The 72,089-nt window shown below is 38.9% G+C and overlaps 3 protein-coding genes across 3 annotated transcripts in view; 2 read left to right on the forward strand and 1 right to left on the reverse strand.

The window, feature by feature from the left end:
* Window positions 1-16,524: 16,524 nt before the first annotated feature.
* Window positions 16,525-42,163, forward strand: CCDC80 (coiled-coil domain containing 80). Its single transcript, XM_004675217.2, has 8 exons — window positions 16,525-17,317; window positions 17,690-19,593; window positions 27,446-27,602; window positions 32,059-32,195; window positions 33,701-33,849; window positions 38,149-38,252; window positions 40,577-40,657; window positions 41,664-42,163. The coding sequence occupies exons 2-8, from the start codon at window positions 17,701-17,703 to the stop codon at window positions 42,008-42,010; spliced, it is 2,868 nt and encodes a 955-aa protein (XP_004675274.1). The 5' UTR covers window positions 16,525-17,317; window positions 17,690-17,700; the 3' UTR covers window positions 42,011-42,163.
* A 5,880-nt stretch (window positions 42,164-48,043) lies between these two features.
* Window positions 48,044-66,158, reverse strand: SLC35A5 (solute carrier family 35, member A5). The gene is made up of 7 exons (XM_004675458.2): window positions 65,926-66,158; window positions 64,965-65,113; window positions 61,063-61,161; window positions 59,957-60,087; window positions 57,403-57,470; window positions 50,873-51,653; window positions 48,044-49,528 (listed from the first exon to the last, which is right to left on the reverse strand). The coding sequence occupies exons 2-7, from the start codon at window positions 65,092-65,094 to the stop codon at window positions 49,460-49,462; spliced, it is 1,278 nt and encodes a 425-aa protein (XP_004675515.1). The 5' UTR covers window positions 65,095-65,113; window positions 65,926-66,158; the 3' UTR covers window positions 48,044-49,459.
* A 109-nt stretch (window positions 66,159-66,267) lies between these two features.
* ATG3 (autophagy related 3) overlaps window positions 66,268-72,089 on the forward strand; it is a 22,375-nt gene continuing 16,553 nt past the window's right edge. Inside the window, exons 1-2 of the mRNA XM_004675218.2 lie at window positions 66,268-66,728; window positions 69,350-69,391. Of these exons, the coding sequence (XP_004675275.1) occupies window positions 66,657-66,728; window positions 69,350-69,391 (114 nt within the window). The 5' untranslated portion in view covers window positions 66,268-66,656. The remainder of the gene's footprint in view (window positions 66,729-69,349; window positions 69,392-72,089) is intronic.

Here is a 72,089-nt window from a genome sequence, read left to right on the forward strand (position 1 = left end):
ATTTGTGGCAAATATCCCAGGAAGCTCTGAAGTTGGGTTTAACTTTCCTGCTTCCAAACAGAGTGAAGCAGAGCCTCTAGGAGTTCCCTGGACCTGATCACAGTTGTGTGCCAGGCCAAAGAGGAACCTGCAAACTGTTCTAGAAAACAGTATTGCATTTACTTTGTCTACTTCCCCTTTCTTCGCAGCACTCACTTGGGATATCAACTACACTGGCTCCATATTTCCTCTCACAGTTAAACTGCAGAATAGACCCTGAATCGTCCTTGCCCAGAATTCCTGACTACACCTCTTTCATGAACTGCTGATTCTAAAATCCTCAGAGAAATCGGAAAACATCTGAACCATCCTAGTAAATTGGCTAAGGTCACATTATAAGGGAGAATCCCACTGAAACTTCTGAAGGAGGAAATACTTCTTTTCAATTTCAAACAGTAGCAGTGAGGGGCTGTTGACTGGATGGCAGATAAGAAAATGAAACCTGGAAAGGCAAAAATCCCACCAACAGAAATCTAACCACATCTGTCCTAACACACATTTGACTTTGTAATCTGATAAGCTTAAACATTACGTTCATACCCACCTAGTGCACTAAGCCTGGGATGAGAATGCCCTCTGCTCCACCAAGCAGATAGATAAAGGCATCCTGACAACCCCAGCCAGGTGACCTGGGGTCTAAGCCAGGAAGAGGCGAAAAGAGGAAAGCTAAGCCCTGCCCTTCCTGGCTACAGGCTGCCTGCAGAAGCCAAGTTTGCTTCCAAAAAATTCCAAAAAGTGAAGAGTAAAATGTGAGAAAGGACATAGGGTTTATCTCAACCATGAAAGACCTGACTTAGAAAATATGTGTAGGTCAATAAATGTAAAATGATTAAAAACATACAAAATGTGCTGACTGGAATAAAATTAAAAATCAAATATGAATTTTGGAAGTTTAGAAGTATATGGAAATTAAGCAACATACTTCTAAATAACCAGTGAGTCAAAAACTAGCAAAAATGACTTCTAAAGAAAGAGAAAATCTGAATAAAGCTACAATTGAAGAGATTCAACCGATAATTAAGCAGCTTCAACAAAGAAAAAAACAGGGAAGGGTGGAATTCTACTAAATATATTTTCACAAATTCAAACCAACTCTTCTCAGCTTAAAAATAAAAGTAGAAGGAATACTTTTAAACTCATTCTATGAAGCAACATTATCTTGATATCAAAACCAGACAAAGAGCTCATAAAAAGAGGAAACGACAGAGGAACACGCCTCATGAATAAAAATGTAAAATCGTGAAACAAAATTCATATTATGAATAAATTTCCTTATTTCCTACCAGTGTTAAGTAGTAATAAACAAGTGTACTTACTGCAAGTTTACCATGAACTCAGTGTAAGTATTTCACTGGTAAACGTGCATTTAATATTCACAACATGCCTGTGAGGTAGACGACTCCATTGTAGTATTTTGTAATTGGGGAGTTACAAAATTCCATGATAATATTATGTAATTACGTCTACTGAGGCACAGCAGACATAACTAAGAACTCACTACTACAACTAGATGAGACAGGATTTAAATCCAGGCTATCTGGCACTCATGCTCACTACTGATCACTGCACTACACTGCTTCACAGGCAAAGCGCTCAGATGGTTGCTAATGTGCTGGCTTCAAGTAGCACCAATAGGACTAGGAGGGAGATCTCCAGCAAGCTAGGGAGAAAGGTTACGTGATGTCCAGTAAGAGACACCCCCCTGCCCCCAGGTCTGAACACTCAGTGTCAGGTAGCCCAGATCTGCTGTACATTTGACCTGCATGCGCACCTGGTTCTGTGCGTGAGACCGCAGTGAGGTAGCCTAGACCTTGTCTCTGCCCCTGTGTGCAGATGGGCTGTTCCTGCCCTAGGTCAACCTCAGCACTCACCAACTTGCACAATACATTCAACAGTTAGCGTGTCCTGAATCTTGTTTGTAGTTTTCTCAAAGATATGGGGATTTATGGGAGAGGAATCATGTTCCATGCACAGCGTTTACTGAATTCCTCCTCTTGCTTCAGTAAGTGTCACTACCTTCGGTAAGCGTCACTACCTCTCCCCCAGCCAGTCTTCCATTACGCCTCATATTTGCCCTGCAGCACTTGGTTGTGGTATTTCCTGTATTTTCTTTCTCCACTTACACTGTAGACTATGGCTTTTACCCTCCTCATGAGCCCTTCAGGGCCTTTTCTCCCCTAGGAAATTCTCCTGTCAGCTGCTACGAAAATAAAGTTGCCTCCAACCTCTGTAGACTTTCCAAGGTTGATCTAACTGAATATTGCTGTTGTGAAAACAGACAAAGAGAATTCCCAGAGACTCTCAGTCCTTGGGAGGTCAAAGCTAATGCCACCCTCATGCACCTCTAGTGCTGACTCAACCAGCTTATTCCTTCCAGCTTAGGGGGTGCACCTATCAATTTGTCTGGTTCTGTTAGGAAGGGGGTAAAAATGATCACACACTTCCCTCCTCCCTATAAACCTTGTACAGCTGACTCATGTGGGATTGCAAAGGATAGATTCTACTGTGAAGGTTGCATTGACAGAAGGTTGTTTATAACTCAGGATCTTAGGACTCTGGGGGGGGGGCAGGGAATACATACCTAGGGTGCTCTCTGCTTCCCATCTGGATAGCCTCTTCTCTTTCCTCTCTCTGATGACATTTGGGAGACTAGAGTTTGGAGACAGAGTCAGAAAAAGTGGCAGAGCCTTTCTGCAACAGTTTCTGCAGTGTGTAATGACACCACTTCAGAGTAAACACTGCTGAAGGAAGTGAAATCCCTGATGGGACTGTCTTTGCTGTGCCTATTCTTTGCTGTCTTGCTCCCTCACCAGAGCCATGACTAAGCAGATTCATTTGTGCATATCCATTTCAGATGGAGGGGAATACCTGGGACTTGAGAGGGGTAAGTTGTACCCATACGGCTCTCTAATGGGAGCAGAGGTGTGTAGGCTGGCAGAGCGCTCTCTAGATGTGTCTTCTGATCGGCAATTGTCGCATTTTCTTTTACATAAAATGGACTTTTTCTTTTACATAAAAATATCAGCATTTTTGAATATCAGTTAATCTGGAAACTTCATCTATATTAACAGCTTCCTGTCTGCTCTTCCTGCCTAAACTCTGTTTTAAACATATTACCCAGAGGGAACGTACAATTGCAATCAAAACATGTCACTCCACTCATCAAAATCTTCTCATGATGTCCCATCTCACTCAAAGTAAAAATTAAAAGTCCTAGAAATGTTCTTCGTGCACTCACTTGGGGGGACACTGCCACCTTTGCTCTTCTCCTCCCCCTCCCACTTCCTCCTCCAGATTACCAACATTCAACTTTGGCCTTACTTTCTGTGTGTCTGGGTAAATGTCACTGTGTGTGTCACTGGCCATCTGTAAAGTGAAGCAAAAAAAAAAAAAAAGTATGTGACTCATAGGGTTGTTATGAAGACAAAGGAAGTTAATATTTTAAAAACCTTTAAGAGAGTGGTTTACGTAGAGCTCTCCTGCTCCAGCCATCTGGCTTGCTTGACTGTACTCAAATTAGCCAGGTGTGCACCTGCACGAAAGCTTTTGCAAAGGCCCCTCTCTCCTCCCAGCCTTGACTTCCACAAACACGCAGGAAATGTGTTCCCTCACCCCCTTCAAGCCTTGGAGTGATTCAAAAATCAAAGCAAATCCAGTCAAGAAGACATAAAATAAGTATTGATTGAATTCAGAAAGACATGTGAGAAAAAACAAAATTATATCAAAATGAAGACTCAAATACAAGATGACTAAAGGGAAAGAGATGGAAATAAAAATTTTAACGAGGAGCTAAATGAAATGAGACTTGAAACTGGAAAATGACTAAGAGAATGAAAATGTGTGAAATTTTTTTCTAGAAAAATGGGACACCTAATATTATAAACTAGATATGAAACTGTGGTTTAGTTTAAGGTTTACCAAGTTACTGGTCTACTTATTTCTGTCTCAGTATCTAAGACCAGATGGTCACCAATCCTCGCTATTGGAAAATCGCTCCAAGATTTTCAAGACTACCATTGTGTTTTTTCCCTGAGTCCAGTCTGAAATGTCTTGACTGGCCCTGGGGCCACCAGAGAGCGGAGCCCCCTCATCTTCCAGGCTGTGAAGGGAGGTCCTCACCAGACTCTAAGAGAAAGACATTTTCTCTTTTGGCATATGGGGTCAAGTCTGGGAGACCAAGATCATGGAAGTAGGCTCAGAAATATATATGCTGTCAAAGTTTGAAGATGGGGGTCATATAATTGAAAGATTTTCAAAATATTAAGAACCTCAGACTGGGGAAAGAAACCAAAATCTCAAAACATATGTGGGGGTGTTGTTAGGCATTTGAAGTAGAGTAGGAGGAAGAGTGGAAAGGATGAAGTTCTCTGCTTTTCCACCAGCAGAATTTTTAGGGTAGGGAGGTGTTATGGACCTCAGATGTGAACTATCAGTAACTCTTTTTTCTCTTCAAGAAACTTGTCATCTACCCATTCTCTGTCTACACAGATGAGGTCAGTTTTGCTAACAAGACTTGGGGTACAAAGAGTTCTATAAATTTATTGCAGAATAGGTGTGTTAATGTGATGAAGGCTCACTTTTCGATCATTTTTCTTCAATTGAAACAAAACCTGAGATTCCCGTTCTGCCACATCCACCTTCTCGCAACTTTAACTTCAACAAGGTTCTGTCATTGGAGTGGGAGAGGGGAGCCGATGATGTCCCCACCCAAAAGGATCCCTAGTGAGATGAGTGACCAGTTCAGGATGGTCATTGGCATTGCCTGCTGTCCCTGGCTGTGGCAGAAGAAGACAGAACACCAAGGAGGGGGTTAAATAAAGAGGCTGTACAAAAAGACGGTTGTTAGCAGTATTGAAATTAAAGGTCACATACTTGTCAATTCTATAAACCCAAAGTCTAGAGAAATTCTGAACCTATATATTTCAGACTGGCAGCCCATATTAGTATCATTTCTATAGTTATGACTTCCCTAGTTTCCCTTTGAAACCCAGTATTACTGTAGTCCATGATTGTTTAAAATTTGCCTCTTGAGTTTTGACTTTAAAGTGACATGTTTGTAAGTATTAAAGAAAGCCCATTTAAAAGCTGGACATGAACAGCTTCAGTCTGTCACTGCATTGGGAGTGGACAGCTTTTGGGTCATTTCTGCTCATGTTCCCATTCCCTTCACATTCCTCACCTCTGCCCCATGCACGCACTTGTCATTTCTTTTTGCTTTCACAGCCCCAAATGACGCTTGACTGCTGTTCACACACATTCTGATAAGTAGTGGAATAGTGGTTAAGACCACACTGCTTATCTCATAGTATTCACTTATTTATTCATCTGGCATTGTTGAATGAGTTTTTATACTGTGCCTGGCAATGTTCTAGGCACAGAAAATACAAGAAATAGGTGTGGTTTCCCCACTCGTGGAGCTTAACAGAAAAGGCAGACACTAAGAATGTAAAAAGCAAAAGTCAATTCTAACCAAAAATTAGTTCTTCTTCCCTTCCCATTTGTAATTAGAAACATCTGTGCTTTCTATTTTATGAGATTTATGTTAATGAGTATCAACCACTTTGGAAATTCTAAAATTCATGGCAAATTTTTATTGCTGTGGTTGTAACAGGAATGTATCCACGCAAGGTCCTAGGTAGAGTGCAAAGACAAAGTAGACACAGGTTTTACCTCATGCTCTTGAGGGATGGAGGGTAACTGGGTATGGTTTGCTGTGATCCCAGGCAAAATGCACTAAGAGGCATGTAGAGAGAGCCAGAGGAAAGCACTGGACTATTTGAAGGTGGCAGAGAGAGGCTCCTTTGGGAGGAATCAAGGCAGACATTACAGAACAGGTTGCTTGAATTTGCTTTGAGAATTGGGGGCATTTGGGCTCCAGGAGATCAGGACACATGACAAGTGAAAGCAGAGAAATGAGAAGACAAAAAAAAGTCTGAGGTTCATTTTGGCTTGATTGAAGGAGCCAATATTTGGCCATAAAAATTTAGATAAGTAGTTTAAGATCAGATCATAGAGCACCTTGAGTGCCAAGCTAAAGAATGTGACCTATGTTTTTGACAGCTTGCATTGAAATTTGACAAATTCCATTGAAGGAATTTGAGCAAGACATGACAGGAACTTAAGTAGTAATCACACTATAGCAGCATGTTGGATGGGTCATTAGCACTACTGACATAGTTGTGGTGAAGAGTTAGGAAAAGAGCTGTTGAAAACCTGTTATTTTAGTCCTTTTGAAATCTATAATCCTGAAGCCATCAGAATTCAGGTTGTCTAGAGAACTTGAAGTATATTTTTATTTTCTTATAACAAGACATGTAGAAAATACACTTTACTCCCTAAATAAGATGCAGTTCGTAAATATACGGCCAAAGAGCATATTTCTTTGGTGAAATTAAAACATTCTTTGTAACTTCTTTCATTTGTCAGCATGGGTCACTGGATCTATAATTTTAGATCATAGCAATAGGAAAAAGATAAAAACAACTTCTCCAAAACCAAAGCTATTATGACTTTCCATTCTAATAGTTACAGACAGACCCTTGGCCTGATTCACACCCACTCAGGGCTCTGACTATAACTTAGTAATTGTTTATCAGAGCAAATTAATGAACTATCCCTGCTTCTGGAACTCCCATGGGCTATATCCACAGAACAAGCTGATCCCAGCCCATTTTTACCCCTGAATTTCTCAGAGCCAAACAGCTGTGCGAGGTGAGTGGTGGCTGGTCAGCCAGTCAACAGGCAGCTAACAGATGACAGGCTTCATTTGTGACTCTATAGAGAAGACAGAGGAAGCCAAATTGCCCTGCCCAGCTGGGTTCAGAGCTTTCAAACGAAAGAGAAGAACAGATGTTCATTTAAAAAAAAAAAAACAAAAACAAAAAAAAAACTACAAACCCAAAACATGATTTTACTACGCAAATCTGTGCCAGAACATATTTGGAGAGTAAGAACATTTTTGCCAGCCCTCACAGGGTGTCTGGAAGACACACACAGAGAAGGATCCACATATTTCTAACCTCTGTCACTTTTCCATGATGAACTCCAGAGAGTGTGAGACATTGTCTTGGTATGTCCCACAGAGGAAAGCTTAGGGTTTGTGCTGAGTTTGTTTGGAGTCAAGGATAGAGACGGGCTTCCTATTTCTGAGGCAAGAACTCATGTAGTAGGATCAAGATAGTTATCTGAGGACTCCATCTAAAACCATCACATTAAATGAACACCTTTGGCATGAGGAAAATGACACTGTTACCCAGATAAGAGTTTAAAGAATTCAAATTCCATAATTAAAGCTCTCTTCATCCAAATAAGCAACCAGCAACTAGGTGTGGGTTGTGTTGAACAGATTGTGTATTAAAGGGAGGCAGCCAGAAGTTAATCCCTCTCTCCCAATGATGAGCAAGTGAAAAGTTCCTGAGAGGAAGGTGTCACCTTAGGGACTGTTCTTTTCAAGCTTCACCTTGTTGCCTTGGCCCAATGCCAGTGTGTTCATGGCTGATGTGTGAGGTCATGAGTTCCCTAAGGGACAAGGAAGATACCAGAAAGGTCTTAAAAGAGTGGGCTGATCTTTGAGCTCTAGTCTACAGTTGTGCCTCTTTCTTGCCTAAAACTGCCTCCAAAGTCTCCCTAAATCATTTGTGAGTAGACCTAAGCCTTCACCTAAGTACCAGGAATTCCTGCTCACCCAACTCTCTCCTGTGCATTACATTATAGTGTCTGACTAGGAAAAAACCAAACTGACTTTCAGTCAACTAGAAGTTGTACCTACCTTTTTTGTGATATACTGCTGAGATAGAGCCTTATGGTAGAGTTCAGTTCACTTGAGAAAAGCTAGGTGACACCTGTGAGAACTGGGGGAGCAGGAATTAACTCCAGCAGGGAGCTTGGATCACCCCAGGCAGGTCTCTTCACCTTTGAACAGTTCTGACACTTACGTCACTTCTCTTGTGGGAAGCTGAAGTGTTCTGTAGTAACTGGGCATATGAAAGCACAGTTCTCAGAATGCTGGAAAAATAGTGGGGAATAGAGAAGGAAATAGTCAACAGGATTAGCTTTTCCATCAAGGGAAACTAAGTTTGAGTTGTTGGGTGGACAATGAGCTGTCTCTGTTGAAGTAGAAAATACAGGAAAGAGATTGGCTCATGCAAACTTCTCTCAGATTGTTGTGCTTTGAATATTTATGGAACAGTTCCAAATCTCTAATTGCTTGTGTTGTTTCATTAAATTAGGTGAATAATATTCATTTACACAAAATAAAATATTCATTTTTAAAAATAACTTTTTTTTTGAAGTTTTTTTTTTTTAAAGATTTATTTATTTTTGCATACAGAACTGGGGTACAGGCCAGAGGCTCAGGGGCGGTGAGAGGCTTCACCAGAGACAGAGTGGGGAGCAGAACAGGCAGATCAAGGAAGTACACTGCTGAGGGGAGCAGCGGGCGGGTCAGGAGAGGTCTGCCACGCCATGTGGTCACCTCCGGGGCAGGCGGGAATCGAACTCATGCGGAAGCGGCCTTAGATTCTCAGTGCTGTGCTTTAACCCGCTGCGCCACCAGGGAGGGCCTAAAAAGAACTTTTAAAGTTACATCTGGATTTAAAGTATTGTTTTATGCAATATTTACATCTTAATCTGTCCTATATAAATCTTGATCATTTAGACATACCATTTGCCATGAATAGCTACATATATCATCTTTCAATATCCATCTATTTTGAGGCAACTTTAAATTTGAAATAAAAGTAGAGTTACAATCTTTTATAAATAACTATTTAGCGTTAAAACCACAACCTGATTTTGCCTATCGTCTTTTTAAAAAGTTTTAAGTATAGTCAAGTTAATCTGAGTCTAACATGTCAAAACAAATTCTTTTCCTCTTATTCCTAGTTTGCACTCAGGCAACCTGAGTGCAAACTGTTAAAACCCTTATTGAATGGCATCTTATACTCCAATTTCCAAATCACGCAGTTGCTCTACTCTTTAATTGGAAGCAAAGGTCTGGGGGCTCTACTTTCCCGCAGAAATAGAATGATGCATGTGACCTATGACATGTGTCTAGGGTGTGTCATAGTTCCGGTGCATTTTGTGCAGCTCATGTTCCAACCATTAAGTGCTTGTCTCCTGAAGACAATGGTCCTGCCTGAGGCCAAGCATTGCCCTTGCTCTCTAGGGCACCTTCGATAGCACACCCCACACAAGGATTTCCCGGGAGCCAAGCTCTACTCCCAACCAGCTTATGGGCACACAGCCTCACTACTCCTTTCACCCCGATCCAACGCATGCTGCCACCAGGTTGCCATCGGTGTCATCGGTGTCAGTTCCTATTTCCCATCTCACTCCTAGGCCAGGCACTCTAGTTTTCTCTCAGAAGTTCACTACTCAGAGTTGAGGAATTTGCAACAAACATGAGACACTAATGTTTGAAGAAAACTGTACCAATGGTCACTTGGAGGGTAGATTGGAGAGGATGAGTCTGGTGGCCAGGAGACAACTGCAGAAGAGCTAAGAACCACAAGATTCAGGAAGTTCTGGCTTTAGACTTCATGACAGACTGGGCCCAGATAGCTAATAGGTGACAATATTTGTGTTTTGTGCTTAGCCCCTCAGTCTGATCCTTGAGCCCCTCATGTGCTTTTACCAGTATCCTGCCTCAGGCTGAACATCTGAGTTGATGGCTGATCTGGTGCTGGCACCGTCAGCTACGGATTAGCATTGTGGTGGCACATTTTATACATTCAACACGGCCTTGCTTGGTCCCAGTCATCGAGGCAGAAAATAGAATGGTGATTAGCAGGTGCCAAGGAACGAGAGGAACAAGGAGTTATTGTTTAATTCCAGAATTTCAAAATTGGGGACAAACAAAAAGGTGTGGAGCTGGGGCCATGAGGAGGGTTGCACAGCAATATGAATGTACTAGTGTTTCTGAACTCTATGCTTCACAATCATTAGAATCATAAATAATCATAAATGTTATAGAATGCATATTTAAATGTGATACACTAAAAAAAAAAGAAAACAAACAAAAATCCTAAAAAATTTGGAAAGCAAATCAAACAAGGAGTTTGACCTACTTTGGGCCATTTTATTTGTATGAACTGACAAAAATTTCTTCTTGTTTATAACAGTTTATAGCAGTTGGCTGTGGGATCTCTGTTATCTGAACCATGAAGCACTCCCATAAAATCATAATTTTAAGAAATTTGCCTAGGTATATAAAAGTATATATAGGTATGTAAAAGTAACCATTTACATTTTCTTAAATGAAAAAGAGGTTCATGAGTTTGACACATGCCCGAGTCACACATCTAGTGAATGAAGAGCCTGGGAGTCTAATGAGTTGTTCTGTTTTGTTTTGTTTTTCCTACAAATTTTGTGCTGCCTTCTCATAGGCAAAATAAATCTTACCCTATGAATGAATGAAATCTCCAAACCTGGGAACTTTTCTCTAATCAGGATATATTTTTTTCATGCTAAATTGTCTCTTATTTTTCATGTAGTTCCTTATTTATTTGTATTGACACTAGTGGTTAATGTGAAGGTTTCAGCTAAAATTCACCATCACAAATTATTTGCAAAAGAACCACATGCTTTTATGTTCCACACTCAGTTTTTACATAAAAATATTATTTAAAACTTTGGGGCTCTCCCTGGTGGTGCAGCGGGTTAAAGCACTGCACTAAGAAGCTAAAGCCACTTCCACATGAGTTCGATTCCCGCCTGCCCCGGAGGTGACCACATGGCGCGGCAGACCTCTCCTGATCCGCCCGCTGCTCCCCTCAGCAGTGTACTTCATCGATCTGCCTGTTTTGCTTCCCACTCTGTCTCTGGTGAAGCCTCTCACCGCCCCTGAGCTTCTGGCCTGTGCCCCATTTCTGTATGCACAAATAAATAAATCTTTAAAAAAAAAAAAACTTTTGGAATTTTACCTGTTAATTTATTCAGAATGAATTCTATTATGAACTTCTTTACTCACTTTGAAGACCACATTGTATTTGATCCTTACTTTAAATAGTTTTAAAGCGTAAGTTAGAATAATATAGGTTTTAACCACTTTTTTGAGATGTGATTACAAACTAATGTAACTGGTTTTTTTTTAATACAACATATTTCAAATTAATGTAACTTCAAAGTAGTCATCAGAGAAGACTGCAGGAAATGCTGTTCTGATTATTCCTTCATTGGAACTCATAATAAGCACTTATTCTATTCCAGACACTCAGATTTTTGAAATTCCTTTTTTATATTTCTTCCATTCTTCCAAATACAGTTAGTGAACCATGAAGAAAATGTAACTTTATAACCATCCATTATTATGACTCCATCAGAATTATATAATTTGATCTTTACCTCCTTCAAACCCCCAGAGACATCAGTCACCAATTTCAAAGGTTGAAGAATTGACAATTCAAAAAAGAATTTCAAAGGTTGAAGAATTGAAAATATGCCAAAGATTCCTTTACATATATCATGTAACTTTGATGAGGTTACCCTTTGATAATGTCTGATGATTATATCTTCACCAGTAATTTTTTTCTTCATTTGCTATTGCCTTTTTTTTCTTCAGAGAGTTTATGTCTCACTAACAGAATGTGAATTCCATGAGAATAGAGATTCTTACCTATGCAATATTCTCAACAATGGGGTAACATCCAACATATAAAACATGCAATGTAAATAGTTTGACTAAATGAGTCAATAAAATGATGCTTTATTATTATTTTACATAAAACTCATTTGCTGGATTTCACAGTTCCATAATTCAGTATAGATATAAAGTTAAATTTTAATGATTTATAGCACGTCTTATATGCTTATTATTATTACCTAATAAATAAAGATCATGAAAATTTTTTATTCACCAGCATAGATTTTTTTCTCTTGTTAGAGTGATGTGTCATAGTTGGTTTGCCTTCTGGAGTTTTGCCATTTATTCTTCTATTTGGTTGATACAGTCAATTTTGTACAAATTTTATACCTTCATGATATGCATTATGCTGAGCAGAATGGAGAATAAATGTGGGGCTACTCCGTGTTCTCAGAAGCTTAAAGATCTGCTTGGAAAAACAAGAACCATGTTATGAAATTCAAAGTGATTAAAAGAGTGAAGCTCTATAGAAAACCTGCTGAGTGGTTTGGGATGGAGCTTCTGAGAAAACCCATGGAAGAGAGTGGACACTGAATGAACTGTGTGTGGTAAGAACCCATGGACACGGGGTCTGAGGTCACATAGTTCAAGCTGGAGGTTAGTGAAAACCACACACTGCTCCAGCTATAGACACATGTCTGAATACAGGCTTATAAACATTTGTTTATGTAGTCGTATTGCCTGATTTCTACAACTGGAATGGAAGCACCAAGAAGTCAGCATATTCATTGTTATATCCCTACTGACTAGAAAAATGTTTAGCATTCCATAAATATTTGTTGAATAAGTAATTGTTCTGAATGATGTGATCAAAACCTATAGTACTAGATCAGAACAGCGAAACAAGTGAAACACAGGACAGTTTTGGCTGGGCGGGGGCAGAAGATCATCAAGATGAGAACTGATAAAACTGGATGAAAGGACTGCCAGGCAGACTATCTGGAACTCCACAGATTTTAGTGGACTCTTGAGTTAATGGGACATACCAGGCAATATTTTCCAGAGATCATGCAGTGAATCCAGCTTGTTCCATGAATCAAACAAAGTCTTTGATAGGAACAGACTGTATATATTGGCTACAATCACAGTCAGCATTAAATTTTACATGAAGAGAAAGTTAGCAGTCCTGCTATGAAGAGTATACTTGATTAATACTTGTTTATCTTTTTAAATGGGCTGTGAATTTCTAAGAGGAAGAGATTGCTTCTTTCTCTCTCCTGGTACAAAGTCTTGTCTCTTGTCAAATATTTGAGAGAAGGACGGAAATACAGAAAGAAATTGGACCTTGCTCTCCTCTTAGTTATACTTGAGCACATGGAGAACTGCATAATAGGAATTTCCCCTTCTGAATCTGATGTATAGAGATCTTTTGTATGCATTAAATGGTCAATAATTAAGACTTTAAACCTAGTTACTATCCATTCCTCTCCAGCCCAGAACTGATCACCCAAGCAGCAAACTGATAGGCATATAAGTTTATACCTCTCACAGAATACCACCATTAGAGATTTGAACTTCAAATCATTGACACTTATGACTTAAAAATGAATCATCAAATTGTTTACACAGGTCTTACCTAGCTCTCTGTAGGGCAAAACCCTCCTACAGTTTTTTCGAAATAGGAATTCAACATTTTCTTAATGAAACAAATTTCTACCTGGGAAAAGGTACCTTCATGTGCCCCCTTGCCTGCAGAACACTGCACAGTAATTTAATGTAAATCCATAAAAATAGAATATTGAAAACCATTCTTCCCAATAGCTTGTCCACTATTCTATCAGATAAGTCATCATTATTTATTTATTTAAAAAGTATACTTGTCCTTCAACCTGGGGTTAAACATGGATCTTGCTAGCATTTAAGAAATAATTTCAGTCTCTCTCTCTGGGGATTACCTTCCTCAGCAGTCCTTGGGGTTACCACAGTACCCTGAGTAAATAGCCAGTGCTTTTCCCTTTACCTTGTTGGATATTTCCTTAGTTTGCAGTACATTGTGATTACTGAAGAAGAAAGTCCCTTTTCAATTCGAAGCACGTGAAATGTGATCAATACTCTTAAGACTGAGCGTTTGACTAAGGTCTACAAAAGAAAAGGAAAATCACATAGCACTAGCCTGGGTGGGCAATCTTATTTGTCTCTGCCACAAACGTGTGAAAAAAAGGACAGCTATTTTTTTCTTTGGGGGTTGGGGGTGGGTAGAAACTGGTTTTACAGATCAGGAGATGTGGTTTCCCTCTGAGACCACACGGAAAAGTATGTATTTTCCATTTTTTTTTATTTCCTCTTAAGCCAATTATTTTTATTTAATAATACAATGACTTGAGTCTACCTGATGTGACTGCACAAAAGAACCAGCTACAAGAGACAGCAGCATGGTCTCCATTGGGTGCCCGAAACCTGTATCTTGGTCCCAGATTGCTGAAGCCTTAGGTCCTTGTGGGTCTGACACCCCTTTTTTGATACCCCCTTACCTTTACTCCAGTTTTCAGCAAACAATTACCCTCATCCTAGGTTTGCTCTCCCAGAATCTCTTTGGGGCTGGTATAAATAAGGGCATTTTCTTGTGAGTGAATTCTTAAATTAGCATTTCTAAAATTCACTTTTACATCTTATTCTCTCTCACTAACTGCTTAATGTTTCTAAGCTTGCAGGAAATAAAAAAGAAATATCATAGTGGGGGACTTTTTAATACAGAACACTTAAATCATGGATTTCAAGTTGAGAACCATCACAGCCTATAAATCATTCCCCACTTCGTCAGAAAGGAGTGGATGTTTACTGGCTTTCTAATTGCTCTTTTTAGACATGTGTTTCCTTGGGGGATTTTTCTGAGGTCCCAGGCTTTGGGACTGGGAAATCTTGAATAGGAAGGAGAAATCCCACTCTACCAGCTTGTCTGGTGAGGCACAGCATTTTGGGGAGACTTAAGAGGGAGCCAAGGATTAGCTACTTTCCCGCGTGTGTGTTCGGCGCGCCATCTAGTGGCTGAAGATCACTGAAGGGACAAAAACCTGACCTCCACATACCCCAGGAACTTTAGAGGGGTACTCTGGCTTCTCCCCTGGGTCAACTCTCCCAAGTGGCTGTATTTCAGTTTCATCAGAGCACGGGTGATGAATATCGTTCATATCATTGGGGGGCTTGTGGAAGTCATGGAGTATTCAGAAACAAAGGATAAAAACTTTAAGGATCTATTAAGAAAGGCAAAAATTACTGTTCATAATTACTCCAGAAAGGAGGACTTTAGGTTGAACAAACAAATGAAACTGTTAATATGGAAAACACAAAAAAGGAATTGAAGGAAGAGAAAAAAAGAGTTGTAGGAAGAAATGAAGGGGGAAGATGGGATCACAGTTCTAAACCAGAGCTCTTATTTTCAGAAGAATATTTACCATTATGTGACAGCAGGTGACTTAGTTATACTCACTAAGCATCAATTTGTTCATCTGTTAAATTGAGATTATCTCACCTATTTCCTAGGGAAGCTTGTGAGGATTAGGTGAAAAGAAATATGAAAATGCCAATCCTGGAATCTCAAATGAAAATGATCAATAAATGGTAGTTGTTATTATTGTTACTAGAGAGAAAACAAAAGGAAACAAAAAGAAGGGAGAAGAGCTTGTGTGGAAGGTATTATACTATAGAAAGAAAATAAATCTAGACCTTGACTTGGCACAAGACATTTGATTGGCTTAATCAGTAAATCCCATGAAATGAGACATTTCTGACTGGTGGATAGAGGGTGTCTGTCTGAAGCTCATTTTTGTTACTGTATTCACAAATGTGTGAGAAGGTCTTTCTCCTTGGCACACCCTTGGGCTTCCAGCCACAGGCTGAGAGCCCTACACTCAACATCCTAAGGTTTTCAACCCAGTGCTCAGAGCTTATGTGAAGGAAGGGCAAATGACTAGTCACTGACATGGCTGCTTAAGGGATAGTACCAGGCACCAGGTTGTAGTCAATGAGAGTAGCCATTAGTTTGCAAGAAACTCCTGAGTTCCTGGTTCATGCTGCTAGGATCAGCTTGTGATACTTAATACCAACTGAATGCTTGTGGAGAGGATGGAAGAAACATCATGTCACCTGGAGAGAGTGGAAGAATATCTGTATCCCCTGATGCATCTCCCCTCAAAGCTGAAAATGCCAGTCCTGGTTAATCCAGGAGTAGACACACGGAACTGGTATACCTGTATGCCTATTTCTAAAGATTGCCTGAAACTCTCCAGACACCTGAAACCTCTAGAGAAAAAAAAATATATATATTATAACACTGTCTCTCTTACATATGCACACACTCATGAAAAGTTTCAGTTGCCATCTCTAGTCTGGTTATCAGAATGCCCTTTCCCCCATGTAATGACGGATCATACTCTCCAAAGAACAGCAGCCATTGCCTGCATTTCTAACCTTTTACCAGCTTCCTTCCATGCCAAGGAGAAACTAGGAACAAGAGCACAGTAATATGATCCCCAATTAGCATAAAATAAAAACAACCAGTCATGTTTTCCATGGACTTTTCCAACCTCAAATGAAATATGAAATAGGGAGAAAGAGATAAAAACACACACATAGAACCATACTTATTTACTGTCAGTGTATCTGAGGCACCCTGAACCAAATGAGTCCATCTCTAGGAAAACCAAGCAGCCAGAGGCAGAAATCTGAAAGTTTTCCCTTTCCAAAAGGCAGCATGAGTACAGCCAGGAAGGGAGAGTGTCCTGGTGGCTTGGTATGGAAGGGGTTAAGTCCTCAGCCATCACATTCTGAAGTGATTTATGATAATGTGTAGTGTTTCCAAACTCTCCCTCACCCCAGGGAACAGTCCTCTCCCTCCCCAACTGAGTCCTCTCTCAACGTGCTGCAATGGGAAGGAGGCGGTGTTTTGCTGATCTGTTAAATTCTTAGTCAAGTTTCCTTGATTTCCAGTGGCTGCTGTCGTTTGAGTTTGGTTTGGATCAAATCTGAGATTATCCTGGCATTTCTGGGACAGAATCCAGGCGAGAGGAAGAAGAAAAAGAAGGAGAAGGAGAAGAGAAAAAATGGTGGGGAGAAATAAAGGGAGGAGAGAAACTTAGGAAAAGAAAAAAAAAAAAAAAACCCTTTCAGCATCACATTCCTGTGTTTTCCTCCAGCCTGGAAAACATATTAATCCCAGCGCTTCTACACTTCGAGACAAAGGGACTGAGTCAGACTGTGGGGGAAAGGGTGATAAGAAAGATCCTGGAACTCTAAAGAGAGAAAGCAAAGCGTGAGATTCAGAAGAAGCTGGGACTCCACAGAAAGGGACATCCCCAGTCGGCACAGGGAACTGACACTCAGACACCCAGGATCGAGCAGACAGCAGACAAATGGAGTTTCGAAGACTTAAAAGGACAGCACTTTTCACCTCATTCAACTTGTCAAGAAGGTAAAGAGACATCCGCAGAGGGAAAGAAGAAAGCAGCTGAGCCCTCCGGTCAGAACAGGGTGTGGGTCTGGGGTGCTCTAGGAGCAGGAGCTGCAGTACAGCCCCCCTGTTTCACTCAACCTCCAGGAGAGAGAAGTTTGGAAGAAAAGCATTGCATCGAGGAAACTGTCCCCGGACCTCACTCCAGATTGCTGTTTAAACCTCTGCATTCCATCTCCATGAGCCACAATGTAAGTGTGTGATCCTTTCTGTCTTTGCTGGCTTTGTCTGTTTCTTTGTTGCTGGTTTGAAGAAATGAAACGTGCATGTTGTCATAATTAATATGCTCAGTGTGCATTTGTTCTGGGGCATCAGGGAGCCTGTTGAAAGAGTGAAAGCATGCTTACTGTAACTGCCTCTGCTAAGCACAGGCAAATTACAGGGGCTTAAAAGCAACAGGACCTCATCCTATTTTCCATTCCCTGATCTCTCTCCTTTAACCACCTCCTCCCCCCTCCCCTTAGCCAAGATAGAGGAAGAGAAAATGCCCAGGTCTGTTTGCAATTAAAAGATTTTCTTTCTCCCCACCCCCTTCTGTCTTTTGGTCCTGATGTTTCTCAAAGTGGATTGCACAATGACATGGAGAATGGGACCTAGTTTTATCATGCTGCTGGCAATGTGGCTGGTGTGTGGATCGGAACCCCACCCCCAGGCCACGAATCGAGAGAGCCACCAAGGGGGGAAAGCACCTCTCTTATCCCCAGTCAACAGTAGGCCAGCTCGGTTTCTGAGGCACGCGGGGACTTCTCAGGGAATGGAGAGAACCACTCTGGAAGAACCACATCTTCAGCCTCTCAGAAGGAGCGTGCCTGTGCTGAAAGTAGCTCGGGCAGCAGCTCTGCTGTCCTCGCGGGGCAACCACAGGGCCCTGCTGAGACCTGAGCAGAGACCGGTGACAGCCCGGAGTCCACCCCGTGAGATGGTGCGAGACGAGGGCGTCTCAGTTAGGTCAAGAATGTTGCGCTTCCCCTCTGGGTCCAGCTCTCCCAACATCCTCGCCAGCTTTGCAGGGAAGAACCGAGTGTGGGTCATCTCCGCCCCGCATCCCTCAGAAGGCTACTACCGCCTCATGATGAGCCTCCTGAAGGACGACGTGTACTGCGAGCTGGCAGAGAGGCACATCCAGCAGATCGTGCTCTTCCACCAGGCGGGCGAGGAAGGAGGCAAGGTGCGGAGGATCACCAGTGAGGGCCAGGTCCTGGAGCAGCCCCTCGACCCCAGCCTCATCCCTAAGCTGATGAGCTTCTTGAAGCTGGAGAAGGGGAAGTTTGGCATGGTGCTGCTGAAGAAGACGCTGCAGGTAGAGGAGCGCTATCCTTACCCAGTCAGGCTGGAGGCCATGTACGAGGTCATCGACCAGGGCCCCATCCGCAAAATAGAGAAGATCCGGCAGAAGGGTTTTGTCCAAAAATGTAAGTCCTCTGGGTTAGAGGGCCAGGTGGTAGAGGAGTTGGACAACGGTGGAGGGACAGGAAGACCAGGCTTGAGCAGTGACAAGAGGAAAGAGGACCCGAGGAAAGCACAAGTCCCACCAACCAGAGACAGTCGGGTGAAGGTGATTAGAAAACCTGCCACCACTACGGAGGCCCCTTCCCCACCTCCTCCAACCCCAAGGGCCACGACCCTGCCTCCTGCGCCGGTCACTGCAGCGACTCGGGCCACCTCTCGAGTGGTAACTGTGGCTTCGAGACCTGCAACCACCACGGCCTTTCCGACCACCCAGCGCCTCTGGACGCCCCGGGTGAGCCCTTTCTTAGACACCCACAAGCTTCCAGCAACGGCCGAGGTGACCACTGTCAGGACACCCGTGGCCTTAGAGAATCTCTATCCTCCCCGAAAGGAGCAACACAGGGAGAGGCCGCAGGCCACCAGGAGGCCCAGCAAGGCCACTAGCTTCGAAAGCTTCACGGCTGCCCCGCCCACCACCATCTCAGAGCACGGAGGCAGGACTGGCACTGGCCGATTCCGGGACAGGGACAACCGCACAGACCGGCGGGAGCATGGCACCGGGGACCCAAATGTGGTGCCAGGGCCTCACAAATCAGCCAAGGGGAAGCCTCCCAAAAAGAAGGCACAAGACAAAATTCTTAGCAATGAGTACGAGGACAAGTATGAGCTCAGCCAGCCCACGGCCTCTCAGGGGGAGGACGAGCTGCAGGTGGGGCACATTCCCTCCCAAAAGGCAAAGGAGTCTAAAAAGCATGAAAGGCTTGAGAAACCTGAGAAGGAGAAGAAAAAAAAGGTAAAGAATGAGAAGGCAGAGAAGTTACTCAAGAGTGAAAAGCCAGTGAAGAAGGACAAGGCTGAGAAAAAGAGCAAGCAGGAGAAAGAGAAGAGCAAGAAGAAAAAGGCAGGTAAAGCAGACCAGGATGGCTACCTGAAACCCACCACAAAACACTTCAACCAGAGTCCCAAGAAGTCAGTGACTGACCTGCTGGGGTCCTTTGAAGGCAAACGAAGGCTCCTTGTAAGTATCTCCTTGACATTGTTCTGTGGCAGGAGGGCAGTGTGGGTTAAGGTGGGCTTGTTGTTTTTCTGAGATAACATTGCTAAGTGGCAGGCCATGGCTGCACCTGTACCCTCTCAGGAAGGCCAGGAGGTTTGTCAAGAAAGCTTAGCCAGACCAGCAGCTCCTTTGGGCATAGATAAGTTCTGACTCTCTATCCACAAAAACTGAGGTCCCTTAGGGAGAAAGTCAGTATTTGGCAAACCTCTTGGAGACATCAGCTGGAGAGAGCTCCTGTGGTCAGTTTCTTTCAAACCCACCAGCACATCCTCCATCTTTACTGCTCTCTGCCTAGTGATAGTTCTGGATATGGTTTCCTTTGATCAAGGGCAAAGGTTAAAAGAATGAAGGAGTTCCTAAATGGGTGTGCATCAACTCTAATCATAACACAGGAAAAGGGATTCTCTCTCTGCATGAGCTTATGAACTAAAAGCATGTGTCTGGGGAAATGGCAAGTTACTCCTTTCCTCCCTAATTAGTTTGATATCAACAATTGGAAGACTCTGAGGGTGAAAAGTAAGACAACTTGTGTGAGTAGGGAAGGGAGTTTGTCTGTGTGATGCTCACAAATAACTTGAAAAATACCGGCTGAAATTTTCTCCCCTAAAAGGCAGTCCCCTCTATCACTACCCAAAGGCAAGTAAAAGTCTTTCAAAAGGATGGAGTGTGGGGACCTGGTTTAATTATTGTGATTTCTAATACCCTGGGACTTATCTGAATGTGGAGTCAAGACTTCCATGTCTCCTGAATCTTTACATAATGCACACGTGTATGGTATATGTGGTATGTATGTGTGGGTGTGGTATATGTGGGTGTGTGTGGTGTGTGGGTGTGATGTATGTGGGTGGGTGTGGTATATGTGAGTGGGTGTGGTATGTGTGCTGTGTGGAGTATGTGGGGGGTTGTGGGTGTGAATGGTATGTGTGGGTATGTGTGGTATGTCTGATGTGGAGGGGGTGTGGGGATGGGTGTGGTGTATGTGTGGCATGTATGTAGGCAGAGGACACAAGCAGTTCTTACTCTCTACTTTTCCTGTGTTTTTGAATGTTATGAGTAGCAAGTCACAGGTCCTTCTCAGTAGCTCTCTTTTGCCATGAAATGCTACATCCAAAGAACAATAACAGAATCTAATCATACCCTAAAAAGGTTTTGGATAGGATATGTGCCATCCTAAATGGATGCTGAAGGAAGTGCATACCCTATAACCTTCTCACCAAACAATGGGTCACTCATCTCCCAGAGTCCTGGTTGTTCTAATTTGGCCAAGATTTTGATTAATGATCTGGCCAGAGCAACTCTGGCACCCTTTTGTCATTAGTGGCATCAAAACATTGGCATGTACATTTGAAATGTTATTCAGACCAGAGACGCTGGTGTCCTGAAATTCTCCTATCTGTTCCATTGATACTGGAACTGTTCCATTGACTATATATTAAAACAAAACCTAAGTTTTGGTTGACTGTAGGGATGTGTGTGTGTCTGTCTGTCAGTCTGTGTGTGTTGAGTCTTATTGTTTGTCGTCCTCATTTTTAACCACAATCTTAAAGTAACCATATGAACTTGGGTTCGCAGAGAATAGGCTGTCAGAATAGTTTAGCAGCTGTTTGGTTGTTCCAAGCACATAAATGTAAAGGACAATGTTTCAGGCGGTACTAAAGCAATCATTGATTTCACAGTAGAACTTCACCTGGTGCTTGCGTGTTAACACATCAGTGGAGTGCTCTGTTGCTTTCTTCCTGAGTACATGGGACATTGCCCAGTCTGCTAAAGCATATCACCCCTTCAGGCAACCCCTCCTCAACATCAGATGTTAAGCAGGGGTGATATATCCATAGGTGGAATGTCAAGATTCTAATTATGCACCCATCTGGCAAATACTCCATAGGCTCTAGTTTGTGAGTTAAAATAAAAAGGTTTCAAATGGCATGTCTGATACTAGCCATGCCTTTCACTTCACCCTTTCCCTCTCCACTCCCTTAGTCAGGATTTGAGAGCCCAGCTGGGTCTTTTCTGCTTTTAACTGTATCCCTGATCGTAAATTTCTAACAAATGAAACTCAGATGACAGCTTCTGCTGATGTCATGCACAGCAAAACAGAACCCAGCTGCAGCTGCTCTGTGTAGCGCTGCTCTTTAGGGCTGGTGAGAGCAGCAGGTCTTTTATTAGAAAGTACCAACAGGAGCCATTTCAGTCTTGTAGTCCCACATGGACCCAGTTGGCCAAGCCAGAAATGTGTTTTTTGAAGAACTAAAGTGGTAGAGAAGACAATATGTAATGATATGATAGGGAAGATGTAGAAAGTAGAATCTTTTTCCCCAGACACAAAGGATACCAGTGTTTCTGGAAAAGAACTTGTTGGTGCCATTTATCTTTTTTTTTTCACCCATTTTTCTTGTCAAACATGGCTGATTTTCTCAGGAAGTGCCGTGATTCAGTTAATATTCATTAATGCTTAGCACTTTGCAAAATGACAAGTACTGTTGGCAACATGTAACTCCAACTCACCTCCACCTAACCCAGTGTCTTCAAACTGAAATGAAATTTGCATTCCAAAAAATTGTGCTGTGTTTTTAGCCCAGCGTTCCAGTAACCTTGTGTCGATCTACAATTTATCATAATTCTGTTGTGCTTTCCATTTACTTACATCATTGTTTATATGTGGAAACATGATGGCTAGTTCACCAATTATTTAGAGAAGTGCTAGCAACTGTACTTGGGTAAACAGTCCAGAGACCTTCAAAGAAGCTGCAGGTGGAGCCAGGGACCTTATTCTTGGGTCAGAGTTCAGTCCTTCAAGTTCCCCTGCTTCTCAGCCCACCAACCACAAAGGTCATACCTTACAAGGTGTTTTGCCCAAATCCTGTGATTTAATTTGCATAATAATCCCAGGTGGAAGGATTTACTTACTCCTTTTACAGATGAGGAAAAGGAGGCTAAGAGAAACTTTGCAGTTTCCCAAGGTATATAGATAATAAAGGGGCAAAGTCAGAATAAGTACCCAAGACTTTGATTTCCAAGTTCCTATGCAAGCCACCCACTTATCCTGTCTTTCTGGGGGTGGGTGGTGGGTGGGAGAGAGTCAGCTTCATCTGGACATATGCAATAAAGTACGAAAACAAGAAATTATCCTGTTAAGCAATACAAATATTTTAAAATTCGTTTTCAACTTTGACTTACTCAAATATGTTGGCTACATCTCCAGGCAATATTTTGTGCTCAGTAAAGATGCAGATATGGCATTTCTGCCTTTTAATACCTACCTAGTTCTCTGAACCTCCCCCAAGTTGATTTTCCTGGCAGCCAGGGGAGAATGACAGGTTAAATCCCAGTGGACCTAATCCCTCAGACTGATTAGGGTCAATTTGGGGTTGACAATGGTGAGAAAACAGACAAACTGTTTATTCCTAAAACATTGCACTAAATGGAGTCTGACTGATAAATTATCATTTTGTGTATAATGCTGTACCTGCTTGTCTATTAACAAGAGTCCTCATGAGGCTGAAATTACATAGATTAAGTTCAGGTTTAAGCGTCCTTTGGAGATCAAATTTTTTGCCACTCAAGTGAGGTATACTTTCAACATTTTTTAGAAATCTGGATATTGGGACAACAATATATTTATTTGGCTTAATTTGGAGAAGGAGATCAAGTTCTGCTTTACTAAGGCAGACTACTTGCATGAGTGTTATTTTTCAGAATTAAAAAAAAAAAACCCTAGTATTTGAACCTAACACAGTATTTAAATAATCTGAGACTCAAAATATCTCCTCCTCACCCCAACATCTTCCTATTCTTGGTTGGTCCCTTCACTACTTACCCAAACTGACTTCTTGAGCGAGCATACTGGTTAAAACAGAAACATTAAAAAGAACCACAGCCCAATTCAAACTCATGATTCATGCCCTGATTTATCACCTCCAAACTTGAGAGAGGCCAGTGCCAGACAATAATATTTGCTGAGAAGTTCTAGGGTCTCTTTTAGGAAGAAGAGATTGAAAATAGTTAACCATTTTAAACACCGTTTGATATATTGCCAAACTAGAAAATAAATGCGATGTTGATACAGAGGGAAAAAGTCCCAGAAATGTGTACAAGTCATCAACCTTTTTTACTTTCCCTGATGCAAACTCCAGGGGCAGATTCAGGGTGAGGGGTTGTGTTTTTGCTGAATGGCTTGTGGGCTCCACCTAGATATTTATGCGGAAGGGACCAATGTGCTCCTGTACATACACATTCAGACACATTTTGATTTTGGGGTTTTGTTTGTTTGATTTTCACTACTTTATGAAGTTTGCAAAGAATTTTTTTCTATACAAGTATGAGAAAGTTGAGTTGCATAAGGGTAAATGGACTTTCTAAGGCTGCAAAGAAGCTGGGGTTGAACTAGGACTGAAATGTATGCCTTGCAGCTTTGCCTACAGTCACCCTTACTCTGTGCCACTCTGTCAAGATTCCTTTCTTTTCTTTTTTTTTTTTAAAGATTTATTTATTTATTCATACAGAACTGGGGTACAGGTCAGTGAGAGGAGGGTGAGAGGATTCACCAGGGATAGAGTCAGGAGCAGAACGGACAGATCGACGAAGTATACTGCTGAGGGGAGCAGCGGGCGGGTCATGAGAGGTCTGCCACGCCATGTGGATCTCCTCCGGGGCAGGCGGGGATTGAACTCATGCGAAAGTGGCTTAAGCTTCTTAGTGCTGTGCTTTAACCTGCTGCGCCACCAGGGAGGGCCAAGATTCCTTTCTTTTCATAATTTAGATTAATCTGGCTATGTTATGAAGTGGTTATCTGAAGGAGGAAGAGGAGGAGAGGTTAGCAAGAGTCTGAAGCCAGCTATGGAGAGCCCAAACTCGGAAATGAGTCATGCAAAATGGATATCTCCTCCTGGGGGGGTTAGGAATCTTTAGGCAAAGGTCCCCAGGTGAAAATAAACATTGGAGCTCTTTCTTTATACCAGGGTGATTTCCATTGATTGGCTGTCCACAACCAATTGCTACTGTGTTCAGAAATTCTTGGGAGAAGTTGTCAGGGAGAAAAGGGTGAGGTTCTATATGATTATATATTGTCTGAAAATCTCAATTTTGCACAAAAGGGAGAAGAGCTGAGAGAGCTTTGAGGATTCTTGAAATCCAGATCTTATAAGGGTATGTGTGTGGAATTTAAGGGACTAGAGTAAAGCATGAGCTTGATAAAATGCAGTCCATATATGAAGCTAAGTTAGTGAGGCAGTTAATTGTTAGTCATCTAGCCTCTGCGCAGCTGAGCTAGAGACGCCTCTAAATGTATGCTGAGATGGTTTTTTTTTCTTAATTCAGAAATCATAAATAGTAAACCTTCTCTTAGTTTTCACCAGTTTGTGTTGTTCCATAAGCATTAACTTTATTTATATCAACTCAGTATGTTTATGAGCAACTCAGTATGTTTTATAAAAATATAAAACATCAACTGACAATAAAAATTCCAAGGTTTGGGTCACCATCAAAGCCTGAAGAAATATCTTAAATGTAATCTAGTTAATTAAAAACAAACCAAAAATATAATCACCATATCTTTTTATAGCCACTGTAAATCTTTTTCAAGGCTAAATATGAACTAATGAATAAATCTGGGGAAATTATATTATTTTTCCTCTTGGGAGAATGTATTTCTAAACCAAGTATGTCCTACCCACCCCATTCTTCTGAACAGTCATATAAATATATAACCAAAAATAACTAAACCATGTCGACTCAATGGTCCGAGAAAAAGACCACTTCATCCCAGCAAACCTTTGCTAACGTTCCACTCAAATTCATTCTTCTGAACATTCTTCTGAACAGTCATATTAATATATAACCAAAAATATAATAACTAAATCATGTGGACTCAATGGCCTGAGGAAAAAAAACCCACTTTATCCCAGCAAACCTCTGCTAACGTTCCATTCAAAGTCTATTAAACACATTTTATTTCCCATAAGCGAGAGTATTTTGTCAAACATAGAGAATTCCTAGAAGGGAAAGCTGTAGGCAGCAGTAAACACATCTCTGACAGAGAAAAATAAATCATGGGATCAAGCTGGGACCAGATTTATTAACCATTTTAACAAAGTATTTGGCAGAAATTGGCAAGAGTGACTTCCCATCTGAAACATACTGAGCTAATAGCCTCAAACTCCAGCTATCTCTTATAAGTTTAGATGGGGTAAACAGAAAAGCAGCTGATAAATGTGAATGATTTCTAATGCAAGAAAGGGCAAAAGTAATATAAAGAGGCTGGTCTCTGAGCTCAGTGATGATCCACTGAAGGGTAAGTAGGACATGTTCTTTGCAGATATAAGCCTAGTGAGTTATTAAGAGTCAAAGAGATCACCCAAGAACTTCACATCATCAGAATAAAAATTCACATCCTCCCACCTCCAGAATAAATAGTGCCACACCCATCCACTCATGGAGTGAAACATACAGTTCTGGATTGTGCTCAGGGAAAAGCTAGTGACACTGGAGAGGGCTCAGAAAAGGACAACTAAAATAATCAAGGAACTACTAAAGGTTTACGTTAGGCTTGGTGAAAACACGGAGATATTCTTAGGAGAGTTGCAAGAGGACCCATCAGAAAGAGTGGTATCCTTATTTTATTCAAAATAATCATATGAATGTGCCTTCCCCAGGTGACTGTTGACTTGGGCATCTCTTTCTATTGCTATGTGATTCCTCTTCTTCCCAAGAAGAAGTTAGAGGTCACAGGGTGAAGGGGAAAGACACAGGCGATGTGAAAAATAGCAGGTCAGAGTTGAAGAGAAGGCTAAAATAAAAATGAAAAATTTGCCCTCTTGGAATCCAACACAAACTCTGTGCAGTGACAAGGAACATATGCAATGTGACAAGACACGTAGAAAGGCCATCATGAACGCTGTGTAGAAGGTGGGCAATACAAATTCTAAAGCTTAGTGCCCAGGGCCTGGGTACAAAATTCCCTCAACCCTGTGAGGCATGATCAGAATAATAACAGTAAACTCTCAATTCACAAAAGTCTGAGCTAACTATGGTAATGAACATCAAAACCAGGGAAGGGAAACAGCATTTATTGAATAATTATTACATGCTAACTATTCATGTAATGTTTACAACACTCTTGCAAAATAAGTGTTCCTATGCAGAGTCCTCAAATGAAATACATGAAGACTAGTGGTGTAAGTGAAGCTAATAGAAATTTCTAAGTTGTGTGGAGCCATTTTTTTAAAAACAATAATTAATTTTTACATCATTTGGTCCTTTTTGCATCTCAGTTGTAATCCCTGTGGGCTTCCCACCACCAATTCACCCATGTGCCATCAGCATAGTCCAGTGCACTTCCCTTCCCCCACTGTTTTTGATCCCATTTCCCACTCCACCCCCGTAAAATGTCTCTGATATATAGTTGTTCATTATTATTATTACTATTTTCTCACCTGGTCTGTTATACTCCTGCTATGAGTGAAACCATCCAGTATTTTTCCTTTTCTTTCTGGCTTATTTCACTAAGCATGATCTTTTCCAGCTCCATCCATGTTGCTGCAAAAGGCATGTGTTTATTTTTTTAGGTTGCTGAATAATATTCCATTGTGTATATGTATCACATCTTTTTAATCCAGTCATCTTGCATAGAGCCATTTTTTAAAAAGCCTTTCCAAGGTTCTTTTTTGACCCTAATTGTGCTAACTGTCCGACAAAACAGCTATTTAGTTTAGTTGTCATTCACTAACAACTTCCTCTTCCAAATCAAGATGAAATTTTGCTTCGATGTGAAACTATCACTATGAACTAACCTGTGCTTGCCTTCACCCAACCCCAGCTGATCACTACTCCTAAGGTTGAGAACAACATGTATGTGCAACAGCGAGATGAATATCTGGAAAGTTTCTGCAAGATGGCCACCAGGAAGATCTCCGTGATCACCATCTTTGGCCCTCTCCACAACAGCACCATGAAAATCGACCACTTCCAGCTAGGTTCTCTGAAATATTTGAATTATACTATAGTTCTCAGATCTAAGATGGGACAAACTACTGGAGAGGTTGGTGGGGGATCAAAAGAAATTTAACATGTACAGAAGTTCTTTTGCTGTAGTAACAAAGGTCAGTTTATTCATTCCTGTTGGTACTGGTTTAAGTTTTTGGGTATTTAAAATGAAAAACCTCCAAGTACTCTTGAAAGTCAGTAAGGTGGAGAAAAAAATAAGAGTAGTAAAGCCTAGAGGGCAAGAGCCTGGGGTGAGCGAGAAGCAGAGAGGTATTCAGCCCCAGCCAGGAGGACTCCAGAGTACCACCTTTAGTTCCTGCAGCCTTGCGGTTGCAAGGCCAGGTGAGAGAGGGAAATAACCAGGGTTGGCAGAAGCTAGGAAGCTAAACAAAAAGTTGAAAATATGGATAGAACAGTGCTCAAGCCATGCTGGAGAGCAGAAAAATTTGGCTAAGTATAGTTTTTGCCATTTCTCAGATTAAAGATACATGTGAGATTTGAGAAGCCTAGAGCTTGGCATTGGGCAATTGAAATCTAACTTACTGTGGTTCTTATGGGCACATGAGTATTTCTGTGAGGACTTACGCCTCCTAGTCAGAAGCTCCAAGTCTGACCCATGCAGTTCTTATAATTATCCTATCTCTAGGGCTTTATTTTTTAAATCTTTTTTCTTACATACATTGTCTACTTTTTAAATAATTTCTCATTTTAACTACAATGAAAATTCTTCCTGTTTCACCATGGCAAAGTCTGCATATTTTTCATAAAATATTTCATTTGAAAACATCTGCAATAAAACAAAAATATATTTTCCCCAAATGTTCAACTTCAGCACATATAACACATTACCTCACCAGTTTTTCTGTCTGGTGATCCTAGTAAAATTGAACGTCAGTCAGTCATAATTATGTCATAATTTGATTTGAATATGGCCTAAGGATTTAGATTGTATTTTTCTTATTGTGACAGATTCCCTTGGCATGAGATATATCCTCCTATTTTAAATTCACAGTAAAGTATCAATAGCTATAGACACAACGTTGGAGAGTGGATCTCAGGACTTACTCAGGAAGAAAGTTTCAATTATGTATTCTTTACATTTATGGGCTCACTGCCCCACGAGATAGCTCCAAAAGAAATAAATAGTTCTCGTTCCAGTGTCCCATCATAAATCCTTGAATTGTTGATTGGTTTGTGGACATTTATTCCTGTGCTATGTTTACATTTGGGAGGCAGGACAATAACAACAAGAATATCCTTAACCAAATCCACAATAACCATACAAGTAGAGGGGCACATGAATTTTGGAATCAAGCACCCTACTCAAATCCACACTAACAATGTATTTTTGGAGTGACCTCCTAAATTCAAGTTACCTCCTAAATTTCAGCTTAGAAAATCATTATATCAATTTTACAAACTATGATAAGGATTTAATAATATTAATCAATAATTTAATAACACCAATATTAATATTATTAATAATGTTAATAAGGATTTAATAATATCTGTCATATAATAAGTACATAGTGGTGGTCATTATTACCATTTGTTCACCACCACCATTTATCTGAAGATTGATGAACTGTCACCAGGGACTAGAGAACTTAAAACTGAAAAGCACTTATAATTACTTTCTGCTGATGACAAATGTTGACAATGAACTCTCACAGCTTATCTTCAGTGTCAGGCTGACTCAATTCCTGGTGACAAATTTGAAGCCCAAGAGACTAATATTACAAAGCCACAAATTTACTGGTTAACTGGGATTCCACTGTTTGCTTCCTGCATTTTCAAATAGTAGCACAAGCCAGTGAACTTAATTGTAATCCAGATGTCTAGAAAAGGAAGTAGACCTTCAGTCCCATACAGAACTGGTGCTGGCTGGTGATAAAAGCTCTTTTCCACCAGGTGTTCCCAGTGTCAAATGTGTTCCACCAACTGTTACAGAGAGTTCTTTCTCATTCCTTATTTCAGAGAAGTTTGGAAAAATCATTATATCGTCCACCTCAACCTTTATATGGTCATAACTGTTATAAACATCTGGTGCTGCCTTGGCAATTTTTAGCACTATTCCTGCTGCTTTTTAGACATCTGGATTGAATATGATTCTAGAGGGACTGAGGTTTTCTTTTTTTGTCTTATTGGAAATCAGGTAATGTGATTTGGATGTTTGCCTCTCATTGAGTGGCAGCTGAGATCTTTTATTTTGTTCCTCATCTAATTCCTGGAAGGTCTTTCTCTCCTTGTATCATGTCCCAGGTTACCTTTATGGGCAAGACTGTAGGATTTTTCAGCCAAGACTGGGAGTCAGCCGTGGGAAAACAGGAATTGGCATGTACCATGTTGAGTTCACAGTGAACCAAACTCCAGCCTTGACCAATTTTCAACTGGAAATCTATCAGACGACTTTATTTTTTTTAAAAAATAAATCAAACACTCTACTTTTCCAGCGATTTGCTGGACTTTAAAAGCAGAGCCTAACATTCAATTATAGTATGGGCTTACTCACCAGCTGCTACACCTAGATAAATGTATTTGAAACATCTGTGAAGGTCCGACAATACGAGGACACTTACCTTAAGGTTCCAACATTAGCATAGCCAGTGTTGTCTGTGTTTCAGCTAATTCCAGCATAGAGTAAGTCCATCTGGTTTAGCCAGCCTGAATATATGTAAGGGTTTAGAATGAGTGGACACTTAAAGGCATTCTTAATTACTAGCTGCATTTAATAGCAACCTATAATAGAGATATTTGTGTATATGTAAAGAAGATGAATTATTGCCAAATAGGAATAAATAGCTGATTAAATGTACTTTATTTCAGAATGGAAAGAGAAGTTGGGAGATACGAGAAAGCATGCTTCTTTTTGAGGAAAATACAGAGATAAAAAATACTTTGACACTGGTATTTGATCCAGATTCTAAGGGCTAGAACAGATAAGACATTTGGAGCAAAGGAAGTTTTTTGATAACTTTTTTCTAAAGAAAGAGGACTTTGAGGATAGTAGATTTTAAAAAGTAGGTAGATTAGTTGATGGCAGTGAAATGTGACAACAGGAAAAAAAAGTGTTGCTTCTTCATTTACATGAGCAAGGAACTCAGGTGAATTTTTAAAGTAGCTTTTGTGAGAACGATGGAAAAAGTTTCAGCCTAAACAAGTCTGACTTGGATCCTGTGGAAGATAACTGCTTTTTATGAATATCTCCCTACTAGGATCTATAAGAGTGTAAAAATATTGCTTTCCTTTGGGAGGGGACCTTGTCTCCAATTCTCCTTGTATCAGTGGTGACAAAGGCAGTTAGTTGCCTTCTATAGCTCCTGCACACTGTACAAGGCTAGGGATTGATCAAATTTCCAGTCTCCAGCTGTGGTGTCCCTCTCTGTTTACTCAGCCTCATTATCAGTCACTCTGTTGACAGTCAAGAGGGTAGAGAGAGCAGAGAGCCTTCTCCTCCCTTCTTCTGCCCTGGCTGTTTCCAGCATCAAGAGTATTGGTGTCAGGGTCAGCCCCTGACAATCAAGGGAGAAAAGGCACCTGATAAATCATATATATATATATATATATATCTCCAAGAAGATGTTATAAATATCAGAGAATTTTGAAATTGAGTGGATTTTTTTTTAAGAGGGACTTTGAAAACTGAGTAGATTTTTGACAGGTGAATACTGTCTTGATTTTTTAAAAATAAATGATATTTATTTTTATTCCAAAGTCATAGCCATAGAAAAAATATGCATAGATAATTATGTCTTACTTATTCCTGATCCCGTTATCCTATCACTCCCTGCTTCTATGGGTATTTTTATGATTCCTTGTTTATTCAGTTAGTGTCTCTCTGTGCAAATAATTATAAATATATCTTTTTCTTTCATTTATATATATATTTTTCTGCACTTCTACTTCTTCCCTAAAATATGTTTCCTGGAGATCTTTCCTTATGAATACTTAGAGATTTCCTCATTCTTTATTAAGCCACTGTAAGAATCTACCATGGTTTACTCCATTCTCCTTGTTGATGGGCACTTGGATTATTTTTCATATTTTATTACTATAAACAATTTCATCACTAGTGGCCTGTGTCACTCTGTATGTGGTTCTAGTTCCCTGGTGGGTGAGAATGATGACTCATCGCCGGGGGGAGTCGGCAAGCCTTCTTCAGGGGTGACTCAGCAGTTTTCACTCTGGCTTTGCTTCTTCTGATTTGCTGTCAGCAGGGTGGGCAGAGATGGGGCTCTGTCATCTTTATATGGGTTCATTTATTTTTATATTTATGTATTCACATTGAAAAGTTTTTGTTCAAACAAAATGTTTATGAAATAAAGTGCAGCTAATGAAAACTGTTCTAAGTATTTCAGGATGGAGGCCCAGAGCCTCTATTGACTTAGGTCCCACTGATTTCTCTCCCAAGACACCCAGACATACTCATATTTTATTTTCCTTAAGATAATGAGAAACCCATGCGAGTGGTGGACAATGAGGATTTGGTAGACCAGCACCTCATCAGCGAGCTGAGGAAACAGTACGGGATGACCTACAATGATTTCTTCATGGTGCTGACCGATGTAGACTTGAGAGTCAAGGTATGGGCTCCCATTTGAGATCATCCAGCACCATGCCTTATGATAGTGACTGCATTTTTTGGCACTGAATCTTAGACACATGAATAAATGCAAGTTATTTTATAAATGGAAAGGACTTGAAATAGAGAAAATATTCCATTTTGCCTTATAAAATTTGCATCAGACTAAATTCTTTTCGAACATCAGTGACATGTGCTTATCAGACCCTTGTTAAATAGCTATGATGTACCAGGTTAAAAGGAAAATGTTTGGTCTTTGTCTTCAGGAAACCCCAATTTAACCGAGGCTTATTTTACAAGGGTCTGGAATATTGCCTCCTGATCTAACATAGACAAGACAGTAGGGTTTTACAACAACTTTCTCCTTTTACTTATGTACAAAAGTTCTAAGCCATGAAAACTATGCCATGTAATCACAAGAATAACAACAAAAATAACTAACTTTACTGAGTGCTTTTAGTTTACCAGGTACTCAATTCAAGTCTTTACAACCTCTACCTCAAACCTCTAAGATGAAAAACAAATATTATCTTTGTTTCACAAAGGAACAATCAGGGTTATTAAATAATATTCCTACATTCAACCAGTAAGAGATGGACTTGACATGCACAGAGGCTAGGTCCAGAGCCCACTGGCCTAACCACTATGGTATGATGATCGTATACCAAGCTTATGAAAAAAAAAAAAAAAAAAAAAAACCAGAGGGCTTTCTGAAAAGCTGATTCAACTCACAATATTTTTCTAGATCTGGAGCAAGATCTTCATTACTTTAATCCACATCTGTGTTGCCTCACCTCTACTATGGAAGTTTGGAAGATCATTCCAAGGTCTTTGCCAGCTTTCACATTCTATGGTTTACTGAATTCCCAATGAGGTCACAGCTCCAAGCTGTGTTCCAAGCTGCTCTCTGGCTTACATTGGTTCTGCTTAGCCAGCCTCAAATCCATCTCAGATTATTGTAAATCCAGACAGTTACAATCTAGGATACTGATTTTCATTATCCTTAAGTTGATCCCAAATTTTTCTGAGGATACATAAGCAAACATGACCTGATTTCAAGTGATGTTCACCCCATAAGGTAGTCTTTGAGTGGTTTATGCGGCTTCCTAATGACCACAGAATATGCTTCCTTCTGGTGGAAAATTACCCTTATTGCTCAGCTCCTCATCTTAGTCCATCCCTGTTTGTCCATCCCAGTGTTTCCTACTTTTTCACCAGCTGTATAGTGAGCAGGAAACAGCTTGGTGCCAAAGGCAAGGTAATGAACCTGATACATCTGGTGAGGAAGGCAGTGAAAAAGAAATCCTTGTAAAATGTAAGGGGGTGGGGGGTGTTTCATGGATAGTGAGCCTCAAAGCATAGAATAGGTACTATTGAAGAAGAAAGTTTATACATCAACTAATTTTCTCAGTTCTCATATCCCCTGAATTCTTCCAAGTTATCTGTCCTCTAAACAGCGGGAAGAAACACTTACACATTCTATCCATTCTATTTTGTCTTAAACAGCAGTACTATGAGGTGCCTATAGCAATGAAGTCTGTGTTCGACTTGATCGACACTTTCCAGTCCCGAATCAAAGACCTGGAAAAGCAGAAGAAAGAAGGCATTGTCTGCAAGGAAGACAAGAAGCAGTCACTGGAGAACTTCCTATCCAGGTACCCCACTTTTGGAGCACCCCGAGAGGCATTTGGGAATGTGCTCTGAGCAATGTGCTCTGGGAAGTGAAAGCTTCCCAGTAATACAACAGCAGCTGTGTGCCTGTGACCTTTCTGCTGAGAGCTGTCTGTCCCTCAGCTCTTTGGCCACTGGGTTCAGTCTTGTCTTGTTGGAAGTGGCTCTGGCCACAGGCTGTCAGGGCCAGCTCCAAGCTTGAATGGTGATTGAGCTTTGGAGAAGTCCTTTTTATATTTTCCTCTTTTTTTTTCTTTTTTTTTGAGTATAGATGATAGAATTTTGAGCTGTGAAGATTAATTCATTCTGGCAGTGAGTTGGAGGGCTTTATGCACAGGATGTTATTTACATATTTATTTATTAAGCCCCATCTAGTTCCAAAAAGGATTTGAATGCTTTCTTCCAACTGTAGAAAATGTTAAAAAGGTCCCTCTAGGGCTGCAAAAGGAGAAATCCTCTTGACTCAACTCCCTGATTCCTGGGGAAAAATGGTTTTTGAAAACCATTGTAGGGAAACTCCAGTATGTACACAGAGAAAAATATAAATAATATTATCATCTTTCCCCTACTCCACTCCTCCCCCATATTCGGTCAAAATTCTACTGAACCACTGAGGCCCAGAAATGGGATAATTGGATCATATAGAATTTCTATTTTTAATTTTTTGAGGAATTTCTATCTGTTTTCCATAATGACTACAACAGTGTCTTCTAGAAAGACCATTCTCATAGGTGTGAGGTAGTAGCTCATTGTTGTTTTGATTTGTGTTCCTCTAACAGTAAGCGGTGATAAACATCTTTTCTTGTGCCTATTAGCCATCTGAGTGTCCTCTTCAGAGAAGTGTCTTTTAGAACCTCTGTCCATTTTTAATCAGATTTTTGTTTTTAATTGCTGAGCTTTGTGAGTTCTTTGTATAGTTTGGGTATTAACTCCTTGTCAAACATAAGATGTGCAAATATCTTCTACCCCTTAGTAGGATGTCTTTCAATACTAAAGAAAATGAAGGCCCAAACCTAGAACAAGTAAATAATCAATAAATTCTGGCGCTCAGTGGTATTAAGACCAGTTACTAAGCTTCAAGTTAGAGAACTTTGTCATAAAGGCAGAGGTAAGAGAAGGAAATTTAATAGACACCTTGAAATTAAAACCCAGGTAAATAAAATTGACATAAAAAAAAAAAGGCCCTCCCTGGTGGCGCAGCGGGTTAAAGCACAGCACTGAGAATCTAAAGCCATTTCCGCATGAGTTCGATTCCCGCCTGCCCCTGAGGTGACCACATGGCATGGCAGACCTCTCCTGACCCGCCCGCTGCTCCCCTCAGCTCGATCTGCCTGTTCTTCTCCCCACTCTGTCTCTGGTGAAGCCTCTCACCGCCCCTGAGCCTCTGGCCTGTACCCCAGTTCTGTATGCACAAATAAATAAATCTTAAAAAAAAAAAAAAGTAACAGTTCTGGGCTCTCCCTGATGGCATAACAGGTTAAAGCACTACATTATGAAGCTCTACATAGCCTAAAATGACAGAAAAACAGCTTGCTCCCCACTCTGTCTTTGGTGAATCCTCTCACCCACCACACCTCTTGCCTGTACCCCAGTTCTGTAATCATAAATAGATAAATCTTAAAAAAAGAAAAATTAAGAAAAAGTAACAGCTCTATAAATAAACCAATAACCAAATGGGAATTTTCCTTCAAATTTTCTGAGTTGTTGGTGGGTCTGTGTGGCCTGGTTTCAGCTGGCCAGACTCTACAGGCTGTCTAGTTTTTAGCAACACTAATCTAGTTCAGGCTATAATTACCTTTCTTTGTGACAGAAGCCCCAGAGGGTGGGCAGATGCAGACTAATTTGGGAATATTGGTTAAGAGCAGTAAACACAAGCATAGCTTGTAGAATTTTTATTTGCCAAGAACCTAAAATGACAGAAAAACAGCTTGTCCAAAATAAGGCTCTGCATCTCATTTATATTGCTTGTTACAGTGTGTGGAAGTTATTTCCTTCAGTGTCTGCCCTGGGGGTTAGTGTTTTAATGTAGATGTCTATCGGGAGGAAGCATCATTAACTTAGGAAGAAGCAACCCTCTCTTGGTTGTGTCTGACTGGGAGTCTCAGAGCCCAGCCCTCTCCAGTCAGGACTGCTTTCAATGGGGCACACAGGTAAACAAGTTAAAATACCCCTCTCCCAAAATAACTCTCTTCAGGACACCCTACAGCTCTGTGTGAGGCCAGGAAGCCTGACCTGGTGTGGAGGCCAACTAGGGGCTGGTCTGGCATGACTCCTAACGAAGCAGAGAAGGCACAGGAGAGGGTATTTGTGACCCTCATAGCAGTTACTGCTCCCTTTCCCAGGAAACTCAGACAGTCTAAGGGCTCCTCTCCCTTCCTCTGTGCCAAATACACTCATCTCTCTATCCTCAGTGGAGATTTTAGTTGTTCTTTCCTTTTGAAGAAAAACAAGCTGAGGAAGTTAATGTAATGTCACAGCAAGCCGTTCTTGGCCAGCCTTGCTACAGGCATCCATTCAGAGGTTGTATTTCATCAGACTATCATTTTCTCTCATTCACCCAAACCACTATTCCCCTAAGAGGCCATTTTCTTTGGGGTTGAAAACTCTCATGTTCACTCTGAGGCTGGAAGGGCACAGGGAAAGAAGCCGTGAATAAAATCAACTGGCTTCAGCTGACTGAGTGCACTAATACCCTGTAGTCTCCTGCCCTGAGGGCAGAAACAAAACCTCTTCTCCAGTGAAGGTGGAATTTGAGACAACTGTGCTCAACTGTCCCTTGGATGTAACGCCCCTTTTCATGAATCCTCTTAAGGATATGACAGCCCAGTAAAGTATCTGCATCTCTGTGGGCAACTGGCTAGGGAAACCACTGTACCAGGAGCTGGAGAAATCTGTATTTTGGTGCCAACTCTTAGCTCCCCCTTCACTTCCCTATGTCTCATCTTGTCATCTGTAAAATGGGAAGAATAAGCCATTCATTCACTGAACTCTAATGAGGGAACACAGACCTTGTAGGTGAAGGAGAGCTATAAAAATCACACACAAATTAAGGACTAAGTAGATTAACATAGAGCATTGTGATCAGTAGTGTCCAAAGTCTTTAATAGGCCCAAGTTGTACATGAAGATGTCAGCGGCAAAGACACAGCCTATAGTCAAGACATCACATGGAAACTTTCTACTGACGGGCTTTAGAGTTTATTTCTTCTAACACCCCTTTGAGCTATATGTTATTCTTGACTCTAGAGATAGGAAAGAGCTGAGATTTCAATGACCATAGTGACATGCACAAGGACACCCAAAAAGTAGGAGTACCAAAACATGAGCTCAACTTTTCGAGCTAAAAGACAAATACTCAGTCTGCAACCTTATTGTGTTGGAACTAGAATGCAGATTCAAATTCACTACTTGTTCTAAAATCCTGTGACTCTAGGTTTAGACCCTTCGATAGCATAGGAGCATTCTGTGTGTTCTAATTAATGACAATTTTAGAACCTCCGTTGGCCTCTGCAAGAAACCACTGGCTGCTGGGGAAGGCACACAGGGATTCTGCAACTTTTTTCCTGCTCTATTTCTTATCCATAGTATCATTTCTTAACACCTTCCAAACTCCAGGGCAGTCTCCAGGAACTTGAGTTTTCTTCAGTCCTCTCTGATTACCCCATTTCTGTTGCTACAATACAGTATATCATTTTGGCCAGGCTTCATCTCTTCCCAAGGGCATCATCTCTCCCCTGTGTGACCCCCATTGTGTGTGACAGCCAGACTCAGGCCTCAGGCCTCCTGCAGTTGCCACAGAGGTTGACTGAAATAACTATAGAAAGGGGGCAAGTAATATGGAAGAACAGTTTAATGGCTTTCAGGACCAACGAGCTATTTCTCAGGGTCAGTTTTTTTTTTTTAAAGATTTATTTATTCATATAGAACTGGGGTACAGGCCAGAGATATGGAGGGTGAGAGGATTCACCAGGGCCTGAGTGGGGAGCTGAACAGGCAGATCGATGAAGTACATTGCTGAGGGGAGCAGTGGATGAGTCAGGAGCGGTCTGCCCCACTATGTGGTCACCTCGGGAGCAGGCGGGGATCGAACTCATGAGGAAGTGGCTTAATCTTCTTAATGCTTAAGTGCTTTAACCCGCTGTGCCACCAGGGAGGGCCTTTTTTTTTTTTTTTTTTTTTAATTCTGGACATAGGATAAAACTGGCAGGCAATACACCCTGCTTCCTCACACTAACCTCTATTGTTTGTTTGAAGCAGTAATGGTGGCCTTTGCTTCTCTGCCAGGTTCCGATGGAGACGGCGGTTGCTGGTGATCTCTGCTCCTAATGATGAAGACTGGGCCTATTCACAGCAGCTCTCTGCCCTCAGTGGCCAGGCATGCAATTTTGGTGAGTGGGGCGCCTCATCATCACTGCTTTCCCATACTACCCTCTCATCCTGGTCAGTTCTAAAATGGAACATAGTAGCTTATATCATCCAAGAATTCCTCAGTTCAGACAGTAGATTTCCAGACACTTACTCAGTTTTACTGAGTATAAAGTCACTTTCAGACTGTGGCCTTAGTCAGAGGGGCTTTATTTATTTATTTTTTTTCCTCTCCGTATTCTCCCCTCTCAAGTTCTTTGTCCAAATATTTGCAAATATCTGCTGTTTGGCTTTCAGCGGTCTATATAGTATGTGTCTCTTCTGTTTTACTTTGTTTCAAGATCATAAATCTTAGGGATCATCATTCTCTTAGTACTAAACTGTCGCTAGATACATATACATAAATTGTTGTTTGTAAAACAGGGGTTCCGGGTCTTAATGTATTCATGAAGCACATTGTACTATATTGTCACTTAAAGAAGTACTTGATTTATAACTGGACACCAAGAAGATGGCAAGAACTGTGAAGCAGACATTTATTTTTTAAGACAAGCATATCAAAGAGAAACAGTTATGGTTATTTTGTAGGTAAATGTTGTGATGTGTCCTTCCTTTCCCAAACATTACTATCCTACCGGTCTGAGAGAGCTAAATCATTTCGAATATCAACATATATTAAGATAAATGTAAAGTATACTGAATTTATTGCTAAAGTCAGTGGGGACCCAAGAAGACAATGGAAATTTCAAAAGTGGAAATCACAACTGAAATCTCAGTTAAGATAAACCTCAACAATGGAAGAATTTTTGGGCAAGTCAAAGAAGAGAGAAAATAACTAGTGACCACAGTCTTAAAAATTTATAATAAGAACCTATATGCATCAGATTTATTTTGATACATCTATTGGAAGAAAAATCATTTGTTGTTTTCATATTTCCAAAACTGTTTTGAGTTATTAAGTGGGAGAATAGGTAAGTTTTGCAAAACATCAACAGAACCTGGGACATGGCTCTGACCCAGATTCTGTAAATTATATATACATTTCAGTTTTGAGATGTGAAATAATAAAATGAAGCAGAAAACATGTTTATAATATTAAGAATAATTAGAATAGTTGTGAAATTATGCTTAGATCCCTTTTATCAAACTTAATAACTTAAGACTTTATATTCAATATATATAAGATTTGATTGTGCCAACGTTTTAAAGCCCATTTGAAATTGATAGCCACTGGTCGTACTAGGTAACACAGTTCTTAGAACAGTTAATGACCCTTCACAATAAAAATGTACATATTTTTGTTAAATTTTAAAAGTTAACTTGTTAACTTTTAAAGAGCTCTTTGCAGCATCTGTTAAATGGTGTTTCATTTCTAATATCTGCCCATGGACGCTAAGTCATGTTAGTATAGGCAAACATAAACAGAACACACAGAAAATGAGAGTCACATTTCCCAGTAATAGTTAAATTTCTAATCTTCCCTATTCTGTACATGAGTCAATGTCATGTACAAAGGAATGTTTCACTTCTCTGAGAGAGGAGTAAAGGCCACCACATGTGTGAGGAAGGGAACAGCATTTTGGTTGGATTTCCACTCTCTTATAAAGGCCTTCCCAGAGAGTTTTCCATTTTCTTCTCCTTGGGTCCTTGACATTCTTAGTTCGTTCTGACTTAGGATCCTACTAGTCTCGGATTTTGAAACTGTGAAGTCTTGATCTGATGACTGCAGATTCCCTTGACCTCCAGTGTTCATTTCCCTTCATCTTCAAAAGGATTCCAACAAGCTTCAGATGCATGACCTTTTCTTGTTCCTGAAACTTTAGCTGGGGGCTAGAAGCAAGCTGAACTTGCTTAAATGTCCTGATTGGTCCTCAAAATAAGTGGTAGGAACCACTTGTTTGCCTTTTAAACAAACATTTGTGCAAGGAAGCCAAGACTTGCTTTACACTTGCAGTGAGAGAAAGTGGGTTTTCCAGGTAAGCTCTTGTGACTTCAGGACCGCTGACATTTTTCAGAACACAAAACATCTTAGACTATCTCAGATATTTTAATGTTTCTGTTTGTCACCTAACCACAAAGTGAAAACTATGGTTTAAGTGAAAATTCTATTTTAATCAGCAAACAAAACAGTTCACCCTGTTGTTAACCCTAAAATCTAAAATTGCTCTTTTCCAAAGTTTTAAAGGTATTCATTTTTATGGAAAAATTTTAAATGATTCATTTTGTTTATGGTAAATTAGGTTATATCCTTTTTAAACTTAGAGATTTTTAATTGTCCGGCATCTAGTCTTTGGAAGTAAAAGGTAGCTTGCTAACTCTATGGCTTTCTTTTTTTTTTTTTCTTCAGGTCTGCGCCACATAACCATTCTGAAGCTTCTAGGTGTTGGAGAGGAAGTTGGGGGAGTTTTAGAACTCTTCCCCATTAATGGTATGGTGCTGTAACTTTCAAATAGTGTTAAGTTACGTTCAAGCATATCAAGCTATATGCAAGAAGTGGTGTGACTATAATAGAGAACTTTCGCTGAATCCTCTCCTGTGTATGTGTGTGAATGAAACACAAACAATACTAACTTTAACATAAACTGATTCATACGTGACAGTAAAATATCTATTTCCTTAACTAAGATGACGTTTTTTTGTCTGTATAAATTTAGTTCTAGGGTTTACAAAGCATTTTCATTTATGTTACTTCATTTAATTCTCACAGTAATTTTATGAGGCACAGAGGTTAGGCCACAGGTTGTATCTGATTCTCTTTAACATGTGAAGACATATCCAAAAAGATTCAGAGAAACTGAAAGAAAATGACTCATGACTAGAAGTTTCGGGAAGCAAATCCATTCTAAGTTCAAACACTTTACATGAGACTGTGTATAACCCCTGCCATGGTACTGGACAGAGCAGACGCCCAGTGTTGTCTCCTCTCCTCTCCCCCTTTCTTCTTTTTGCCAATCATAAGAGCTTAAATACATTAATCCAGACCTTACTTAATTGGCACTTTCTACATTTGACAATGAAATGTACTTTTTGTTATAGACACAATAGCATCAAAAGGAAACTATTATTGCAAAGAAGTAACTAAGCTAACTGGAAATAAGCTTAGAAATATAAACATTAATATCTTTGTTCATGGTAAATTTTAATGAATCTTTCCAGGATTAGATTAAGATGCTATGTTACATTTTGTAATATTCCTATAAAAGAGACATCACCCGCCCCAACATTTGACACTAATAATGTTGTAAAAGTTCAGGGACATTTAACTTCTAGTAGAAAAAAAGCATTACAAACTTCTTAAATTGAATTTTGAGCTAAAGAGGACAGGTTCATGGGTCCTCCCTGCTTTATTGTAGGGATTTTTATCTTGCATGGAGGTTTGCTTAAGCTCTACCTTGAATTCACCAACAACTTTTCTGTTTTTCTTCCTCTTCCAGGGAGCTCTGTTGTTGATAGAGAAGACATACCAGCTCATTTGGTGAAAGACATTCGTAACTATTTTCAAGTGAGCCCAGAATACTTCTCCATGCTTCTAGTTGGGAAGGATGGAAATGTCAAATCCTGGTATCCTTCCCCCATGTGGTCCATGGTGATCGTTTATGACTTAATTGACTCAATGCAACTCAGGAGACAGGAAATGGCCATTCAGCAGTCACTGGGAATGCGCTGCCCGGAAGATGAATATGCAGGCTATGGTTACCATAGTTACCACCAAGGATACCAGGATGGTTACCAGGATGACTACCGTCATCATGAGAGCTACCACCATGGATACCCTTATTGAATACAAGTATGTAAACTTAGCCCCATTTTCCCCTGCAGTTGTTAAAGCCACACAAGGCCAGCTACATAAAGGAATTCCTCCACATTGCCTACATTCCCTGCCATTTTCTTTCAGAGTTCTTCAACAATTCAATAAATAGCAAATTTTTGCCTACTCATGTATTTGCCTACTCGTGTAAGCAATACTTGCTTATTGAAATCTTAAATCATGAAGATGTTTGAAAGAACTGTTTGCTTCTCTCACTGGATGCTGCCCTAAAGCTGAATGATCCTGAAAACAGATATTTTCCTTTGCCTACAAAATAGATACAAATTTTGACCTACAAAATTCTATGGAATTAGTATTTATACCTTCCTTTTACTTTTTAAAAAGGGATTATTTGGTTTAAATGAAAACCGTGGTTGTTAAAATTAGAGAGTGTAGCATAGATTTTTTCAGGATACACCTGAGCATATGGAACAGATAGTAATATTTCACCACCCCTTGAAATGCCGTGCACTATAACTCAGGTCTGCTTTTTATTATGCTTCTTTCATGAAGCTCAGTGTCTCAGGAGTCAAGTAATACTGGGTGTCAAAGCCAGCAGAGTACCCAAGCCAGCTTTGCTGTCATAACCACTTCCTGCCCTGTTTCTGTTATCTTTAGTATTCCTCAGAAATAGATGAAGTCAAAGGAATTCCTGTATCACCACAAGAATCTGACACTGCAGGTAAAGCTCATAGACTCCTGGCCTAAAAAAACTTGATTTCTCATGCTTGATCCTCAGTACTCACTTGCTTACGTGGCCTATCACCAAACTGGCATCTTATGAAAAGAAATTATGGTGAAGGAGATTATATCCAGGGATTCTTTTTCATTTTCAAAGGCAAATGTTACTAAACACAGTGGATAAAAGAGTAGCTGGGGCCCTCCCAGGTGGCGCAGCGGGTTAAAGCACAGCACTGAGAATCTGAAGCCACTTCCGCATGAGTTCGATTCCCGCCTGCCCCCGAGGTGGCCACATGGCGCGGCAGACCTCTCCTGGCCCGCCCACTGCTTCCCTCAGCAGTGTACTTCGTAGATCTGCCTGTTCTGCTCCCCACTCTGTCTCTGGTGAAGCCTCTCACCGCCCCTGAGCCTCTGGCCTGTACCCCAGTTCTGTATGCACAAATAAATAAATTAATTAAAAAAAAAAGAGTAGCTGGGGTGCAAAATATAATCCTTGTCTTTGAAAAAGAATACTTGGTTTTTACATATGGCATATCAAAAAACAAGAGCTGGCAGGCACTGAGACTATAAGGTGCGAGGGCACAGGGCCATCTGTTATCATAGCACTTGATGGGCGTCTTAAAAGCCACTGGCCTTGGGGAACTGCTGGTGCTTGTCCTGCCATGTATGTATCTGTGTGACCCGAGGTGTCATTTTAGTTCTGGGGCTCAGTTTTTCATCTCCAAGTAAGAAAAGTAGGGTTAGATTGGTAAATTCTGTCTAACTCTAATGGGTCTCTTTTTGACCATTACAGAGTGGGCTATTAAGATTAGAAGCTTCTCTAGATCAAATTGGTGTTAAGTTCTCAGAGAGCCCAGATGTCATTTTTTTTTTTTAAGATTTATTTATTTACTCGTACAGAACTGGGGTACAGGCCAGAGATGCGGAGGGTGAAAGGCTTCACCTGAGACAGAGTGGGGAGCAGAACAGGCAGATCGACGAAGTACACTGCTGAGGGGAGCAGCGGGCGGGTCAGGAGAGGTCTGGCTCGCCATGTGGTCACCTCCGGGGCAGGCGGGAATCGAACTCATGCAGAAGTGGCTTTAGCTTCTCAGTGCTGTGCTTTAACCCACTGCGCCACCAGGGAGGGCCCAGATGTCATTTTTAGAATAAGTTCAGATTTTTGTGGGAATGGGGAAAGGTATTAAATAACATTACTGAATTCTCTTCAGCTCAGTGCACTGTTATCATTGACCTATCAATGTCCCAATGGGGTCATTACTTCTCATACATTGAAACCCATGTCATCTCTTTTCATTCAAATCAGAACTCCCAAGAACCTAATAGGAACCTCCCCCTTTAAGGCATGTGCTTGTTCTTCAACATAATTCTTCATCTGGTAACCATGTGTACCTCTCTGACACCCTGAAACTTGAACAAACTGGGAAGTGCCTAGAAAGACTACAAAAGCTTTAAGTATTACTACTTCTTTCTGGAAAGCATAAGAATGATCCTCTAGCCTCAAATTCATGGACTGTTACTGGTGCCAAGGTGGGTGGGAAATTTCAGGTAGCTAAAATGACCCATGGACAAAATTTTCTTTGGTTTTCCTCCTCCCGTATAAGCATCCTTTTCCTCTCTTCAGGTCCCTCTTCCATCCATTCTGGAATACAGATGGCTACAACCAATTAGGTGTAACTGATAGGCTAACAATGCCTCCTGTTTCAAGGATGTCTATAAAGCCAAAGGAGATAACTGAAGGCATGTGGTAGGCAGCAGCTTGGCAAATCACTTCTGGAAGATTTGTCAAACACCGGAAGTGAGTCTTACTTTCACTTTCAAACATATTAGAGAAAGTAAATTCCTTCTGAAGACTTCATTATTATTCCATTTGTCTACTTCAGTCCTCTCTTCTATCTTTAGCTTGTTTCTTATGAATAATCTTTACAGAATCGTATTAGATCAAGGTAGACAAGGCCAGGAATATGCCCACATTTGGTAAGACCTGATCAGGAATAGCTGAATGTCTCGATGTATACAAAGAGCCATCAGCGCATTCCAGTTCTTAATCCAGAATACTAACTTGCAAGTTAGACATTTCTACTCTTTTCTATGTATTTTGCTAAAAGCCAGAAACACAAAACTATAAAAGACATTTCCCTGTACAGTAGCACACAGACCAATAAAGAACAGTCATGTACACTACGCTTAAATCATTGATGGGAATTTGTGTAGGGGAGGAAGGAAGCAGGGAGCGGTGAGTGCTGACAGTTCTTCACTATTAGAGGTTAGAATGATTACATTGCTCTCTCTGTTACACTCCCACTGATTGAGCAAGCACCTCAATTGAGAGGAATTAGAATTAAAAAGTTATATTGTGACCTTAATTAAAGTTGGATTAGTGGTGATAACTAGGATTACAAACTAAAAGGTACATGGTTAATTCTTGAAGGGAAATGTGCATAATTAAGAAAAATTAGTGAGTCTCCAAGTTTTATCCAATCTGTGACAGCATCGACTCTAAGACGCTGAATTAAACATAGTACCTGTTTTTTTTTTTAAGATTTATTTATTTATGCATACAGAACAGGGGTACAGGCCAGAGGTGTAGGGGCAGTGAGAGGATTCACCAGAGACAGAGTCGGGAGCAGAACAGGTATATCTATGAAGTACACTGCTGAGGGGAGCAGTGGGCAGGTCAGGAAAGGTCTGCTGCGCCATGTGGGTCACCTCCCATTCTGTGGCAGGAAGTGAACTCATACTGAAGAGGCTTTACATTCTTAGTGCTGTGCTTTAACCTGCTGCGCCACCAGGGAGCGCCCATAGTACTTGTTTGTAATCACGTTGAATTTTATTTTACATTTGTTGAAAGAGCATTTAAAGACATATATTATATGAATCAACTGATCACATGAAAAGGGAAACCACGAGTTAAACTATTTCTCAAATATCTTTTCATTTCAAGCCAGAATATTTTGAAGCACTTTTTGATGCAGAGTATAGCTTCCTGAGGTTGTTCTACCAAAGCAGGATATTAAGGCAGCAGCTCTTAGGAGAGCTTCTCATCCAGGTTATTGACACCCTATGTGTAAAATCTGATACTGACTTATTGATCCTACAGGAGCTACTAATGGACGATTTTCAAACCAGGGCTTTAAACCAACCCAATCCAATGTCAACTAGATTTGGTAAATCAAAGGCGTTATTGCATGATCAAGGGTGAGTAAAATTGCACTTTGTAATAGTTTAATAAAAATATGCAAATAACAACAGAAAGAATACAAATACCATTTCTAGTCAACTGTATGAAAACTAGAAATTCACAAAAGTATGATTAATAAAAGTCCCAGACACAAAGAAGCATAGTTAGAAAATAAAGACTAAAAATACCAAGTTTAAAGGCTTGAAGATGGACTGAAGATGTGTCTATGCCATGGACTATTTTTACTAGTTGGAAACATGTTCATTGACCAGCAAACAAAAACCAAAAATGTATTTCAAGTAGACATTATGGAATGGAGGCATAAAGCAAGCTTTAATAAAGCAAAATGTTAGAAACTATTCAATAACCTACTTAGAAAAAAGAACAATCCATCCATACACCAAATTATGAGAAAGAAAACAGACCCATAGAAACAGGAAATTTAAAAAAGTATAATAATGATTCATAAACTCCTCTGCACAAAAATTGGGATATATTGATGGTTATAAATGATCTAAAAGATATGATTAAGAGTGAACCAAGAAAAGGATGAGGAAGAAATAGAGAATGGGGTGGATAAAAAACAAAAGTACTGTTCAACAAAGTACCTGACCCACATAATTTTATTGGTGGCTTCTTTCAAAACTGCAGAAAACACATAATGTTGATGTTTTTAAAATCTCTCCAGAGTACTGAGGCCATCGGGAGATGGCGGGTTGACCCACATCACAAGTAATGGGAATGCTAGGGAACTGGGTTGCTCAATCACGGCAGGGTTAAGTGTGTTTAGCAATGTCAGCTGGTTTCAGTTATCTTGGCAAATAGAGGCAGTTACATGGTGCTTGTAGTAAGAAAATTGCCAAGTGTCTGCAGATATTTAGCAATTTGTTAGGAGATTTATTGTGATTCTAATTGAGCAAGACATCTAAGTTCATATTGAAGTGAAAATGTATTGGTTTTATAACTTTCTGTATTAATTTGCTTTGGTTTTCAGGCACAAAGTGTAAACAAAGTTTGTATTTGTGGATAGTAAGAGCAAAGTAGACTAAAGGTCTACCCTGAGAACTATGAGAAATTTTGTCCTTTAGAGAATGTACATTACTCAGTTTTAGAAAAACATTCATCCTTTGAGTTTCTCTGCTTTTTCTCTTCAACGGACAAGTACGAATTCCCGTAGCACATTCAGAACGTAAATAGGAAAGGTGCGGGGAGGACCGGGTCTGTTTGGTCAAGTCCTTTGGTTCTATACTGAAGGCTGAGAATCCCTGTGGCTTCTTGTAGTCTAATCCCATTCACAAGCTACAGGGCTTCCACGCGGGGAACCAGACAAAGGCCTTAAATTATAAACAAAGTAATTCTGCCCAAGTGTCTGCTGCACGTAGACTTTGGAAAATTTTGGTAGGAGGATGTGGCCAGCCAAGGATCTGGGATCCTGGGTTTCAGCCATCCCTCTATAACCAACAGCCACTTCCTGCCTCCCCTTAGGATTAGGCACAAGCTGGACAGAAGTCTGGGCCTAATACCAAAGACAATGTTGGAATCAGGTCCGATTAGTCCAACCAAAGGCTGTTCAGAAATTATGAAGAGAGCAGATTCAGTGTATTAATTATAAACTCCTTAGAATCTAAAATAGGAAGGGACTTATGACATCATTTATTTCAACTTCTACACCAATGAAAGAATCTCTTCTAAAACACCCTGGTGATATAATCTCCTCCTAAACACTCTTGTGACAGAGTTTACTATTACTCTGCACTACTCTTCAGAAAGACCTTTTCTATGATTGAAATATATTGTTAGGAGGGTTTTTCTTGTAAGGAGAGAATACACATCACCCTTTAACTTACGGTTCCTCATTATAGGAAAGTAGTCAATTTCTTTTGCCATGTTACAATTGTTTTTTCCCCAAGATCACCTAAGATCATATGGTATGGTTACTAGACCTCTCAGACTTCAGATACTCTCCATGAAGTAGTAGGATTTGCTATTTAATGTATTTTATAGTCAATATTTTTGCAAATTATATAATTTTGCAATATATATATATAGTTGATTTTATTTGTTTATATGTTTTATATGTTACATTTCCTAAACTTGAGGTCTGCCTACACTTCCTAATTTTTCCTACCTTTAAAACAGATTGACAGATGTAATTTTCCTGTTTTACCTAATTCTGGTGGGAAGATCCGGTATAAGAGAACACCTTTTTTATTCTCAGAAGTCAAGATCTATTGAAAGTTTTAAAAGTTTTAACCTTACCCCATTTTTAAAAAATTAAAGGTTCTCTGTTTCCCATCCCACATAACAGAGACAGTGATAGAGCTTTAATAATTGTTTTATTTATAAATATTCACCAAATCTTGCCAGATACATTATACTGATCTGTATTAAAGTTAGGGGAAAGAGATGAAATGTAAACACTACATGAGAATGATAGCAGAAAGCTCATATTTACAGTGCAATGTTCTGTAAACCCACAGGCTTATTACCTAAAGCCTCAGTTTTTAACCTACTAACACCTAGCTGCACAACCTTGGACAAGCAGTTTATGTTTTTTTAAGCTATCACCTGATTTTTCTACCTCATAGTGAACTAGCTGCATGCAGAATTATCTTGAAGAATACCATGCACATAATGTACCATCCAGCATCACTGCAAAGTACTTTATTACTGGTCCTTTTCTTTTTAGAGTAATGCTAACTATAATTGAGTAAAACACACTTATTTGTACAATAAACCTTTTACAAGAAGCCACTAGGCATTAATCTTACTGAAAATCTGGTTTGATTCTGATGTCAATGTCCACTCTTGAAAAAAAGATAACCTATTGAGACATATAATAATCATAAACTTAATAACAACATGAAATGCCTCATTAATTTTCCAAAATTCAATAGTCCAAGAGTAATGAAGTTAAACAGAGGAAAAAGCCTACCACAGCTTGTGATTTAAAAGAACAAGTGATAATTGTAAGAACCAACTTCCAGCTTCTAAAAATCAAATTCCCTACAAAGTCCTAAAAATTAAAATTCTAATATTTTGCTTCTGAAAAATTGTTTCTTTGGCAAAATATTTAGCACAGACTGTACCGAGACATTAAGGTCCATCAACCACATTTTTTGCCATGTTGCTTTTTAACTGCAAAACGAGTATCTCCAGGGTCTTAAAAAAACGGGACCAACGTGATAATCAATAATGATAAAAAGGGAAGATTTTGGCATGCTGAGCAAAACTATCTAATTATGGGTACCTGGCACATTGATTGCTATTTGTATATTAACAGAGTACAGTTCATGTGATTGTACAAGCATTCCGGAACCTTAGAGAACAAGGAAAACAATTTGTGAATATATCTTGTTTATGTGTCAAAGTAGTTTCTACCCTAGCACTCCCGTGTCAGTTCCTTAGAGTCTTTCAGTTTCCAGGTACTATAAGTCTGAATGGAACTGTTTAGAGGAGATATATTATGCAAAGAATTTATGCTTTAGAAATATGCTTGGTTTATCAAAAGATAAATATTACACATGCTGAAAATGTGAAAATAAGGTTCGTAAGAGAAATTAGAAACCATCTTCATCTGACTCAATATCACTCTTGGGTTTAGTAAGTCTTTCCAGTTCCTCTCCATCCTAAAAGGAAACATGAAATCGTTAATTAAAACAAAAGTAGACAACGTAGAGTTTTTAGTTTATTTGAACTTTATTTGAAATTTTTTTTAATTATGGATTTTATGTCATTAAACTAACTATCACTTGGCCAAATTAAATGAAATATTTCAGTTCTTGGAGAGTTAATCTTAGATGTATAATGGGTTAATGAAAAAATTGCAATGCACTTCAGTTACTTGTGTTTCAAAGTTAACAAGAGAGAAGGAGCTCCCTCTGCTGGTTTTGAGGGGAAATGACTAAAGACTGGAGAATGTATCAACTAGGACTTGTTACCTAAATGATTTTTCTTCTACTTCCAAAAATAGGGCAAACAATATTATCAGAACACTGGAAAGGAATACAGGAATTCTGAAATGTCTACTCTGGCTGAGCCCAGGCACAGGGGGCCCAACTTTTAGTTTTGTCATCTTAAGTATCTGTTGTATCACAACTTCCGAATTACTAAGGGAAGCTCTGCCACAATCTCTTAATAAGCAATAGTTAATACTCCCAGTAAGATGTTCATTTTGTGAAATAGTTCATATTTTATATGTTCATGAAACATGTAAATTTAAAGCTAGAGAGTATTTCATTTTTTATTTAAACTTATATTTAGGGCCTTACTATCTTCGAAATGGCATTATTAATTTGCCAGTGATATGACTAGAGGAGTTCCTCCAATGATAAGCAGTAGTTGTTTATATTCATGATGTTTACATGCATACATAATTTTCTAGAAAATAATTTTCTCTTACTTGTGATCCTTTCAAACACTCTTTTCCTAGTGCGATAAACAGGATACCCTTCTGCCAGACAGGTTTATGAATAATATGGGGGGAAATGAAGGAGCCGGTCTTTCCACTTATAATTAGTAAGATATACTGATGCAGACGATCAAGTTTTCTTGTGAGTGAGGTTCATTTCCCTAACCATGGTGAAGCAGAAAGAGTAAAGTGCTAGGCGTCAAATCTTATGCATTTAGTACCAGTTCTTTCACTCCTTAACTATAAACCATTCAGCCAGAGTTTGTTTCTTGCTTTGCAAAGTAGGAAGATAGTTTTAAACAAGATAACCCGTGGTAAATCTTCTAACTTTGTGGATCTTTAATATTCTATGATAAAATTAACACATAAGAAACTTGACTGTGCTTTAAACTTTTTATCTACCTGACGCTGTCATCATGAGTCCTTACAAACATAAGGAGCTCAATGAATGTTGAATGACTTTTAAGTCACACAGATATATCTGTTGACAAATCAGCACTGTCTTGTTTCTTTTCTTGATTTTGTGAACAACAGGCACAACGCAGTAACCCCTCACACTTACCCCACTGGAGCGTTCCCAAAGACTGCCACTTAGATCACGGATCCTTTCTTGCTTAGGTGCATATTGTAGCTCTTGAGGCTTGCTGGCATTATAAATAAATATGGAGAGAAGTACTGATGGTGCTTCTAAGAAAAACTCGAGGGAGGGCCTGAAGTCAAAGACCAGGACAGACACCGTTGTGATAATGACAGTGGTGACCTGGGCCATTAAGACATGGAACATGTTATCCCGGAACTTGAGAATGAAAGCCACCGAGAGGCCCTGGAATGCAGTTACAAATATGAGGGCTACTGAAAATGCACTGTGGCCATAAAAAAAACCGCAGCTCTTAATCTGATCACGGTTACTGCTCTGAAGGCCCAGGGTCAGTCCATTAAAAAGAATACCAAAGAAATAGAGCTTGCTGTTCTGTAGGAAGATGCTTTCAGTGAGCTGGTCCCCTTCCTTCAATATCTTTTCATTATAGATGTTGGCCATTGAGGAAATAAAGCACTGAACTATAATAAGAGCATGGCCCAAGCCAAGACGGATGTGACTGAAAACCCTGGCTGTGGAGTTCCATTTTGCTTCAGAAAAAGTCCACTCTTTTGCTGTGCAATTGTCATTGTTGGGACACTCGTTTCTGAAAAGAAGGCAGGAATTGGATGGGCTGAAGAAAATATCATGATGAAATCCATGTCCTGCCAGGTTATGCTGTGAGGTTTCAGTCCCAGTCGTGAGGGCCACAATAGACAGAAAGAGAATCAGGAGGGAGGCCCACTGTATCCAATTCAGATGCTTCCTGTTCAAAGATGAAAACAATATTTTATTATTGTTTTTCCCCTCCCATATAAATGGTTTCTATAGAAAATTTAGACACCCGAGTACTCGATTGACATTTTCATATTCAATTTTATAATAATTGTCCCTTGAGGCCATTCCAGTAGTCCACTTCATGACAGGTTTCCTTTAACCTATAGGTGTAACTAATACTCATTTTTGACTCCAGAACTGACCTTGGGCCTTTGGCACAGTAACTTTCAATCTTGCATACTGTACAATAAGTTATAGGAGGAATTCTCAACCTGGTTTCCATGAACCAGAAAGAATTGTAAACTGCAGAAATCTGAATCCTTGCTGTGTACGAAATCTTCAATTAATATATAGGTGAATTTCCAGCCCTCCTTTAGTCCTCTGGAGACACTTGAAAGTATTACTAAATTTTCAAAGGTATTGATGACCCAAAAAAGATTTAAGGAGGAAAAAGATCCATCATCTAGACCATACAGCAATCTAGGATTTATGAGCAAGAAAAAAATATTTTTAGTATTTCTATTTACAAAGTGCTAATAATGACTTACTTTGCTTTAAAATAAATTTGTAAGATATAGGGCAATGTATTATTTCATTTTGTGAACTCATTCAATTTAGTACACATGTGCTAATAAGCACCCTGATGAAAAGAGATTTGATGTCTATTTGCACTTTAGTAAGGAGAGAGGATGAAGCTAAATGATGGCAATGTAATGTGTGACAAACGATACATGGAGCAACTGGGGTACACTGATGTGGGGTCATGGGCCTATAAAGGATGTGGGCCTTGCTTCAAAGGAAAAATGATACTTGAGCTGAAAGATGAATAATTCAAGGTTACCATGTGAACAGGTGGTAGGTCTAAGCAGAGAGAAAAGTATATTCAGAGGAGAGGCTGTGGAGGAAATGAATCTTCAAGTTTGAAGGTGAATTGTGAAATGAAGGCCACCAAAAAAGGAGAAAAACAGAAGGTAGAAATGTAAAGCAACAGTGAGAACTAGGAAGGAAAATGTATTTAGTGCCCAGTGTGTCAGGCAGTTCCTAGTCCTAGTAAGGAAACTCATTCTGAGAGATTAAAACTGACATCCTAAGGTTGTGCATTTATGAAAAAGCAGGAAGAGATAAGAGCCATGGTTGTGCTATTATCTTCCTTATTGACTGATGCACCTCTTAAGTATAGTTCTGCATTCCCAGGGTGAATATATAGGAAGTTATGTCTGATTTCACTAATGCTTCCAAAGAGCTCCATGCTTTGACACTGCTAAATATGCAGGCTAGTTTAGATGCTAATCTCGTGCGCTGTCTTCCTGTGCATCTGCTTGCAAATACGCAGATCTAGTATTGAGTGGTGAGGTTCTCCTAGCCCTATGCAAGGGAAGCAGAAACTGTGAAGTAGTCATATAAATTTCTGAATGTGTAGCTGGTACCTTTTATGTGGTAGAAAGCAAACTGGGTGGAAACTGAAAACAGGATGAAAAATGGGAGCCCAACTGATAAAAATCTGTAATATACCAAATTACTGTATTTCACCAATGAGCTAATGACAGAATCTGCAGTTCCTTTACAAGTTTTTAATTTTGATAGCTATAGATTGTTCATTTATATTGACACTGAGAAAAAACAATCTAAGAAAAATAAAACCTTCACCAACCTAAACAGTACCTACTGCAAACAATTACTCATTGAAGGTAATACTCTGAGAGGTAAAAAGTATTAAGATTAGCCTGGCAATGGCAGCTTTTCAACAAAGAAAATGAAGTAATAAATTACCCTAAAAGTCAGCTGGGGCTCTCTGCTTTTACAAATCATGACTTATGGTACAGTTTATTCAATGTAATGAGAGCCAACTTTACTGATTCAGACTTGAACAGTAGCTGCATGGTTAGAGCTTGTGGATAGAAAGCTACCCTACCTGAGGGCCTCCAGTAGAGGCTTGCTCACAGAGACTGTTTCTAAAGATGCTTTTTGCAAGGTGACCTCAAAATTTTTAAGTATATATTTTAATGATTACATAAATAATAAATTCTGAATAAAAGGATTTCTGTTTTTAAGGAAAGTAAGCCAAATGCTTTAGGGTGATAAAGGCAAATCACTCAACAGATTTAAAAAAAAAAAAAAACTGCCTTTGAATTAGGTATGGTAATCATGGTGATCTAATTTTAAGATTAAGGAATGAGTAATAAAAGTTTAGGAGAATCTGCTTTAAAATTCTTTTTTTTTTGGGAATTAGTCTACTTTGAAAAAATTGAAAACAGAAATCATGCATGAGGTATTATCGATGTAACACCAAGTAGGAAAGAAGCCAAAAAAAAAAAAAAACCTTCAGCAAATGGTAGGCATATTCAAAGCAAAGGCCTTAGCCCTTCATCCAAAGAATGAGGAAAGTACATTTATATAACTTCACCTAAATTGCTTTAAGCACATTTTTTAAATGATTCCTTATTTTGAATTTTCCTAGCAAGTCAATTATTAGGTTCAAATTATGTCAGATAAAAAAGCATCTCTCTACTACATTTGGTGGTTATAAACCAACACAGAATATAAATATAATTTTTCAAGAAACTATACACAATACATTTCTTAGCAGCAGAGTGACCAGAAAGATTTATAATGAGAAGTTATTAAAAAGATTTATCACGACTGATTCTGGAGAAATACTGACTGACTGGCATTTTAACTTTTCTGCTGCTTTGGAGATTAACTTTTCTCACAACTTCCAAAACACCCATAATGTTTTAAAATGTGTCTTGTAATGTTTTCCCCATAGTTTTTCTTTGAAGAAATCAAAAAAAACATTATATATTCTTTAGGTTAAAATATCTGCTGGGCTTGACTATCTTTGGCCCCTACATCTTAAAATTGGACTTTAGCTTTTCTGCTAAAAGTTGAAGCAAACAAGTTCATACAATGCCGTCAAGCCTGAAGAGCAAACCAGTGTGGCTCTGAAGTATAATTGCTGCCACCAGTCCCATTTGAACCACTGGTTATACTTCATGGGACAGCTCGATGTATTCACATGGAGTTTCTCCAGAAAAGGCAATTTGAAGGCATTTGAATGGTGATGTTTCTCTTTTCCCTACTTGTCAATTCCTGCTAGTAATTTTTACATTAGTCATCAGACTTAGTTTTTGTAGTCTTACATCCTTTATTTGTATGGGAATGGTCCTTGATGGCTCTGGTGAAGTATACAATTAACAGGCTTAATATTCTAAATGAAACATTAGTTACTTAAGGTAAATAAAAGTGTGTTAAAACTCAAGTTGTTATTCCTGTAGTTCCAACCCTAAGGCTGGGAAAAGATCATCAAATGATTACTCACAAGTAGATTTTAATAGGGAAAAACAAACAAAACAACACACACCACCAGCAACAAGGAGATGAAAATAGAACAAAGTTGATCTTAAAATATAATTAATGTTAATATTTAAAAAGCATTCTCATAAAAGACGATGATAATCATATTGTAGCTCCACTGAAGTAGCTCAGTGTCAGTTTGTGAATCAGTCAAAAATCATTCTGACTTTTAAGGTCCGCTCTGGTAGTTAAGTTTGTACTTATGGAAATTATATGGAGGGCTTTTATTGTTTCTTTAAAATAAATAACTTCCAAGGACTTAAAATAGACATATTAACAACAAAGCAAACACATTCAATATTACTGTAAAAAGAATCAATATTAGAATTTTGAATATTGAGTCAAAAATATACAAAATTTAAACTTTAGTTCATAACATTGTATATTTTTACTAAAACAAGAAATAATATAATTGGTATTAATATAATAGCATTAAAAGCAAGCACTTAATGTTTATAGTACCTACACTTGAATTGGTTTCCAGAATTTGACTGATATGAATTATCAGATGCTTAAGTACTTAACAGGGTCATTTTTGTCTATGATATTGGCACTCCGCTGGGCAGGGGCAGCTCGTTTTGAATCGGTTCCCTTGTTCCCAGCCTTGCCTGTCCCAGATGCTCCCAGTGTTCTCATGTAGTCAAAGGGAACCACCCAAAGGCTGCAAAATACTCTGGCTCTGGCTCCAGTCAGACTCAGCTTAAGACAATCTACTGATTTCCTGAGGAGGGTAAGGTTGAAATAAGGTGGAAAGGCTCCCAGGGCACTGCCTGGCCCAGAGACCACAGTGTGTTCTCCCTTCCCAGCCTGGTGTGGACGCTCCCTAACTTTTCTGCCTATCAACCATGGGCTGTCTGTGGTGGACCTTGGCAGGTGGCCTCTCATCTAAGCCTAAGAGTCAAGATTCTGGATTCGCTAAAAACAAATAAAAAAAGAACTTCAGGCACAAACAGAGTTACCAGTCAATTTCAAGTCAGGTAATATGGACTTCCTTTCCTTTGGTAAATTCAGCTTCATATAGATGTAATTTTGACAAAATACTCAAGTATTATGTCTTATGTGTAGTACCATGTGTACTCATAATCTCATTTCACAGGGAAAAAAAAATGAAAACTGAAAAAGAAAACATGTTTTAAAAATCTTTGCCCCTTACTAAATAGTAAGCTTTTTAGTGTATGCCCATTTTTTTCCTCAATGGAAGTGTATCTTTAACTTTACCACAGGAATCAATATAAAAAATATTATTATCTTTTTAGAATGGCATCCTTTAACTTGCTAGTTGAATTATTTTTATCATTCATAAACAAAAACAACACGATGCAAAGCAAATTACAGTGTGCTGTAATATTTGAACTAGATGAAATATGTCATTCACTTTTCTCCACTTCTTGTATCAACCATTAAATTGAATGCTTCCTCAGGGTAAAAAAAAATTTCAAGGTTTCCATATAATTTATGTACTGAATGCATCATTGGTTCAAAAAAAATTTACTGAATGCCTGTGCACTGAGCCATTCATCTTTCTGTCCACATAAATTATGAGAGAACACACTATCATATAACAGAGATACACGAAGTTAAAGAAATAAATAAGGTGAATATGAAATTAAAAAAAAAAACAATCACAACAAATATAACAAGAAGTTAATTTTATTTTTATCATTATCATCATCACAACTATGCAATAAATTAAACTAGAGTTAAGTATACAGATGTATATTACTTTCTTGTCTTAGGACATTCTGGCCTATTCATGGCATTGCAGCAGGAAAACAATCTATTAAAAATATTTATTTTACTCAAAGATAGGAAAGACTGGTTAAAGCAGTTTCAAAAGTCTAAAAACCTATCCTTCTCAATAAATGTAATTTTGATAAACTCTTCATGCAAATTCTCAGCCAGTTAGAGATTAATCTCCTTTTAAGTAGCTTAAGAAAGAATTTGCCACTCCAAACTCCAAATAACAAATATACCAACAACCTTAGGAACTTCTTAGTTCCCTACTAGTATATAGCAAATCTGAAAAAAAAAAAAAAAAACAACAACAAGAAACAAAAGGCTCAATGTCATATAACATTTCATATAAATTCTTTGTTAAAAAATCTGGCACTAAAAATTAAAGTGCTAATTACAGCCCAGTAAATTATCTTTGAGATGCTTAAAAAACAACAAAAGAAATTCATATACTGAATTAATGAGGATGCCAAAAGGCCAGCACCTGAGCTATTTCCAGATGGGTTAAATAACTTGCTTAATACACAAAGACAGCCAGGAATAAAGTCCTGGTCTCGGGCTTCAGAGGTTTCGGTGCTCTGAGTATAGCACCTACAACAAGGCTGTGATGTTTTAAAGTATGAAAAATGCTTTCACAGCAAGTTACTTACTTCAGCACCATCCTGAATAGAAGAGCTGTTGTTATAATGCTAAAATTTGAGAAGATAACAGCCATGACCTAGAAAGAAAGAGATGACAGAGTTACAATCCAAACAATGGACTGACCTTAGAAATTTTCCAGCTTTGTGGTTCATTAGATAAAAAAACTTTCTGGTCAAAAACCAGAGGTTATTAGGGTAGTAATTTCACTAAAAGCTTAAATGCCATTTTTATTACTCCTTAAATGTATACAAGATGATCAAGTACTGTCCAGGCTTTGAAATGTGCTTTCAAATTCACCAAATACCTGTGTAAATCATCTATGTGTGCAAATACAAATATCTGGAAATACAAAATAATGTTTAATTAGGTCTAGAATTATCAGTCATCATGCTGATGAAACATATTTTCAAGCTCACAAAGCCAACAATATTATTTCTATAGGTAGAGAGGAGGCAGGTACTCTCAGGTTCAATTGTATATTACAAAATTGAGGTATAGGTCTTTAAACATCTTTACTATTTTAAGAATTGAATCAATATTTCTGATTGAAATGTAGTGAATCAATACAGGTGCTTGAACATCAAACTCATATTTGATTTATTCACAATGTTCTAAACACTTGGAAATGTGCTAGCTAGATTCAATAAACGTTTATTTTTGTGAATTTAAGTCATATTTCACATAGCTTAATCTCAGCATGTATATATTTTAGCTCAGAAAGTATGAAATTTTATCATTGTTCTCCATAACTGGATCTGACAATACTAGCTTTTTATGTGTTTTCTTAATAATATTTTTAAAACACAAATCATACTGATTTAGGTCACTCTTCTTTCTTCCTTGATGTCACGTTAACTTGATTAAATTCCAAAGGGTTGCAAATATGCAACAAAATTCGGGAAATAAGAGCAAACCTAATAAAGATTAGCAAAACTTCCAAGAATAAACATTGTTGTTTTTCTATTGAAGCTCTATGGAAATGACTATTTTAAGGCTTTTGCAGTATCCTCTGTGAACAAATGCATGTTGTGACTCCCTAATGTAGAAAAGTGAGAGGAGATGAGGTCAGCAAGTGGATGGTAAAATGGGGGTAAGTGATGCGATCAGCTGAAATAATGGCCTTGTAAATGCACATCATAAGCAGCTCACCAGCATGTGATGAGTTTTGAAAACATTTCCCATACAGTAGAATAAATAAGATATCAGAATGCTGCCCATAAATTTACAAGATTTTCTACTGAATTCTTTCCAACTAGACATGGAAATAACACACAGAATATATCTATAGTTATAAATAACTCAAAGAACTGTGTATAAGAAAGGGAAAGCAAAGCAATAAGCTAGAAGGAACAGGAAGTTTAATCTTGTTTTGATATTGGGGATATAAGAAAAGGGTTGAAAACAGAGCTAAAGTATTATCTTCAAATGGAACAAAACTAACATTTGCATACTGAAAATGAGTAACTGTTACTAGGTAGGACAAGAATCGTTTTGAAAGCAAGAATGTAGGACTGTGCATGCTGCAGACAGAACAAACACTTCACTAATACCAGGATCAAAAAGCTGAAAGGAACTGAGAGTAACCACTCAGCCCAGCTATCTGACTTTTGAGTTGATGCGGTTTTAATATCCTATTTTACAGATGGGTAACTGAAGGGTAGAAAAGCTGGGGCTTGCCTAGTTACCTGGCTTTTAAATTGTAAAAAGAACTTGTTTTCAATTTTGTTTAGTTTTCAATTACAGTGCTCTATTGATCCCTCCTTTTCATCCTACTGTAAAACTGACTTGGCAATATTTAAGAGGTCTTACATGAGGTCTAGTACCAATAGCAATCCTATTTATGATCAAAATGTCTTCTAAGAAACTTAAAAACACATTTTGGTAAAATGGCCATAGAAATCTTCATTTTATGAAATCAAAGGTAAACTATATATGTAATAAAAAGTGAGTAATATGCAAAAATAGAAGACCAATTTTACGAATTGATAACTCTCTAAAATGGCAAGAGATGAGAAATATTTGCAGTACAATCAGGTGTAGTTAGCATTTACAGTTGGAAGGATGGAATCTTTACCTTTAAAGAACTTGTTGGTTAAATGACTAGAACATCATACAAATAGAATACATGTAAACTACATTAACACAGGTAAGAAGGAGAAGTACATGGATTGTATAATTTTCTCAGTTACAGAAGTCTTCTGCGAAACCTAGATGCTTAAGTTTCTAATTGAGGTTGGTGACAAAGAATGGACCAGAGACTAGGCGGAATGATTAAGGTTCCACTAAGAGAGATAGCTCTAGGTTCATTCTCCAGGGAGTACTGCTCCCTCCACACCACACACACACCGGTCAGTGCAGTTTAAGACAGCAATCTTTAACAGTGAGAGAATCTAGCAAGCAGATTTTTAATTCAGAATTCAGATGATATGACAAACCTTAGCCAAGACAATGAGGGCAGTAAGAAACTAACAATGCCAAGGAAAATGCTAAAATAATTAGTTTTTCCTCAGATTAACTTCTCCGTATTTTTCCAATGGGACTTTCTTTGTCATATTTACTTACAGGCTGAAGGTAAGAAAGGACATAAAAGACAATCAAATTATCCAGGAAGTATAGAAAGGCAGGAACAGACCACTTGATGAAATTAGTGAGTTCCTTCCAGGAGGTGCATTTCAAGCATCTGCTTTGATGATCTAAAGAGAGGAAGAAAACAATAAATGATCTTAAAGAGAATGTCCAAGTTTATATTTAGAGGCAGTAAATTGTATTTGATTACTGATACAACTCTTTAAAAGAGACTTTATGAATATGCCCCATATGTGGGTATTAACCTTAAGAAATCAAAGACAATATAGGATTTCATTACTTTCTTCACCCACCACACCTCAGCATTGACATTCATCAACACCCTTAAGAATAGTTGTTCTCCTGATTCTTATTAACTTGAGAAAGAAGTTTCACTTAAAGCAACTTAGGGTACATTTATGGTTTCTCTTAATACTACAAAGCCTATAGCCAAGAGACAGCAACAAAAATAAAATGAAAAGATTGAAAATAATTATAAGCTTAAATGCTACAAATAATGGATGAATTTCATGAGCAAAAGACGTGCATTCAACTAGTAACTTTCCATGATTGAAATCCTTGAGTATGAAAGCCTACCTTTCTGGACACATTATTTAATAGTCTAAATTCTATGGTTTACATGAGAAGCAGATCAAAGCAGTGAGAGAGCTTCGGCTCAGTAACTCAGGATCTGAGAAAGAGACATCATCGATACTGAGTCACAAATGAGCCATACTCTAGCTGTGAGGATTAGTATCCCCACTGGATAGCTGGTAAAACAGAAGATCTGCGACCTTACAACAGTCTGGCTCCAGAATACATTGTGCTGACTCCAGTGTAGAAAATGGACACAGATGTGCAGTATACAGCACATGAAATCAGACAGCAGTGATTTAGAAAATGCTGAATTTCTACTATGTAACTTTCTCTTTGAATTTGTTTCAAAAACATGGGTAATGGTACTTAATGTTTGTATATTAACATCCTCACAGTTAAATCAGTGGGTAAATGAGAGGACTAAACCATCTAAGATGTTCCTTCCTGTCCTAAAAGTTTTGGTTCTATGGTTTTTAACAAGGGTTTAATATTGTTTCAAGACTCACCTTTCTTTATAACCCAGAAGGACACAAGCACACAGAAAATAAACTTCACCAGTTCTGAGAAAACATTCACAGTAGTTGGAAGATAATCATATTTGTTCTCTGAAATGTAATAAAAATGGCTTATAACCAAAAATTCTGTTTGATATAAAGCTCTTATACAGTTAATTGACAGCTATTTTTAAACTTAAAAGTTGGATTTTAATATTGATAATAGGAAACTTCATCTAATTGGCTTCACTCTATTCGATTTTTAAATTAATTTTCCTACTATATTGGCTACCTTTACCCCACTCAGCATTATATTATCCTTAAATTTGGTAAACATGCCTCTCAGATTTTCAACCAAGCAGCTGCTAAACAAGCTAAGGTGGCTAGAGGTAAGGACAAAGAAAGTTCTATGGCATGGCTCTATTCCAAGCTGTTCTAAATTGATTGTGTTCTAAATTAAACAGATCTTGTTCTAAATTGATCATTAATTAATACCCAGTGTCTGATTCAACAAATAGTTACAAATTTACCTGGTCCAATTATTACTCAGTTCATAGTACCTTGTGTGACTTTTTTGTCTTGTTGAAATCAAGGTACACTTTATGATATTCTCTTACTCAGAGTTTATTATCTGTTTCATATCTTGAAATTTTGGTTGGTACGCTGGAATAAATGGTACATGGGGTAGAAGAAGAAGCTACCTGAGGCAAGAGGAAATGGGTCCAGAGATCCCAGAGCTCTGGCAACCTCTGGCGCCAAGACAAAATATTCGGAAGCAGCCAAACCCTCTGACAAGTTGGGAAGCTGTAGTTTAATTGATAGGTCAATAGAATTAGGAAATGAGGTGTGGCTAGCATACTCTGATCTTAGCTCTAACCTTTTTTCTAAGTGCCTAACAACTTACTCTATAATTTGCCAAGCACAAACAAACTTTACTGCTGATGTAATTCTTAAGAAACTTTTCTGAATTTGCTCCATTAGTGACTAAGTTGAGTAAAGTACTTTCCCCCATTTTGACATTTGCTTGTTTCTCTTATCACTATAATAAATACAACAACTGGTAAGGTACAGAAAAAAATGTCAATTTGGCTTTCTCTCTAGAACACACCTTTCTCTTCTTTTCTATGACTTCTCTTGACCTTCTCAGCCTAAGATAAGCAATTGTTTATTCATCTCCGGTCCTGAAGCTCTACCTCTAAAAGACCTGTCATGTGGTAGTTATGGAAGTTACTTTTTATGTGTATGTCTTACTCCTAGAACATAAATTCTTTGTAAGAAAAGGACCATGATAGTGATCTTCTTATACCTAGCTATTAACAGTGTTCCACAATTAGCAGGTAGGACTTACTAATTGATCACCTAAATTCAAATATGTGCCTGTTAAACTTTCTCCATCATTCAAAGCCTAGTTAAAACACTCCCTTTTCTGAGTGCAAAGCTAAACTGCAATCACACTCTACTATCATCCAATACTACCCCGCGTTGCTGTACACCCTGACACATGAGTGAAAATGTACGCATGAATAGTGGGCATCAGATCACAAATTCCAACTTTCACTGCTCTTGAATACATTCTTAGTTTTCAGACTTTTTTCCCCTTGTATTTCTCTCATGGTTGATCCCAAATTGTGTTACAGCATCACATGTGCCCTCCCTGAAACCCCCACGTGTATATATATCTTATCTGCATTACGGCCATCATTACTGGTTTCACAGTTAAGGAGGAGAGCCTCGGCCCTACTATTCATTCATTCTCCTTTTTAAAACCTGCTCCAATAAGCAGCTTCTCTCGCTTTGGTATATTTTCTTTCTCTTCTTCTTCTTCTAACTGGTTTCCTCCCCCTGTCATTCCTAACTCTCCACCTTAAGTAAAAAGAAAGAAAAGAGCCAACCCTCTCCACTTCTTCCTACAACAGTGTTAACATTCACTATCTTCATTTATTCTTTTTATTTAGGTCTTATTGCCAAGCAATCACATCTCTGAGATCACCCAAACTTTCAAATTACTAATTCCAAAGGGTATGTTTTAATCCTTAATATAACTTTGTATTCCTCTATTTCGTTTCAAACTCTTTCCTTTCTATAAGTCATGTGAATTAGGGTTTGCAACTTCCTGATGTCCTTCATTAAGGCATTAAATAATGTTAAATAATGGCATTCTTTGGAATTCTGTCTTTGGCTCTTACTTTCTCATTCTGTGGTGTTACCCTGAACAAGCCTTCCTCTCAGGGAGTTTTAGTTATCACTTAATATTGAAGTCTCCAAGTCGATATTCCAGAACATTTAACTTACTGCTATTAAACACCTCCTATTGGTCATTTCATTTGAATCTTTTAGATTTGATGTGCTAGACACTGCAAAATACTGCAGTGCGCAAGGACATGGCTCCTGAACTCATGATAGCTACATTGCTAATGCCATGCAATCTCCCTAAACTCAGTCCAACCTGCTCTTCTCCTTATAGTTTCCATCTCAAATGAGAACATCATCAAATTCACTCAGGTTGGCAAATCAGAAAATTGAGCTTTCTAATACTTCATACCTCACCTTCTTTAATCTCCACCTTTAATATATTCTCCACACCCTGTTTTATCTATGTACAGAATACTGCTTGCATCAATCCTCTCTTCACTACTTCTACTTCCAAAACTTTGCTTAGTCTTTATCATATGTGGCTTGAATTTGCATAATCCCCTAACTGGCTAGCCTGCTTTCAGTCCCCTTTAGTCTATCTTCCATCCACTTAACCATATTAGTCTTCCTCATTTTACTCTTCTACTTAAAATCCTTCAAGTATACCTTACCTCTCAGACTACAGAATGAAGGCCCTCAGCATGAAGTCCTCAATTATCTCATCACTATTTCCTTCCTCCCTCCTTCATGTCCTGAAATTTTTTGCTCAATAATTCTGAACAATATACTGCTTTTTCATGCCTCCATTCATTTGTTTATACAGTTGCTCTATTTTGAGTACTCCTGCCCACCATGTCATCAGAGAAGTGTTGCCTGATTTTTTAGCCTCTCTCAGGTACAACACCTTCTATTCTAGGCTCCCACTGCATCTTTGGTATATGTATAATACACACAAACACACACACACACCAAAGATATAATATATATATATGCTAAATATATATATATACAAATATATATAATATATATACCAAATATATATAATAATTGCATTTATTATCGTTTATTTTCATGATGTAATTATATGTATATCTCTCTTAGTAAACTATGAGTTCCTGAGAACAAAGTCTAGGTCTCATGCACTTTAAACCCTATTACTAATCCTTACCCTAGTGCTTAACAGATAAATATTTACTGAGGCAGAGACTTACAAGACTATTCCAACAGGCCATTAATGGTCATTATGTCATGGTTTCATGTGTTCTCAAGAACTAATGAGAGGTTCTCAAAAAAGTTTTGTAGAAAGCTATTTAAAAACAAATTTTTACACATTGAGCATGTTAATCAAAGCTGACACTATGTTACTGTCCCTGTGATATAGCAATTCAGATAACATCTTATAAATGCCAAGTAACCAAACAAAAATATCTCTGTGCCTATTTCAAAATGAGTAATGCATGTGCATGTGTTTATGTATACATATGTGTACATATATACATACACATTGCTATAGGCACAGCAACATTTACTAAGTATTAGTCAGATGTTAAGATGTTTTACAAAGGGCTTGATCAAACCTTGCACTTAACTGACCCACATTTAATTCAACATCACCATTTTTTTTTGCCAAGTTATGAATATCTAAAGATTAAAATTTAAACATTCTTTACAATCATGAGAAACACAGTACTTGTAGGGTTACTATTCCCATTTTATATACAAAGACGAGAGAGAGTGTAATTAAATGAAGTGCTCCCTACATATTCCAAGTTTCAACATACCTTCATTGGCTGAATATTTTACCAGCAGGATTCGACTTGAGCTTAAAGCAATAAATATGGTCCCTAGCAGGAATGTATACATTGTTGTAAAGGAGCATAACAAAGGTCGACCCCGGTACTTGTTTTCCATTCCTCTGGCTTCTAATTGCCTTAAAGAGAAGAACATTTTTATAAGCATGCTGGCCAAATGAACACAAAACAAATACCAATGATCGGTAAAGACTAGAAAATGGAACTTTTGTTAGATGCCTGTCTATTGCTATATCAAAACCAAGAAAGCTGAAGAGTACAGGAGACATACTGAGAAAAGAGGGGTTAAAATTTCACGTGGGGCAACTCTAGTGACAGAAAAAGAGCTAAGTTAGATGAGCTGGCAAAGACAACAAGTAAGCAACTGAAACTTTGGGTGTGCAGAAAAGTAATTCTTTAGCTTTCATTCTCATTAGCAATTCTGGTCTAGCAGTAGGTAATTTCAGATTAGGAATTTTCTCCTGAAAAGTAGTGCTTCCATGGGAGGAAAAAAAACCTTACTGGGAAATAGTTCTTTAGAATAATGACCAAAATAGAAATATCTAATAAGCCACTGTTAATTTTTCATAAACTACTTAATGTTGGAAATAGAAGAGATCTTAGAAATCAGTGATTCGTAATGACCTCTTCTGATAGACTTAAGTCATTCAACTCCAAGGCGGATAGGGTAAGTAATTTGCCCAAAGCCTCCCAGTGTATAGAAGGTGCAACGCCCCAGGAAGACTAGGGAAGGATGGATTTGCAATGCCAACGCTGACAGCCCAACTCCGCGCAAGCGTACAGCGGCCAATGAGACTCCGCCCCTTCGGAAGTGTAGATTTCCTGCCCCGGTCAAGGAAAGCCTTTAGGTACACATGCGCAGTAGGAATTTCTTCCTGCGCGCCTTCCCCTCGTACGCACGCGCAATTCTCTGCCCAGGGGGCGCGGTTACCTCAGTCCCACCGGAGACCTTCTAGTGGAAGAGAGCACATACTAGAATTGACATAATTGTCTGTCTCCTCAGTAGCAGCTGCAGCTTTTGGGGTCCATAAGCGGGGAAGCTATGGGGCAGAGAGAAGGGCGAAAAAGCTTCTGCCCACGAGCCTTCTATTCCGGAACAAAAAAATCACAATAATGTCGACAAGGAAAAAGCGGAGCAGCGGCCCATCGCGCAAGCTCGCTCAGTGTTACGCTTCCGGGGGGAGGGGAGAAGAGGCTTGGTCCCGCCCAAGCGTGGCCTTTCTCGCGTCACGTGTGGGGAGAGTCCTGTGTCACGTGAGACCCAGGTGGCCGTGGAGCTACGGCAAGAGAGAGGGAAGGGGAAGTCGGAAGGGGCGCGAGTGAAGCCAGGGGGCGAAAACAGCCCCTGAAACGGCGAGGGGGTTGCGTGGGGCCACTTTTTTCTCCAGCTCTCCGCTCGGCCCGACTGTCTTCCTTTGGGGCCGTGTGACATTCAGGCCTGGTCTTTCTCGCGCCCTGCAGTAGCGCGCGCGCGCGTCGCCGGCCACCCCTCCCTCTCGTCCCGTCCGTCCCGTCGCGTCCCGTCGCGTCCCGTCCCCTCGGGTGTCGCTGGCCGGGTGCCTATGTGAGTCAACGGCAACGGGGACATTTTCTCACGTTGCGACCCCAGTCCCTGCTGCCCATCCCCCCCGCCCCGGGGCCGGCCGCGACTCCGGCCCCAGGATGCAGAATGTGATTAACACAGTGAAGGGAAAGGCGCTGGAAGTGGCTGAGTACCTGACCCCGGTCCTTAAGGTAAGCTGGGCCGGACTTGGCAGGGGCTGTCAGGCACATGCTCAGCTCGGCGGACCGAGGACCCGGCGCCGGACAAGTCACCATGTTTTCCGGCGGGGAGAGTTGTAGGTGGGAAGAGGGGGGCAGGATGAGACGCCAGAAAAGGTGCAACCCCCTCCCCACCCATGGGGTCGCTCGGCGGTTCTCTGGGGCTTTCCAGCGGCTGGTGGAAACTGGGGAGGCTACGCGCGCACCCCGGGACTCCACCCTCTAGAGCGCGGGGAATCTGGGGACGTTGGTTTGGTAGGTGGTCCGCAGCCAAGTCGATTTCAAAACGTGAGGAAACCCCGGGCTCGAACATTTAAAACAAATATTTTTGTTTATCTTAAAAAAAAAAAAGATATTGTTTGGTACTAAAGTAATATATGTTATCTTTTTCTTTCAAACAATAAATTCTCTTTAAATTGTTTGACATAGTTGTGACAGTCTCAACTTGTTCGATTTCAGAGGAGCAAGTAACATTTGCAATATTATCTGTCGGTACCACTGAACGCAGCAAGCAAAATCTCCCTTTCCTATAAGTTATAAAAATAGCCGAAACGAGTTAATGTGTCCTGGACGTCAGTGATGATAAGGTGCAGCTTGACCCACTTTGATAATTTTTACCCCCTTTGGCAATGGAGATTCTTTAAAGTAAAAATTGTAACACGTTAGCAATTACAACAGTGCCTGACATATTTTCAAATACAAATTTCAAGAAGTGTATTCAGGCTTTTATAATTCATGTAGAGTAACTTTTTTGTTATTGTAACTTTATTTTCCCTTTTGGAAAAGCAAAAAGTGATAATAAATAGGTTCTTGCTTATTTTTTCCTAAGCTTTAATTAAAACTTTACAAATCGTGCACAACTGAAATATCCTTGGAAATATTTAGTTCTAGTATTCAAGAAGTTACTTTGATATTCCTAGAGAACATTAAACAGTTTTACTTCTCTCTCCATAACAGGAAAATGTCCCCATATTTTGTTTTTGTTTCTAAAATTGATATTGAAGGATATTAAAGAAAGTTTATAAATAAGAATGCCAACTCTTGCTGTTTTTGCTGTACTTATGTTGAACCCTATCAAGGTTTTTTAGTCAACTCTGAATTTGAAAATAATTTTGACATTTCACTCAAGTGATTCTTTTGCATATTATGTATTTTTTTCAGAAAAGTGTACGTATGTATAAGACATTTGAATAATACACAATTGTTATAATTTTCTACATTTCTGGGGTAAGGAACTAGAGAAAAAGATCACCTTGATTAAATAGAAAACGGCTGTCTTACTAGTCAGTTTTACTTTATTGAATCCATTTTACTGTTTCACATAACTGGAAAGGAAGTGTTAACTTGACAGTGTGTATGGTATTTAACATGCTTAATTTAACAAACAAGCAAAATTACTGATCCTTTCTTTGGTGATTGGGGGAGAGGGGAGCTGCAAACTCTTGGTTTATAGAAAGAATCCTTATAATTTACTAGATGCAGGGAAACAACGAAAACACCTAAAAACCCCAGGAAAGAAATGATGCCTTCTCTCACCGTAAAAATTAAAATTCATGGAAGACTTCCACTAAATACCGAAGTCCTTATAGTGAACTTTAAGACCTTATACTTAACCTGGTTGAAGCCCCTGTTTCATTTACTATCCCAACCCTTGCTCACTTCTCTTAAGCCAGACTGACCTTTTTGTTACCTCTATTATGCACTTTCTTTCCTTGTATTTTTTGGTTTGGTTTGCATTTACCCTTTCCTGACTGGAAATGTTCTCCCCTAGACAGCCTTGTGCATGGCCTAGGCCCCTGCTCAATATTCACCTATCAGTGAAGTCTGTTTTCTGACCAGCCTACTTTTCATAGCCATTTTCTCTCCACCCCCTCCTGTTTTTGTTTTTTTTTTTCTTCAGATCATTTTTTCTTCATGGTATTCTTTACAATTTGGCTCCCCCCCCCCTTGTTTAAATTTATGAGGTCCAGGATGAATTAGATCTATGCATACATATCTATATTCCCATTACCTCAGGTAGCGTCTAGTACTTAGTAGTTGTTTGCTGAATAGTTGTTGAATAAATGATGTTCATAAATTGTCATCTTTGTAGATTAGTACAAAAATCTTACATGAAGGTTAAAATACTATAAAAATTAGTAAATATGACCCTTTCTTTAAAGGAGAGGCTATTGTAGCAATGACTTGATGAGACTAATGGGAAAATATTGATATATGTTTTCTAGATTTGGTTTCCAATAGTATGCAGTTTATATAAGATGTTACCTCAATTGTAATATATTTTACCTGTAAGACTTTTTTATTGTTTCATGAAACAATAATGAACAAAGTAATTGTGAGGCTTAATGTTTACATAAAATTATGAATATTTTTTCCAAAGAGCTTTGCTGTATTATAGCATTAATTTAACTATAATGCATTATTTTCATGTCATTTTCATCATTTGTCTTGTATGTTCTATGAGGTCAGATACCAGTGATACATTCTTTCTGTAGGTGTTCCATTGTCTAGAAGAGTGCCAGGCAAATAATTGCCCCACAGACATTTTTAATTTGAAGTGGAAGTATAACCCTTACTCTTATTGCTCTCTTTAGGAATCAAAGTTTAAGGAAACAGGTGTTATCACTCCAGAAGAGGTGAGTGTTGAAGATACTCTCAAGAAAATATTTTGAACTTTAATCTTGATTGAGTAAAATTAGATTGTTTGCTGTGTTTTAGCAATATTATAGGGATTTTTTACTTCTTGTGTAATAGATGTAACTTCCCTTTCATCTTTCCACTTCTCATATTTCTCTCTGGTTCCTCTTTATTTAGAAATGAGGGTGGGAGAAGGAATGGAACAGATTTCTAACCCTTCATATTTGTATTAAACTGCAATGTGCAGTAGAAGCTGCTGTCTGCCATGTCTTGCCTCTGCCTACACTGACCATAAGTTTTCATGGTTATCTATTTTAAATTTCACTTATTGCTTGTGTATTTCATTTTGCGTAGTAGCATATATTAACATGAATTTCTCGCCATTCTTTTCTTTTCCTACTAACCAAGTAATGTTGAATATGCTTTATGATGAAACCAGTGTCTATTTTATAGGATAGTTATGTTTTATTGAACTTTAAACATGGAGTAATGTTTTGAGGAATCATTTTACTTATCCAGCAAATCTGTATAATAAAAAAGGTCACCAAATGTATACAATAAAAAGGTTCTTTTTCAGTGGTTTGTTATCCTTAAAGAAATAAATACTGGTCTGAAAACCCTTTTAGGTTCCAACTATGAATATAGTAGCCTCGTACTTATTTTTGGCCTAATAAATAGCAAGGAATTATTTGGCAAAGAAATAAAGAAATGCTGTATTAAAAGCATCACTCATTTACAATAAAATTTTATTTAACTGTTTTTTTAAAAAACATTTCATAATGAGCTTGTAGTAAGATCTGACTGTTGCTATAAATTTCAGTATCTCAAGCCAGAGAATGAATACTTTTCTATTCTCAATTATCATAAAATCTCTCTAGATCTAAATTCTTGGGTATTCTAAGAACAGTGCTAAATGGATTTTTTTAAGTCTACAATTGTCTATTTTTAGTGAAGACACATGATAGTATGGGAAGAATGCAGGGGAATTATCTTCTGGATATATTTCTCTATAATCTCTTGTTCTGATTCAGGCGAATCAATTAACTTGCTAGGGACAGACTTTGTTTCCTCACCTATATAAATGAGGAATTCTGGCTAGGCAATCTTCAAAGGAGTCATTCTACCTGAGAGATTATGGCTTTAATACATACCAAACAAAGGTGTAATGTAGACAAGACTTTGAAATGAAGTAGCTGAAATCAGCCACAGAGATAAAAGTATGCGTTCTTCATGCACTATCTCCTTGGTGTTACCGTGACTAATTGGTAAATAGAGTTGGAGATTAGAGTCTGTGGTCATTAGATAGAATTAAGCAAACTCTTTTAAAACAGATGCTAATCATGGAATGAATGCTTGTTATACTTAATTGTATCATTAAGTGGTTTGTGAATTTTCCTTTAAAAACAAAAAAGCAGGGCAAAACTAGTTCAGCTGTGTACCAACCACATAATGTTGGATTGGGATAGAGCACAATTACAGGATTGGGTAAGATTAGATTGAATCTAGAAGAGGAAAATGAGAAGGCATAATTTACTTTGAATAAATGCTAAGTTGATCTGTTCATTTGTTTTCTCTTACTGTGTCTGGATTCTGACTGGCAGAAGTCTTTTTGTTCCCCCATTGAGAGGTGTGTAACTACTATGTTTGAAAGAGGGACAGGCATATCTATTATATTATTAAATGACTTAGAATAATGTGTGTGTGCCTTGATTAAGAAGAGTACTAGTAATGGAGGGTAGCTTGAGATAGTTGTTCACCAAAATGTTAATATTGATTCCATCTTATTGGAGTATTCAGTATTACATAATTAATCACTAAGAGAAAGCTGTATGCAGTATTGGGAATTCAGAAATTTGAGTCTTTGTCTTACATTCGATTTCATTTGAGGATATGAAATGTATTAATGAGGGCAGATGTGCACATGTACTAATGATCAGCAAGTCTGTTTTTTTAAAAAATAGTTTTCTTTTCCTACCAGTGTTTTTTTCTTTTCTTTTCTTTTAATAGATGCTACTAGAAGTGCCATGGACTAAATTATTAGTTTTGTAATCTCAAGGCAATATTATTAAAATAGGTTTTAAAATTCTTTGTTTTGCATGCATTTTGCTAAATTAACACTCTTGGTAATGTTAGATTCAGTCCTGATGATCGCAGTTAATCGTAGCAGCTAGTTGTCACAAACCAAAATACATCGTGGAGTGAGAATATTGTTTTTTTTTTTTGAGGGGGGAAGGTTGTCTTTACCAGTTTAAATACTAAAAAAAAAAATTAATTGAAATTGGGCCCTCCCTGGTGGCATAGCAGGTTAAAGCACAGCACAAAGAAGCTTAGGCCACTTCTGCATGAGTTCAATCCCCGCCTGCCCCAGAGATGACCACATGGCCGGCAGACCTCTCCTAATCCGCCCGCTGCTCCCCTCAGCAGTACTTCGTCCATCTACCTGTTCTGCTCCCCACTCTGTCTCTGATGCATCCTCTCAACCTCCACATCTCTGGCCTGTACCCCAGTTCCATATGAATAAATAAATAAATCTTAAAAAAAAATTAATTGAAATTAAAAAACAGTACTGTGTAAAGTTTTCCTTGGGAATATACTGTTAAATCTTACCATGGTGATACATCCTCTTGAAGTTATTCTCATAAATTATAAGAAAGTAAGTATCAAAATTAACAGACAACTCTATAAACAAGGGACATT

This window comes from Condylura cristata, unplaced genomic scaffold, assembly GCF_000260355.1.
Source record: "Condylura cristata isolate star-nosed mole 26May11 unplaced genomic scaffold, ConCri1.0 scaffold00003, whole genome shotgun sequence".
NCBI lineage: Eukaryota > Metazoa > Chordata > Mammalia > Eulipotyphla > Talpidae > Condylura > Condylura cristata.

Excerpts from the sequence above, each read along its gene's own strand:
- CCDC80 (XM_004675217.2), top strand. The coding sequence starts at position 17,701 with ATGACATGGAGAATGGGACCTAGTTTTATCATGCTGCTGGCAATGTGG. Across the intron at positions 27,603-32,058 it reads AATCGACCACTTCCAGCTAG|ATAATGAGAAACCCATGCGA; the intron begins GTTCTCTGAAAT and ends ATTTTCCTTAAG. Across the intron at positions 33,850-38,148 it reads CTGGAGAACTTCCTATCCAG|GTTCCGATGGAGACGGCGGT; the intron begins GTACCCCACTTT and ends CTTCTCTGCCAG.
- SLC35A5 (XM_004675458.2), bottom strand. The coding sequence starts at position 65,094 with ATGGAAAACAAGTACCGGGGTCGACCTTTGTTATGCTCCTTTACAACA. Across the intron at positions 60,088-61,062 it reads CTTCTGGGTTATAAAGAAAG|ATCATCAAAGCAGATGCTTG; the intron begins GTGAGTCTTGAA and ends TCCTCTCTTTAG. Across the intron at positions 57,471-59,956 it reads TCCTTTCTTACCTTCAGCCT|GTCATGGCTGTTATCTTCTC; the intron begins GTAAGTAAATAT and ends CTTTCTTTCTAG.